We start from the raw sequence: 72,089 nt of genomic DNA on the forward strand, positions 1-72,089 counted from the left end.
CTCTGATTGAACATCCCTGACGGCCATTTTCCTGATTTCTAGGGTGGAACATAGAAGTGAAGTGTGTGTGTGTGTGTGTGTGTGTGTGTGTGTGTGTGTGTGTGTGTGTGTGTGTGTGTGTGTGTGTGTGTGTGTGTGTGTGTGTGTGTTGACTGCCGTTTCTCAAGCTGAGTGGATTTTTATGTCAGTGTCCTTATCCCAGCATATGAAAGATACAATGAAACAGACAAGAAAATAATGAAATAAATTATGTATATATAAATAAAAGCCTATTGGTGTTGTACCGTTCTTGCTTGGTGTGACCTCCTCCATGCCCGGGACAGAGGAAGGGTCATCCATGTCCTTAGTCAGGTCCTCCTCTGTGTCGTCATCCTCGCCTCGGTGGCCGCGGCGCTTCCAGTGTGGCCCTGTGTTCCTACAACACAGAAAAATAGAGAAAAGAGAGGGACAAATGTCAGCTCCAGGAGATTCAACAGTCAGTGAAAAATACTGATCATATTAGATATATAGATATATTTTTAGATAAGTTGTATGATATAAATGGCAATTATTCTACAGTAATAAATGTACATTACATAACATAATTCACTCATCATGGTGAATTATATTTATCTACATATTGATAAAGATATATTTATTTGTCCCCTATTGTGTTTTATCTCTTCATGTGTGTTTAATCGCTTGCCAAATACAAATTGACACCCTTACCCCTTCTTGCCTCCCTTCTTGCGGGACTCAACGGGGGTGCTGGGTGGCGAGGGTGAGCGCCTCCTCTTCTTGCCAGCTGAGTTGGCCTTGCGCTCCTTGCGATCGGGTGTACGGGAAGACTGATCAGACAAGCCCCACGTGGCACAGAGAGCGAGGGATGGAGGATGGGAGAGAGAGAGAGAGAGAGAGAGAGAGAGAGAGAGAGAGAAAGAGCCAGAGAATGAGAGAATGGAACGATTGCACACACGAGGTCGGGATTGAGGGGGAGAGAAGGAGAGCAGGGACAGGAGGAGGGATGCGGTGGTGGGGAGAAGACGGGAGGTAGGAGAGCAAGAGCGAGGAAAGGATGGGTGACAAACGGACGTGTGGAAAGACATACAGACAGACAGAGGAGGCAGAGTGCAATCTACAAGGCATACTCAAGCCTTGTGGATAGACTCAACTAAACTTCAAACACACACACACACACACACGCATCCTACCTCTTCCTCCCGAGGGAATATTTTCTGACGGAAGCTGACTGGTTTCTTGTTCTCATCCACTTCGTAGTCTTCTTCATTCATCCACTCGTTGAAGTTATCTGTATCCTGCACCCACTTAGCATGTACCTGTGAGGGAGTAGGTAGGACAGGCAGAATGGAAGAAGGCAGAGAGAGGAGCTCAATCATCGATGTCCACTGGGTACCCGTGAGCATTAAGCCCAACTTTGCTGTATGACTGTCACTCGCCAAACATAACTGATTTTCAGTGACAGGCGTGGTCATATGACAAAGTATAAATTAGCTTTTAAGATTAGCTTATATTAGGGCTGCACAATAATGGCCAACAGGATAATCATGATCATTTCACTTCATACTGTAATAACGAACGATTATTAATCATGATAATTGATCATGATGCTCTTTGGTGGTAAAGTATGTTTTTATTTTTTTCTTAATGTCTTTGTTGCTCATTGTGTTTTATCTGTGCCACATCTTTGGTGATGTGGTATGTAATGGCCTCCATAGTTTTATTGTGCCTCTGATGTGGTTTTATGTTGAGTTGGCTACTAAAGAGGCTGAGACAGTAAAATACGTTTAACTGGGTGGCTCCAGAGTATTTATTTGTGTGTGCCAAATAATATGAATTCAAAGCAGGGTATTACAGTCAGCACTACATCTGATCTAAATGTAAACAGGGTTCCCCATCTTGCAGTATCACTGGTGCTGGCTCACCTTCCAGGGCTTCTCTGAGCTGTGTGAATCTTCTATATCGGCGTCCACTTCGCTGGCAGAAACCCAGGTGTCATAACTAGCAAGGCAGACAACAGTCACAGGTTAGTGCTGAGCACAGAGTGAACCAATGTACAGGAAAAGTAGTAGACTGAACATGCACGGCAAAACAAAGCCCTGCCCCTTCAGACTAAGAAGCCATCTGACAGGGCCTGTGCCTTTTCACTATACAGTATTTCTGCATTACAAGGCTTCATTCTAGCCATTTCACCTTCTTCTGACACATAAGTGAAATGTGTCAAAGTTTACATAGATAGGGAAAGAGAAAGAACAGCCGCACACTCGCAGCTCTGATGCAAATGTATTAATGTAAACTAACAAATAGACAGCATTGTCTTCATCAGGTTTAAATAAATGCATTTATTTTGCATCAGAGCAATGAGTGCTGTGTGGCTGCTCTTTCTCTCCTCCTATGTCTCTTTCGCAGGCCAACACCTTTCCATTTTTACAAACATTTGTCTGCATTTGCTTCAGAAGTAAAACATAAATAAAAAAGTAAATGAAGTGCTACAGCATTGTGTGTTTCTCCTACTCAACACTACATATCTGTTTAGCGTATTTAAGGACAGTCCATGCTCACCTGTCTGGGTACATGCCCCAGTGGACCAGCACCTGCTTGTCTTTTCGCATGACAGGGCGCAACCACTCGTCTGCCAACACACACAAGCAGGAACACAGTTATAAACTCAGACACATAATGACTCAAGGGCTAACAGCATAAGTACAAAGAAATTAAGAAAACATGCTAATTTACCATCTTCTTGCTGGGAGGGAGAGGGGTAGATGTGGTGGGTGGCCTTGGATTTATCCTCAGTGATGGAGCCCTGAAAAGAGGGAACACAGAGGGGAGGCATTGGAGAAAAAGAAAGGAAAAAAGTGATGTAACATCAAGAGATGACAGCTGGTGAATAGCCAGTGTAAGTAGAGCAGCAGTCCAGACAGTCCTCTCCTGGGTTGGTTGGTTGGATTCAGTTAGGAAGCACTCACCTGGTGTCTCTTGATGATATCTTTGAGCTTATTGACCTGTTTCTGTTCAATGTCCGATGACAGGTACACAGTGGGCCGAGTCAGACAATTATTCTGCAGGCAAGAAAAACTAAGTTAGAATGGGCTGCCTACAAGGCATATATATAAAGTATGTATGCATGTATGCATGTATGCATGTATGCATGTATGTATGTATGTATGTATGTATGTATGTATGCATGCATGCATGTATGTGTGTAGATATACTGTATACACATATACATACACACACACACACAATACCAGTGTACAAAAAAGTATAAATAGAATTTATTTTGACTTGTTCATAGCTGTACCTGGACCAGAGTCTTCTCTACATTTAAGAACATCTCCACATTTCTGTCCATCCGAGAAGGGTTCTGTAGGTCAAACCGGCGCCTGGACACAGCACAACATGTATAAATAAATAACAAATATCAGATGTGGGGGAACCCCCCCCAACATGATTCTTGCGATTTGATTTGAAGTTACTAGGTCTTGTTTTGTGATCAATGACTATGATTTCAGATGTCTTTTGTAAATAGGAAATTTGGTGTTATTACTCCTCTAAAAGATTGCTACATTGACCAGAAGCCAAACTTGATGTAGAACATTTCCTCAGAAATTTCTAAAACACCAACATCATCAACCTTTCCAGACAATTTATATGAATCTTCCACGAGCATGGGAATCCTGTAGGAAGACAGCTACAACTGTGCAATGATACATGTCAGGACTCTTATGAGGGTGCAAGGCAATGGGACAGGTGATTCTGTCAACTTAAGTTGAACGGCTGGTATAAAGACCAGACTCACCAGCCCTGCTCGCTCTTGAACTTGTAGGCGGAGCCGAGGATGTGACAGAGAGCGCCAGCTGATTTGAAATCCAGGAAAGTCTTGGCCTAAAGGAGGAGAGTGAGTGAGTGGGAGATGACATTTGGGCAAGTATGACAGTGTACTTAATACATATATAAAGAGTGAGGCAAAGGCAGTATGATGCTATGTGGATGTACTTGTATTAATAGTGCTTACTCTGCTTACTATGATTTGCACTTGTCAGTCACACTGGATAAAAGCATCTGCTAATTGCCTAAATTTCAAGCGTAATTGAAAATGTTATAGGTTAGAGGACTTGCAAATGTAAGGTCTTCCCAGGTATAATGATTAGTAATTGTGTGTGTGTGTGTGTGTGTGTGTGTGTGTGTGTGTGTGTGTGTGTGTGTGTGTGTGTGTGTGTGTGTGTGTGTGTGTGTGTGTGTGTGTGTGTGTGTGTGTGTGTGTGCACATCAGAGTCCATGTCCTCACAGGTAGCTTGGTGAGGGCAGGGTTGTTGACCCTGCGTCCGAAGGAGTCTTCCTGGAACTGCAGCAGCTGCACAACCAGGCCAGCCAGGGACTTACTGGAGGGAGAGTCATTCTGGACATACTGGAACAAGACAAACAACAGCGTTGACAGAGCTGTCAGAGTCATTGATTCGTTCATAATATTAAGAGTGGAATCGGATATAGAGCTGTATGATGGAACATCAGACATGTAACACACAGGGGGTCTCAGGATGTTATGGCGTTAAGGATTAGTGTATGTTTCACTGAACGGTAGTGTTTTCTATGTCTTCTCCGGTTAGCTGACAGCAGGACGGCACAATATGGCAATAATAACAATTGACCTATTGGATGTGTAGTATGACGTAACACATACCATATGAAAGTCTTCCATTCACATTTTCATCCACATTATTCATTTTGGGTTGATTATCCATTTTGGCCAACCTTCTCTATTTATGTTTATACCATGCATGACCATGTCTGATTGGAACATTGCATTTGTGTGCAGTGGATTGCATGTGGGATAAGGTCCGTAATTCTGACATATTGCAGCACTTTGCAGTCTGCATATTGCACAAGTTCATATATTGCAATTAAAGTTAAACAAAATTATACATCATGCAGACCTAGTTGCAGATAACGTCCACTTCCCTCCATCCCCTTAATTTCACAGGAAGCATTAAGCCTGCAGTCACATTATCACCAATCAGACATAAATGTGGATGGTGACAGTTTAAAACTTGAAATGCTCTTAGTATTATTCTACCTAGAACTGCTATGGCATAATCTATTTCTCCTGTACTGGCAGATGCTTAAAAAGGTTAAAGAAAATTTGTTGAAATGGTCTGTCGATGACACTAGACGAGGCCAACAGAGAAAAAGTGGTTTGCTTGCCAGAAGGTCTATTTATAACAAGGACAATGTCAAGGAGAGCCACATCCAGCCTTGAATGAATCCACATACATGCACGCACACACACACACACACACACACACACACACATCCTGTGAAACGACAATCACGTTATCCTTTTTTGGTTGGCTTGACTAACTTAACTTGTGATTATATCAATGCTTACAATATCCAATTATACGTCAACAAAAAAGTGTCACTCTTCAATCATGCTAAAGTATCAATGAATCGTCATCTCCACTTGAACATTATGATAATATTCAAATAAAGTATTTCTGTGTGTGGAGTTTACTATCAAAACAATGCTAATCAGGGACAGGGTGCATTCTTTGTTTGACAAGGCAGCACACTTCACTGCCTAGCGCGCACTGTGTGTGAGAGAAGCTTTGTTGACAATAACAGTAGCGCCTTGAAGGATCAAGAGACGCTTCTTCCCTGAGAAATCCAGCTATAAGTGTTTTCTCTACACATCATTCAAGAATGTAAGCCACGTTGTCTAACGTTAATAACAACAGTTGTTTCGAGTTATATGCATCGGGTCCCATGATGAGCACCACCATTAGTTTTGTTCGGTACAAGTCAATGCTACTGGTCGTCACGAGGATACATTTCAATCGTTTATTGACAAGAAAGTTTTAAGGTGAATTTAGCTTAACCACCCAGGCACTGTGTGTGTGTAGATACAATCGTTCAGCTGTAAACATTAGCCTACATGATGAATATTCATCTACTGGCTCGTTGGTTAGCTTATGTGTTAGCAAAATGCTAGCAGGTTTCAGCCAGGATCTATCTTAGAAAAGTCAAATTCCGTGGCATTTGTATGCATGCGGACACGTGCTTTGGTACAGAACACAACACAGAACCTGCCCGTCTGGCTAGATGGACAACAACCTGCATTTCCTGCAATCGTTTGATTAGATTGTCCAAGACCAAGCTAAAAGCTAGCATCCCATTGTGCACGGGGGCGCGGGCCTTCATTGAAATAAGTGTTGCCAGATTGTCCGAGTGAAATAAGCAACGAGGTCTATGAAAACAAGCCCAAAAGAAGCGACTAATATGCCATATGACTCGAGCACTTTAATCCTATATATACAAACATTGGCTATTTGAAAATAGCAGATCTACAAGCTCACAACGCGTCGCGATTGTGATCTTATATATCTGCTATTTTCAAAGAAGAATCTTGGGGAAAAAGTGAACATTTTGGAATATTTTCAAATCTACAAAATATTGTGGGGGTGGGGAATATTTTCAGAAGGTTGGGTCTACAAATATATACTAATTTGGGGGTCTTTGACATGAAAATGTTTGAGAACCACTGGTTAAAACAACAAAGCCTAAATAAGCAACTACACTTTAGAATCAAGCCCAAATAAGCAACTACACTTTAAGAACAAGCCCAAACAAGCAACTAGACTTTAAAACAAGCCCAAATAAGCAACTACACTTCAGAAACAAGTCCAAAAAAACTCGCAACCACTAATATTTACAAGCAACTTTAGAGAAAAAGAAGCCCCAAAGTCGCTTATAACAAGCGGACATGGCAACACCGATGGAGGGCTACCTTTTTGTAGTGCTTGCCGATCCACGACCTCACGCTCTCCAGCTGAGACACGGTCTCCGAGCTCTCCCAGAACTTAGAGGACGGGCCGCCGTCTTTCTTCCGTCCCACCGCGGTGCTACCACCGCCCGGTGGGCCGGTGGTCGCCGGTCCTCCCGAGCCCGCTCCGCCTGCTGTGGCTGCCGTCGTCGCCATTGTGTTTCGTCCACTGCGTTTTGCTCTTTCTCCTCCACGGCGTCCCTCACCGTGCAAGTTTTCGAATGGTACTGCGCAGCCGCAGACATGTTGATCACGGAGACGTTAGGTCTGGCTACGCGAGATTACCGAGAGCACGTGGTCGTGGTTCTCTTCAACGTTTTCCAGGCCAAGGACCCCCTAGCTGATGAAGCAGGTTTGATTGATTGATGTAGTTTATTTAGTAAGACATGAGAATAGTACATGACAGTACATAACAGTACATGGAAGTACAAATTCACAATACAAGGTCTACTAAACTGGAACTCTCATTAAGCACTAAGCTTGTTTAAGATGAGAACCCCATGCACACAAATCATGATGACATATAAGAGGCAGTCAGATATACACACTACTATACAGAATGTCATACAATCAGCTTTCAGGTTACTGGTATGAAGAGAGAAAAAAAATATCTATATATACAAAAGAGGAAAATGAAGGAGGGGGGGGGGGGGGGGGGTAGGTTAAGACTAACGACAGGGGCCATTTTCGAATTGCAGCCTCCTGAAGGTGTATCTTTAGGGCAGTTTTGAAAGTGAGTAGGGTTTTACACTCCTTTACTCCTTTTGGTAGGGCATTCCACATATTTGATGAATAGCATGAGAACGAGTTCATTCCCTTAGTTGAGCCAAATCTGGATTGAACATGATTTGTGGAGCTGCCTCTGGTGTTATGATCATGGACTTCATTAAAGGAGCTACACCATGAATTTAAAAAAAATATTTGATATTTAATATCATATGGTGTATGTCCCTCAAACCTTTTTCAAAAGGTTTGAGCCTAAATCATCACTCAGATATACTCATCCCAAGTCAATTGTCTCTGGCTTATACAGCACTTTCAGCTGCAATACCAAAACGTCCTCTTGTGCAGGGGGGGGCTACTGAGCAATTCTGTCTGTTAAAAAAAAAAAAATGAAAGATTATTTTCAAAAAAGCATCTAAGAAAAATACAAAATCGAAAAAAAAAACACTTTGAACATTTTTGAACAATTCCACCAAGTGTTTGAGGTGCCTGTTTCACCCACTTCCGGGGGGCGGAGCCAAAATCCGAGCCCGAAGTATTTGTTCGTAGACCCCCACTTAGGGGGGGTAGAAAAAGTTTCGGAGCGATTCGGGCACTTTTCATTTAACATTGGGTTTGCCATCATTAATGTTTGTGACATCATAAACATTTCCATTCTGAGATCGCCTGTTCAGACACGCCCATTCTGGAAATCCATGAAATGAGAAGGAATGACTGAATTTAAAAAAAAAACATTTTTTTTGGGTACAAGAGACACTGGGGACCCCAAAAAATAAAAAAAACCAAGAAAAAAGTGATTTTCACCCTTTAACATTTTGGAAGTATTTGGACAAAAACAGGGGGATCCCAATGTTGTGGTGTATCTTGAAGACCAGGCCCATAGCAAGTTGCTGTACTCTGTCCTCAACCCTAAGCCATTCAATCCTAGCAAAATGAGCAGGGGTTAGATGGGTTTTGTGATTGAGGCCAAGAAGTAGCCTTACAAGTTTGTTTTGGGATGTTTGGAGCCTTGTTTTTAAGGCCTTTGAGGTGTTGTGATACCATGAAGTGCATGCATAATCATAATGACCTTGAATGAGGGCCCCAGCAAGAATCTTCAGAGTATTCTTACTGACTAGACGATCAATCCTCCACAAATAGCGTGTTGTTTGGTTGACATTTTTTATCACTTTTTCTGCGTTTTTGTTACCAGAGAGGTTTGCCTCCAAGATGGAGCCCAGGTAGGTAATTTCATCCTTTCTTTTGATGACATCATTACCCACTTTGATCGTGAAACTCTCTGCCTTGCTACGGTTAGGACTGGACCCAAAGAGGATGGATTCAGTTTTACCCAGGTGTAATGAAAGTTTGTTGTCAGAGAGCCAGATGCAGATCTTGTTGAGTTCGGAGCTGAGAGTTTTCTCAACCTGCAGCCTGTCCCTGTCCGAGACTAGCAGGGCCGAGTCATCTGCGAACAGGAACAGTTTGCAGTCGCAGGCTGATGACATGTCATTCACATATATCAGGAACAGTAAAGGTCCTAGTATACTTCCTTGTGGGACACCACAAGTCACAGGGAGGGGGGGGAATGGGTGCCGTTTACTTCCACCACTTGCTCCCTCCCTTCCAGGTAGGATCTCATCCAGTTCACTGATGTATCATCAAAACCTATTGCTTTGAGCTTATTGATCATAATTGGGTGATTAACGGTGTCAAAGGCCTTCTGGAGGTCCAGCATGACCATGCCGCAATATTTGCCCTTGTCGACATCATGTTTGATAGAGTCGTTCAAATAGAGAAGGCATGTGTCAGTGGAGTGGTTTGTTCTGAAACCAGATTGGAATTTGTAGATTAGATTTTTCTCGGCAAGATACTTATCGACCTGTGCCAGGGACCCCCACTATATTGTATAAAATTGTGTTGCAGATTAAACTTTTTTTAAACATAGATAGTTGGATTCATGCTAATGTGTCTTTTCAGATAGTTAACCTTAAACCCTCGATGTATTTAGTCAACTTGATGGCTCTGTACTTGGTCTGCTCTTTTTTTAAACCTCTACACCAAGTCTCAGAAAATAGCCGCTGCAAGGGGTTGTGAGCTTGTAGATCTGCTATTTTCGTCTAATGTTCCCCTCCACACAAAGATTTGGGGGACCCCCTGTAGTAACTCTGAGGACCCCCTAGGGATCCTGGACCCCCTGTTGAAGACCCCTGCTCTAAAGTGTGGGTCCGGGGTCCCCAGCTAAATTGTTGAGGAACCAAATGGACCTTTACTTAATTGATCTGTAACTCCGAGAGTGTCCAAATGGAACCAAATGGGTCCACCGTGTTCCAATGTTTCCGTGGCCTAATGCATACCTAACTGGGGGTCCTTGAAATTAAAAAAGTTTGAGAACCACTACAGATGCAAATTCAACTCTATTGTCATCACATCACAGGTTTAGTAATCTCTCAAGAACAGATTCAGAGCTGCGCTACTCGTCGGGAGCCCCGTTCAGAACGTGTGAGCGTTGGCCTACAAGTGGGCGTGCCTTCAGATCAGGAAGCAGGCTGCGCTTTACCCAATCAAATGTAGTGGGCGGGATTTACATCTGTGCGTTCGCTTCCCACTGGAAACAAACGCAAACTCATTTTACAATAGCATCCTCGGAGCCGACAAAACCACGGAAAGTTAGTAACATTTTAACTTGTTCTTTCATCATAAAACAAGTGGGCTTATAACCAAAACGATCCATGTTCTTTGGGAGAAATGGTGTTAGTGTTCCGTGGAGAAATATTGTTAGTGGGAATGAAAACATAGGCGCACCACGGGAAGTGGAGGGCTGAGGGCAGAGACCAAACGCCGGTTTCCAGTCATCGTCGGAGTCAAATGCAAAGGTAAAAAACTGCAGAGGGCGCTGTTTTTCCCTTTTCTTTGACGATGGGTTCCCAGATTGCAGGTTTAGATGTCTAAAGAAAAGTGGGTGAAGATCTTTCATATATACGCTCCCATCATTAAGCAGTTTGAAGAAATGGTTAAAAGAATAGAGAAAGAATGAAACAGGGATAAGTCAAATATTCCTAATATGAAATATTGACATACGGTGCATGGTTACAATACTTTAAAAATAGCTATCCACAAGTTTCCTAGGGCGTTGTGGGCATCACTTCCTGTCGATTTGATCAGGTATGCAGGGATCAAATCGACAGGAAGTGATGCCCACAACGCCCTAGTAAACTTGATCACTTGACTATAGAGATAATGTGTACTGATTTGCGTGATGTTTGGACACAGAATAGTTTTGCAAAAATCGGCATCCTAGTGGCGCTATAAAAGGGCAATTTTAAAAGGGTGCCATTTGTTCCTCAACGTAGTGTGAATCTGCGTGCAAAGTTTCACCGCAATCGGGCGCTGCGTTCATGATTTGCGGCATTTTGTTCAGCCACCCCTGCAAACCTTAGATGTCAACCTTAGCCAATCAGGATGGAATATGACAAATCAAACAGATCCGTCTTGATCACATGGCTATTGAGATCATGTGTACCGATTTGCGTGAAATTTGGATAAAATCTGAAGAAGTAATATCAAAAACATTGTTTTACATAAGCTATAAAAGGCAGATGTGAAAAATGCAGGGCATATGTTTGGACATAATCTGTAGGAGTACTGTCCAAAAATGCTTTTTGCACAAATTGTCCTCCTAGTGGCGTTATAACAGGCCCATGTGAAAAATGTGGGGCAGCGATTCTGCTCTGGCATTCAGGGCACCGGGAGTGTGCGCGCACTGTTTTGCTGCCATCAAGCCAATGGTGCCAGAGATTATCTGTCCACAGACAGAACTAGAAAAAGTGCTCCTCGGAGCACAAGTCTCCGCCAGGTCAGGTAGGTTATTGTGGCCTCCTGGTGGCGCTATAATAGGCCAATGTGAAAAGGGTGCCATTTCTTCTTAGGCCTTTCACGGCAATCGGACACTGCATTCAAGATTTGAGGCATTTTGTTCCAAAAATGTGTTTTGCCAAATTAGACCTGTTGGTGGCGCTATAACAGGCCAATGCGAAAAGGGTGGCATAGTGGGAAAGTGCGTGCAAAATTTCACAGAAAACGCACTCGTTCAAAACAAACCTATCCTGCAAACTTTGGAAGCCAATGTTAGCCAATCAGGGTGGAATATGGAAAATCGGACAGATCCGTGTTGATCACATGACTATAGAGATACTGTGTACCGATTTGCGTGTTTTCTGGACAAAATCTGTAGGAGCAATATAAAAAAATGTGTTTTGCAAAAGTCAGCCTCATGGTGGCACTATGATAGGCTGATCTGAAAAATGAGGCAGAGGTTCTGCTGTGGCACCCAGGGAGTGTGTGTGCGCAGTTTCACAGCGACCAGGCCAACAGTGGCGGAGATTAGTTAGTCGCAGACAGAAGGATGGACGAACGGACGGACAGACAGGGGGCAAAACATACTCGCCATGCCTTTCGGCCAGGCGGAGACAATGACGGACGGACAGGGTGCAAAACATAGTCTCGGTAATGCCTTTCGATCTGGCGGAGACAATGAGGCAGTAAACCATTGCTGAAGCTGTGTAGCGTAATGCTGTAACCAGCATCTTCAATGGATTGCTGCTTCAGTACGCACTTGCTGCCATCTGCTGGATGGCTGGGATTATCTGGAATTACCTTAAATATTAGGACTACTAGTAAACATAAATCTGAGGCGTGATTACAGCAGTGGTGGACAGAGTACTCAACCCCAGTACTTAAGTCAAAGTATAGATAGCATTAGCCCTGAAACAAAAGCGTCATGTGAACCATGGCTAAGATAGCATACTCCTGGTCAAATATTCTACTACAAGTGAAAGTTGCTCAGTCAAATTTGTACTTGAGTTAAAGTAGGCCTACAGGAATACTTGCTTTAAAAACATTTTAAGTATTCAAAAGTAGGCTATTATACATGATTTAAAAAACTACTTAAGTATTCAAAAGAACATATTACAAAGCACATTTTCTTTTTAATATCAATGAATTGCGATATTAAAATGTAGTCATATATACAAAGAAAAGGTTTCCCAGAAACGTTCAAAAATAATCAATTGTGAAAATAGAAGTTCACAACTAAATAGAGCATTCATAATAGCCTACGTTTACCTCCTAGAAATGAAAAGCATTTGAAATGTAATGGATTGAAAGTCATTAGTATCCAAAAATACAAATACTCATATAAAGTACAGATAACCTAAAAGTGTACTTACCCGGTAAGTACACTACTCAATAAAAAATGTAGCCAATAATTACTGTCCACGGTTACAGTTTCTCATTGCATCTTCTAAATCCCTGAAATGTAGCTAGGCTACATTTACCTGTGGATTGTTCCAATCCTAGTAACATGCATGTATGTAGCTATAACACAATGCATGAACGATGCCATGTAGAATTCTGTGTTGCCTAAATTAAAAAAATATAGATACAGAGGCGGTTTGCAGCCCACCATGTTGCACCCATGGGCATTGGGCAGCAGTGATAAATATCAAGTACCAGTATGTTATTTACTCCTCTGTTCTAGGAGGCAATGTAGAACACAATATCACATGTCTGATGTTTATATGACTGTTTACATTAGAAATAGGTACTACTGTACGAATAACGCTGAACACCCACATCTGTTGTCACCAACAAACTTCTTTTTTTTTTGGATGAGTGTTCGTTGTTGACTGTATAATACATTCAGCCGCAGTTTAGGACGTTTTCAGTATTGATATTCTAATCTAGACGCCTCGTTCTTAGGCAGAAAAACGAGCACAATTCTACTCAATCAACTTTAAATGAATGAATCAGGACTGAGTGAAAACAGCTTTGTATTAAAGGGAGCATAAAAGACCGAGTCTCGCTGTATTACTCAGGCTGCACTGCAGTGTCTATTCACAGGCGCGAACCCACTACTGAGCGGCACGGGGGCTTTGACCTGCTCCGTTTCCGGCCTGGGCCGGTTCACCCCGCCTTAGACGACCTGGTGGTCCCGGGCTCCCCCAGGAGCTCCATATCGATACCGAACTTAGTGCGGACACCCGATCGACATAGTCCACTGCAGCTCAGAACTCCTGAGCTCAAACGATCCGCCAGCCTCAGCCTCCCAGTAACTTGGATTACAGGCGCACGCCACTGCGCCCGGCGAGAAAAGAAGGCTCTGCTAGGGTTTTTAACTTTGAGATAAATTACGTCATCGGTAATACTGGAGTCTTCACTACCATCTAGCGGTAAAAAGGAGAATTGCCAGTATCGAATAGGAGAGGTGTTTGATAGATGAGAGAAAATACATTTCTCACTGGAATGGAAAATCAGTCAACAATGGTGACCCCGAATTATACTTTAGTACCCTGACCAACAATGTTCCCCTTGAAAATTCAATTTTAAACTTGAAAGTGCAGTGTAGGCCTAATTGTGAAACACTAACACTAGTGTGTATAGTTTCAATGTAGGCTGATGATTTACGTGGTTTACGTATGTATTAGTTATTATTAGATTATTGTTTTACTTATGTATTACTTTATTAGATTACTATGTTTATGCATTTGATGTATTATGTGTTTTATGATGTATTATGAATAAATACTCATATTACTGCACTAGGCCTTCCAACCCAGTAAACGTTTTATTTCCACTTGAGGTAAGTAGAACCCAGTACAGAAAATAGAAAATAGGCCTACTAATCACAAATAATAATAATATGTGATCTTTATTGACTGTGTGTGTGTGTGTGTGTGTGTGTGTGTGTGTGTGTGTGTGTGTGTGTGTGTGTGTGTGTGTGTGTGTGTGTGTGTGTGTGTGTGTGTGTGTGTGGAGCTAATCTAGCAGACATCTGGACCAATCACTGCCAAATGTCTTGTGCATGCTGCCACCTCTAGGCTTGCATAGAATTCCACAAATATTTGTTTTTATTTTTTTTACGTGTTTTTTAATCACTTACAATGGAAGTCAAATGGGCTCACATTGTCCAAATGTAGGCACAGATGAAGTCATTTGGCTAGACCAAGTATGGTGTACTGGAGTCTTCAGATACGTCATAGACGACTGGCATGATATATTATACAGTCCACCACTGTATTACAGGAAGTGCACATGTGCTCAAGAGGAAGAAGAAAAAGCGAATGAACAGCAGGTGTTACCACATAGGCCCTATTAAAAAAATGCAAAAATAGATTTAGAGAAATCTTCACCTATAATGATGACATGACCAAACTAAAGAAGCCAGTGTGAAAGTGGTTTAACTGTCTTCATACCAAGTTATAATCCGTTAACAACCATGCAAATGCAACATTTTTCTATATTCATTCAACCGGTGTCCTGTCATTTCATTTCCTCTATCCAAATTGGCTACTCTGAAACCTTCCAGTGTAAGGGGATGGAAGGTCGCTATGGCAACGTGGTCAGCCCAGTTCTGATCTATTGATTAATACAAAAATATTTTTCTTTCTATTTCTTTCGATTGATTAATTAATCGCTATTTATTGAGTTCTTCTCATACGGATTTGTCATTTGTATACAAGTGGCATTACTGTAAATAGATTGTGTATGAAATGAAAGCCTGCCAGGTACTTATAACAAGGTGTTAATAAGGTGATGTCATGGATGGAGCTCTCTCTCTCTTTGATCTCTGCTTTGTCCTCCAGGAGTCAACAAGCATAGTTTTTTCCTCTAAAAATCGATCAAACTACAATAATGACTATCTATCACCCTGACATGTGCGTGAAGGATAAAATGAAAGCAAGCTGACGCTGTGACACTTACATGGAATGTTACATTATTAGTTTGCAGATGGAGTACGGTTTTTATTCAGTGTTCATATGTTTATAGGATGATGTATTTGCACTGTATTAGCCATACTGATGACAGTAGATTTATAGTGTTGTCTGTTGACAATGTGTTGATCTGTGAGCCCAGCCCACCTGCTATTTACAGATATAACTGCCACATTACCTGTAGCCTATGCTCGACTCAGTTCCTTTAATATGCAACTCTCTGGTATAAAGGATTCTCTGACTGGTATCATTCATTTTCATTGTGTACCAAGTTAACCATACTATACTGTGCACTTCCTCACAAATGCCTGTTTAATGAGAAGCAAACTGGACATGGACCATGTACTGGTTCTTCTGTTGCCATGGGTGAGAGATCTCATCGACAACAGATCCTGTCACAGCAAAGTGGGCAGCATTCACGCTTGCATCTTTCTTTTTTTTTTATCACCATAGCTTATGCAATATGTTACTTCAGAACACTTTAACAACAAATATTACTGGGACCACTACAGAAAATGGCGTGGCAGATGAACATTTCATAACCAGGTATTCACATTATAGTAGTTATCACTGACTATCCTTCCAAACAATTGCCCACAATTTAATACATTGCCCAATGCCCATACAAGTTACAGGCATATACTAGGATTATTGTCTTATTTATCACGGATTCATTGTGAAAATGTACTGGGCATTGGGTAAATTATGACTCTCTAGCCTACTCCCAAACATTTGAGGTGAGTGTCCAACAGATCAGACTGCAGTAGTATTGCCTGCTCCCAAGTGTGACTGCATGAACTTACAAACAGCATGCACGCTGAGCAGAAACTTGTCTGGATAAACAAAAACAAATACAGATAAGAAAGGTTTTATTTTTAAAATACAGACAAAATAGACAAATATTATAAAAGACATAATAAACAAAGCTAGGCTTGCCATAGGAATAATTATTTACAACAAAATGTAACAGGATGTATGGTTATTGCCCACTCCCTAAAAATGGGCTCTTTGAAGAAAACTCTTACATGTGAGATGTGCATAATCAATCTATAACATGGTGAAACAAATAAAATATAAACCATTTATACTGTATGCTTTCTTGATCAGTAAGCTCGGGCACATTTTGTATTCTTATTAGTTATCAATGCTATTGTATTTGAGAAAACCTTTAAGTAAAAGCAGAGATTTAGCTAAAGTGCCTATGGTACAGTATGTCTATGGCATCAAAATATGTTGTACCTTTGATAAAACGCCGACCTAAAAAGAAACCTGCAGCATTTATATAATTCAATTCACTATTGCAGCCAATGTCCGGTCTTTTCATTTCTTACACTGGGTTGACTTGTGAGAGCTTTTGTATACATTTTTGGGACATGCATGTACTCTTTCACAACTAACAGCACAATTGTACTTCAAACACTTGCTGAGTAAGGGTCAAAGAACTGCATTTACTTCAAACACTTGCTGAGTAAGGGTCAAAGAACTGCATGTACTTCGAACACTTGCTGAGTAAGGGTCAAAGAACGGCATTTTCTGAGCAAGAACTGTGTTGTATAGTCATTCACATTTAAAATACATTTAAACATAGAAAGCAGTGACGACAGTGACTGAAAATTATTACATCATCAATGTAGAATTTCTGTTGTGGCACCAAAGTTCACTGCCAAAATTGACTGGGTTAAAGGCCACTTTACTTTCACTGCATTGGCATAAAGGCTACAGATAATATAAGAGCTCTACCTTTAGTGAGAGCATCACAACTTTGAAATCAGCTTACAGTACATTATTGTTACAATACTGAAGAATTTAAGGAGAAAACAAAGAGTGCTACTATTTTGAGAAAATTCAACTGCTACCAATTATTTGGGTTATTCAGTTTTAAAGAATCCAGGTTGCAAACAGTGTCTTTCCAGCTGTCCTGGAGGTAATGTATCAATATAAGATTTGACATGATGAGCTGGCACACGCAGCTTAAAAAAGGCGTTTGGCAAGAATACAAAAATAAAATAAAATAAAAGGTTTTAGCATATTAAAAAAAAAAGGTTTTAGCATATTCTAAAATATATTTTGGGTATGCACAAAGCATACATTTCCCACATGATGGAGAACGGCTGTCCGTACTGGGGTCAATCCACTTTCAATTAAATCAATGTATAGAGTAGATTGCATTTAAAAAAAAAAAACTGCAACTCTTACCACAGGAAATGTAAAAATTATGCTGAAAATTCAAAATGAACTGACCTCAATCCTGAATTATTATTCAGCTGAATTATTATTAAAAGGCTTAAAGAACCAAACTTAATTTCCCTGTGATTCTTTTGAACACTTTAAGACACCACTTTCCACTGACAAAAAGATGTCACAACACCCTTCGGCACACATTTGTATATAGAAATGCTAACACAAATAAATTATAAAAAAATATAGTATTACTGAAAATCTTTCAAGATCAATTATGGCATAATCAACAGTTCAACACTACATAACAACTGAATGGATATAGTTGTTGTCATGTTTGCAAAGGGTATTTCTTCACAGTTGGTGGACATCTTTGATTGGTCCTGGCAGAAAAAAGTTAACTCCAAAAGCAAAAGCCAATGAAAATTATTAATTAAAAAAACAGAAACACTGATGTCTGACTGCAGGGTTGTGTATAATAACAACATTTCAAGCCAAATACAAAAAAAGTGTGTGTAAAATAACCAACACAATAAAATAAACAAAGAAATGCAATGCCTCATATTTGGCATAGAAGAGCACCAAATAAATTGAAATGTGAACGTTTTGGGACAACGGGAATACAGCAACTGGCATGATTAATGAACTCTGGGGAACGTGGGGGTTCTCTAAAGTCACCAACACAATGGAGAAACTCCTGGTTCTTCTGAAGTCATAAGGGAGCGGAATAGAAAGCAGCAATGGCAGTGGTTGCTCCAACAGAGAGACTGACCCTACAGGGAAAGGAACCTCACCCCAAGACACAACAGGCTTGGTGCCAGTGTGAAAAATACTAGATAGTGTAGAACAGTACAATCCAACTGTTATCTGACCTCTTTGGCAACTTTAGGGACTTTGAGAACTTTATAAACACTGTTGTCAAAGACAGTGGTGAAGTGGGGCCGTGAGTTCTTTGACATGAGGCTGCAGAGGGGGGTGTTGCCAGCATTCTGGGGGTCTTCCACGTCCCAGATCTCTGGCATACTGCAGCCTGGCCTGATAACAGAAAGAAGTGAAGACTATGTTAGGGAACCACAGGAAAAAATATATGATAAACTGTTCTTATAAAAGCAGTTTCCAAAACTCTTCTACAGCAGTTCAAATGTCAGCCGTTGATATGAAAGTATAGCTTGGCCAAGCTTCTCTCCTCAATACATTAGATGATCAGAGAAACACACTGGAAGCGTGTGCTCAACGTAAAGGAGCACTTCACTGATTTTCAACCTTATTTTCATATAATTGATCCTCACTAATGCTCATAAGACAGCACAATTTCCTCACTTACTCACTCCACAAACCTTCCTACTAATGACATTATCGATGGGGATTCCAAGCTAATAGAAACTACAGCCTTTATCTTCCTGGAAAGAAGTTAGCATGCTATAATAGAAGCCATTGCATTAATAAAAAGAAAATAGTTTTAAATCTAGTTTGAAATGACAGAACCTGCCTATCGATGATGTCACTGGTAGGCAGGTTTCGGAACTGTTCACACAGCCTTCACAGACAGAATAGTAGACCAAAATGGTACCATATTGTAATGAGCATTAGTGAGGACCATTTTGTTTTTCTAGTGCATGTGCATACAGCATACTTCATAAAGTATGCACAGTCACAAAATCTGAGAGGCATGCAGATTTCCATGTTGACATGAGCTAGTACCTAAATCTACTGGGGGGGGGGGGGTTAATAATTGAGATTGCATTTGTTCGTCCCAATTCGTCATTCCGTGCATGCTGCATCCTGCTAAACAGTTCCTTCTAATGCCTACCATCCTGTAACTGAAATATCAGAGGTCAGATACTTGCACCTGCCCATATGCCGTTGTGAGCTCAGCTCACCTATTTTAGATGACAACTTAAGAGAAATCCCCAAAATGTCAAATACATTGTGATGTGCAACGGCTAGGGATCCTTTTTAGACTAAGAAACCTGCGGTGTTCATTTACCTGGTTCGCCTGATACACCACGAGTCCTCCAGGACAAAGTAGTCCACGTCCAGCTTCATCAAGTTCCTTTTAACCGCTTCTCCAGACATGCGGCTGTACATGGAGTACACCAGCTTAGTCCTCTCCCTGAGAGGACAGAACAGAATATTTGGTCAAATGAACCATGCCACTACACTCAATACATATCATTGTGTATATTCACAGCTTTGGCCATAATATTGGACATACTGTAAACACTGAACATTTTCCCATTAGTGCTGGCTTTATTTTTAGATTTCACTTCATCTTTCTTTAGCACATCCAAGTTCCAATCAATCTAGGCTTTAAAATGCATTAAAATCTAACAATACCGTAACTTTGACAAAAATAAAGTCGTAAATGAAGTTCACCGTGTTGGAATTCCACATCTCGAGCAAATGTCAAGTCTCTTTAAGTTGATTTTCACACCCTACACTGAAATGGAACGAATCCAATTACTTCCTCACAAATCAAATAAACCATGGTAAATGCTTTGTAAAATAGTCAGCAGTCATTTCAGATCTCTACCTTTTGGTGTCCACATGCTGAAACCGAGGGCAACCTTTAGCATATTATGTACTTATATGGAAAAAATATTTGACCAAGTGACTCAGCATGATTCCGGGCCATGTTTACATTTGCTTACATTTGTGATTTGTTTACATTATAGGTTAGTTGAGGTATGGCTGCTATCCACTGTGTCAGCACATTAGTTTTAGTAGTTGACCGTTTGGGTTATCTTGGTGATGCTCATATAACGGAAAAATTACATCACATCACAAACAAAGGAAGAAGCTCAATAGGTTGTTAGGTTGTGTCAGCATGAGGCTGTTGACCCGCCTATGTAAACTTTGCATGTGTATTTTACTGTACAGTAGATGTCTGCGTTTGTGACATGGGAATGTAGTATATTGTAGATAAGGGAAGTTTTGAAGTGATATTGTGCATTAAATACTTGCGTGGCTGAGGTTATCGTTCAGAAGAACGGAAATCTGGTGCTTATGGATCTACATTGTGTTGGTTATAAGTAAGCCTTGCTGAGTCATGTGGCCCATAGGGCAGGAGCCCATCTCCCGTTTCTGTAGCATGGGCAGCTTGATGTAAACCATGACGCTAGTATTTCACAGAGACTTACCCCCAAACTGACCCTTGATGCCGAGTGCCAAGCAGGGAGACGTTGTGTGACATTTCTATAGTCTTTGGTGTTGGTTATGGCCATAGAGTGATAATATATCTAGAGAACGGACGGCCCCGCCCCCCACTTATTAATTTCAATGAAAGTTGCTCACAAGCGCATGATGCACCCGGACGTACCCTATTCATCCGGGATTGGCTCCAACGTTGGAGCCAATAAATAGAGCAGGCTACACCAGCGTTTCAGACGATAGAAGCATGCGCAGTGGCGTTGTAAATGCGGTCTTGCAATACCGGATTTTGTATCTCATCCTTTTTGCCAAAGCGTTTAAGCCCTGGAGATGGGCAATAAAAATGTCCCATACTTTTTGATCTATACTAGAATTCTGGATTATTTTCCTCAAAAGGGCTTCTACTTCTGTAAGGGGTGTGCAGCCATAATACATGTTATCATACTATTCATCTTGCCATAATAAAAACCTGTGGTGTACAGTGAGATGTCAGTGCTGACCTCAGACCAGCGTCTTCATAGTGGGGGTGGTTGACAATGGGTCGTCCAACGGACAGTTTCACACTGGCCATGGTGGGCATGGCACCAGCAAATACAGACTCTGAAGAGTGCATGCAAACACACACGCACAAATACAATAAATATAAGAGAAACCGAGAGTTATCATAAGAAATGTGTCCTGCCCCTTCCCTTCTTTTCAATCCAATTGTCCCAGGTAATCCTCACTGGGAGTTAAAGGAGTAGTTCACCCAAAACATTACTTGTTTTCTATCAATTACACACCCCATGAAGCATTGAATTCATGGAGATTTTTTTGGTCGCATTCCTAAGCCAATAATTTGATTACCGGCGGAAAGATGCTATGTATCCGGTAGGAGACTCAAAAGAGACTCTTTGAGTCTCCTACCGGAGAGACCGCCGGTAATCAAATTATTGGCTTAGGAATGCAACAAAAACAGAAATCTCCAAGAATTCAATGCTTCATGGGGTGTGTAATTGATAGAAAATAAGTAATTCTTTGGGTGAACTACTCCTTTAAAAGGGTAGATTACGGGTCAGTGCTTCATTTGATTGGTTGAAAAAGTGAACTTTACCATGAACTGAAATTATCTAATTCATTTTAATTTAGATCATTTTCATCATCCAACTAAACAATAAGCTCAATGGGGTTAAAATTACATCATGACCAGCAGCACACTCACTTGGATGGGTGTTCTCTTGGATCCAGTCCAGCAATTCCTCCTGGGGCAAGTTGCTGAACTCACCTATGATCCCCCACTGGGCCTGCAGGTTGACTATACCCTGCACAGCCATGATGGACACAATGGCAAATACCGCTAGCTGCAGCTTCACTCTCTCACCTATCCATCCAAACAACTAACACACACACACACACACACACACACACACACACACACACACACACACACAGTCCCATTTATATAAATAGAAAGCAGATAAGCGAGAGAGGCATTTTACGAAAGGGAAATTGAAAGAGTAAAAAGGGAGATAAATCAGTACCACACAGAAATGGAACTGGGAAAAGTTGTGACAAATTGTGACATGGACATAACCTTTCCTTTCAACACATCAACATAGCCTCTATGAATGTGAACACTGGACATTTCTAATGAAGGGCATACAGTAGATGTTTATAGATGCACATTTTTCAGGATGAGTTGAAGGGAAATTATACAAATGAATGGTACTAAGGATGACTGATGTACTGCAATGTTTGATACCAGTTGAGAGTAAAACCAGTGTGAAAGTGGTACAGTACTGACCCGTTTAGAACAGACCAAGGCGGCCATGATGCACATGTGGGGCGTGAGGAAAAGCTTCAGACGCATGATGAGGATGGCCAACACGGTAAACGCCACCAGCTGGAGACTGTGGTACACCAGCTAAAAGATAGTGTGAATGCACACATCCAAGTCACCAAAGAAGCTCAAAAGAAGAGGCACGATGAACCAGAGACTCAAACGACAAATTTAAGTTAACCATTGAAGAACTTGCTGGTAAATCTTGGCTGTGGGTGGCGTCCTGGTCTAATCTACCAGCCACTAGGATGACGGGTTACCTAAGGTTATGTACACAGACAGCGGTTCTTGTGTGTACTGTATAAAAAGCAGTGTTCTTAAAAAACGCCTTAAAAAACACTTTTCTCAACTTTTGAATCGCTCCACCACACCAAAAATGCAGCTCAGTCCAGGTGCTGGTTGGATAAAACTGTATACATGTACATAAATTAAGCAGCCATTTTCTGAACATTCTTCTCTATTCTAAAGCTCTAACCAGTTGGACAACGGCATGAGAGATGAGTTCTGAATAAAAATAAAAATCTCAGTTTTAAAAATTTGAGAGGGAGGGAAAGCAAGAGAAGACCCAAACAGGATGAAGGGGATTTCATACCACGAGGAAAATTGCCTGTCAACCCCTGGCAATGAGTTAAATAATGCATATCACAAGATACTGTATAATTGCTAGGTTTGTTGAGTGCAGTGCACAAACCAGGCTCAGAGATTGGCCTCACAGCATTCAAATGCATGAGAGTGCAGAACACATAGTCGTATTCGTGTGACAAAGCCACTGAATACAATTAGCAGTAACAGCCAAGTGCACAGACCGAGTTCTCACCTCTGCTTTTGCTGTCATTTCAAGCCTGCAAAATAAAACAGAAGTTACTGGATCAATTATAACAACGCCAAGCTCAGTTATGAGGTGTTAGGTGGTACACTCTGGGATAACATAACACACGACTAACACATTTGATTCCCAGTATGACACTAATTTTCAGTTCTGAAAAAATAGCCAACACCAAAGTAGAACAAAAGTACATTATAAGAATTATATAAAAATGTGATGCGAGCCTATAAAATGTGGAATACCATACCCACAAGTTTGGAAATAATTGTATTTAGCAACCAGTCTAATATTTGTATGCATTAAAAGATAATAGAAAATCAATTCCAAGCACGCTAAACTGATTTGTTTATTTAACAAGGTGAGTGGGGACAGAGCATTTGCTTGAATTCTACCCAACCGTTAATTCCCGCTACTGCTAGCTTACAATTTATGATGTAACTTATTGTAATACCATTGTTTATTCGAGACCTGGCCCAGTCATGGTTCATGACCCTTCTAACTGTTCACAGTCAGAAGCCACCGTAGCCCACTTTGACATCCAATTGAAAACAAAATGTAAAAGTGAGGTACATTAAATGGGTATGAGTGAATGAGAACGCTCACGTTCAGGAAAATGCATTCAGGTCGAGAGAGGAGCCTATAGATTACTTACCCTTCAGACTCATCTTCATTCTCAGACTTGATATCATCCTCCTCGGAGGCTTTCTTGCCTTCCATAAGGAACCTTACTATATCCTGGACAGTCTAGACAGATAGTGGTGTGGGACAAACCATTAGTCTGGTAAACCATCCCGGTCACGTGAATTCACATTATCATGGTTGTGTACCACTACCCACCCAGCGCTTGGGGCCAGACCAGTCTGCAGAAGACACATGATAATGTGAATTCACGCGACCGGGATGGTTTACCAAGGCTGAAGCCATTTTTCAAGAAACCATTAATAATGAATAAATAGGGACAATTTGGTAGCTACACACTTGTGTGATTTGTTTTAACTGTCACAACAGTTTCAGATTCCCGTTCTCATGAGTAAGACACAGCCACAGGATTACAGTAGTTAACTTACCTGTCTAGCAATGAGAGCAACCACCAGCACATTGACAGGGAGCAGTAATGTCTTGGTATAGCGTAGTGGCGTCTGAGAGATAAGAGGAGAGAAGAAAAACAAAGATAAAATAAATAACAGTTCAAGTCAAATGATAATCATTGCTGACACACACACACACACAAACTATTATTTTGACTATTGCTTAAGTTATACTCATTCATACGATGGTTTCACTCTCCAAAAATAGCAGATCTACAAGCTCACAATGCATCATATTTTATGCGTCATGCATAGGGATCAGGCTTCAGGCTTATGCCTTTGTGAGTTCTGTGAATTTAGCCTCTCACTCTTTTTCTTTGCATAGAGCGCATGGAAATTGCCAAAAAGCTCTGTGGTTTAGTATCAGATAATAATTACTGATACTAAACAGCAGGCTATTTTGTTTTCAATGCTGACATTTTCAGAGCAGAGCAGTTGACATTTTCAAGCGACAGGGAGGGAGGGTTGTGAGATTGTCACACTGTTCCTTATGCTCTGACACATTTGTCCCTTATCGTCACTCAGTTATCACCCCTTGACTGCAGCTTGGATGGAGCGAAATGTCAAATACTATGACACATGATTTTTCACTTGAATTAAAAAGTGTTCAAAGATTGAAACGGTTAAGGACCACACCACAGCCATACCTCCATCTCCATGAAGTCAAACTCAGCAGCGCAAGTATACATCAGGGTGTGGAAGTCCTGGTAACTGGTGAACTTAGACTTGATCAGGCCACTAATGTGTGCCTGGACAGGAAGAACAGGAAGACAAAGCAATATGTTTGAATGATGCTGTGCACAGATTACAGCTAAGGTGTTTATTTTGCTCTTTTGTATTTCAATTTATATCACTTTGTAAAATCGCTACACACTAGTGATGAGCGGGTCGACCCGTAACCCGCAGGACCCGCGGGTCAACCCGCGGCGCGGGTAGGTCGAGTCAGGATTTCAGAGAAAATTATGCGGGCTGAGGGTGAGCGGGTCAGCCGCTCTCCACGAAAAAAGAAAAAAAAAAACCCTATTTTGACCAACATGCTTGTTTATTCAGCCCATGACAATGTTGTGCTACTGTAGACATTTAAAGGGACTTTGGGTACTTAAAAGAGCGCTATATAATATATATATATATTCCCACCGCGGGTCGCGGGGCGGGTTGAGCCATAGATTTATATATGGGTTCGCGGGGCGGGTTGAGGCGGGTCGCGTTCCGTCGCGGGTTGGGGCGGGTCATGAAAAAACCCGACCCGCACATCACTACTACACACGCAGTTATTTGACTCAATTTGATAAATAAAAATATCTAACTATCTACACACACACACACAATTTATTACATGCATACTATGTATGTATGTATGTATGTATGTATGTATGTATGTATGTATGTATGTATGTATGTATGTATGTATGTATGGGGTTTTCATATAGTTGACTTTAGACAAGCTTACATCGTCAGAGACTCCGAGGATGGAGGACAACATGAACTTGAACAAGACTGTGGAGGTGAACCAAGCCAGTCCCTGCATGATCTAAGGAAAGAGACAAGATTGCACCAAGATGGGAAATTAACGCCAGCTACAAAGAAAATGCTTCTTAATTATCTGGCAAGTATGGCTTCTCTATAAGCCACAGATCTAACCAAAAATCCATTTGAGATACTGGTCTAAAAATGAAATTTCAGGACTTGCCAGACACAAAAGTTACAGTAGTAGGCTATTGTTCATTGATGTACACACAGTTGCCTCACATACAGGCCTACAAAATATTTTGAGGGTTGCGTGGTTGGGAGCAGGGCAAGAAATTAATTAGATTTCCCCCGATAAATAGGTTTTTAGCCCCGCTAGCGGAATGTTAATGATGGCGATGCCGTTCAGTCAGCTGGTCGGCCCACCCAACACTTTGGTCAAGACATCTCAATTCCTCACTTGGAGAAAAGGTTTGTTGTGGACCAAAGAACTGATTAAAAGTGGGCATGGTGGTGGGCGTGGTCTATCAAAAAAGGTGCATACTGTAACTTCTGAACAGATTCTGGTAAGACCATGATACATTGAGTAAAGGTTTGCAATGGGGCCGGAAAGAACTGATTCACTTTTAGCACTGATCGGCGAATACCCTGGGTCACAGCCATGACCATTTTGTCTCCAAGGGAGCCTTGTGTGTCAACAAAGTTTTTTTTAATCTAATATTGATTTGAGATCTCCTCAGATGTAACGGCAGACTATCTTCACATCCGAATGCTATTGCTGGTTACCCCGCTGGTGAGGGAGACACATTTACCAACCAGTCAAGTATTTAGCTTATGGTGATTTCCTACCAACTTTGGAAGGGTGGGGGAGGGCAGGGTAACACACACGTACAAACAACTTCTCCATACCCATGTCACAATGCCAGGTTTGAAGGCTTCAGCAAATTTGTCCCTTAATGCGATGATGGCCTGCAAAGAAATCCAGAGTTATTATCTAGCTGGAATATATATGACCCAAACCACATACAATGTAGTGTGTGACACATCCAGTAAAACTGTAACCATTATGTTACATTTTTTGACTGCTCTCCGCTGCACTCCTGAGTCCCAACGACACCATGCATAAATATTTGATGAAATGGTGACAATGTTCAACTGATAATTGTGCCAGTAGGGCTGGGCAATTTTTTAATTATCCAATATGATATATATATTTGAATGCAGCATTAAAATGACAATATGGTGTTATTAAAACTATTCTCATTTCCTTTTATCAACATAAAGAAAAATACATAAAAACCATCCCCTCTCTATGTCTTCTACAAACATGGGGTTACGATGCTGAATTATGTAATTAAGGATGTTCAGGCTAACCACGGCAATATTGAGAAATATGAAATATCAACGCTAGGCCCATTCCATCAGCAAACAATTTTCGAGTTTAACTGTGGTTTTGTGGCATTTGGGCAATGTATTGACAGCAGCTAATTATTAGACATAAAACTGATAAAAACCAATAGATTTCCAGTAAATATTAAGTCAAAGATTCTTTAGGTAGATTCGTGGCAATAATTATGTCAACAATGGAATGGTCATTAAGTCATAATGGCAAATTGTATTTATAAGACCTGACTTAACTAGTCAATCCAAGAAAATGCATTGAATCCATGTCAGAGGGTATCTCACGTCGATTCCAACTCACCCAGATGGAGACGAGGGAGGAGGCGTAGAAGGAGGTCAACAGCATAGAGTTTCCAAACATCAGGAGGAAGCACACACCCAGCGTGACCTGCAGGAGGAGACAGGAGAATTGAGAAGGCATCATTCATCATGAGCCTGCTTCTTTGATATGGCTGTGGATTGTAGAGTGTACACTTCTGATGGATCCATGCTCAGAGAGTCAGGGATATGTAGTTTTAACTCATTCAGTGCCACTGGACGTCTAAGACGTCCGTTGTATCATAAGCCCTGTGCCACTGGACGTCTAAGACGTTTGAAAAAAAATATGTTCAGAACCCAAGATATGATGATTTGAAAATGTTCTGCTCCATTCACTCTTTGTTTAACTTCTTACTGAAAAAGGCTGTATCTCGGCTCCTAAGCACTTTTTTTTTTTGGCTCTGGCACTCAGAGCCAAACTGCCAGAAATAAGTCAGGCACTGAATGAGTTAATAGTATAATTAGAATATAAATTGTCCATTTTCAAACATAATCTGTATTCAATGGCAAGCTTTACCCTTAATCCCACATCGAAAAATCTGCACGATTCCTTTAGTCTGCATATTTGTACAGCGCAATGATTCACATTTCTTCACCCCACTGGGGATAGAGATCACAATACAATGCAACCGAGAACCAAGTCATGCAGGACACACAAGCCTATTTTCATGTGTCCAGTGAGTAGAATGTGTTCTTTTTCTCCTCTCCCACAGACACGGATACACACTCGCCACTATTCTTTTGCCAAGCTCTTTGAATTATGCAGAACCATATGTCCTCACACATCTCCACCATCTTAACAAAAAGGGATGCCTGCTGCCATCTGCTTATCTGTAGAGCACACAGACCTGGCCTGCTGAGAGGATTAGAGGTGAAGAATGTGGAGGAGAAGGATGGAAAAGCATGCCTACACACCACAAAATTCTGCTCACAGACATAAACACAGTCACACTTCTGTCCTGGGCAGAACAAACAAGATTTTTTTTGGCACGCCCACCTAAGCACTTTGAGAATAAAGCGGAGTTCGCAAACACACATACAGTATAGCCTGATTTATACATGGTTAGGCGCTGGTGTCACGCACCACAAATGGTCAATCTACGATATCAGTAGAAATTTCTTTTTTGGCAAGATGCTTTTGAATGCTTTCTTTCCACCTCACCTGCACCAGTTAGTCACGTTTCCTTCTGTTACACTAAATTCACACCAGCAGCAGCTATTTCTATTGCTCTGTTGTTTTTTCACAAAATGGGAGGTATGATTGGCATCCTTGCAAATAAGCGAGTTGTGGTCCAACAAGATCTCCACTGCTCCGAGAAGGCTCAACATTTTCACATCTACAACTTCTAATTTAAGACTTTGTTATTAACACATAGTGCCAATCGTGTAGATCTACGCGAACCTAAATAATTGTGCAGCGTGCCAGTTGCGTAGATCTACGCGAAGTGGACTTTTTTTTCTCAGGTTCACATTTCATTGTAGGCCTCGTTCGCCACGACACATTTCATTGTAGCACCACCGGAAACGGAATTATCCATATCCGGAGATTTTCGTTCCCATCCGCCTCCACTCTAAAGCGGAAACTAAATCTCCATTTTCTCGTTGTTGTCTTTCTCATCGCTGATCGATCGCTGTTTAACATAAACCGCTGTAGCTTCAAAATGGACGATCGTCGATCTAAACGGTCTTCTCACACAGCTACCCTGTGTGTTTACAAACAGTTGAACGCGCGATTTTAACGGATTTAGCAAGGTCTGTGGCGAAGTGAAAAATAAATAAATAAATAAATCGCTGGCACTGGAGAGTACATTATGATATTAAACTCTGGCGTGGAATGTGTTAATAATCGGTACTTCCATACAGTACTCCATTCATGTCCTTCTAAAGTGTTGAGTGCGTATGCCTAGTCCACACCCACAGACTACAGAGCGCTTCTTGTTGGCTGCCGCTCTGTCTAGCCACACAGTGGCACATTTTTACTTTTCTCAACTTTGCCGCTCCGCTTTTTGCCTGATCAACCTCCTGCTATGGTGGGGAAAGTGGCGGTCGCTCCTTTTTCAGAACAGAAATACCACTGCTGGTGTGAATTCAGAGTTATAACTTTATTCTGTTACCAATCAATTTTTCTTATTTATCATTGTGCAAAAAAACTAGAATAAAACTATCTATTCATGTCTTGCTTGGTAAAGTTGTCTACCATGTGAGTCACCAGGATGGACTGCATCTTGGAGGGGCTGAGGTAACCAAGGATATATGAGGCAAACAAAGAGGCCACCTGAAACACACAAAAACAAATACTATCAATAATACGCTGAGGGCACACTCCCTATAACATGCAAATAATTTGCTCGCAATAGTCGGTGCATTGCACCGCTGGGACATTTCCTGACACAGATTGAGCACAGCCATATGACTCAACCAACAAATCAAGGCTTTGGTAGAGGCTCAATGCCTACTGTGCGAGCACATTTGGTCTCACATAACGCTAAGCTTAGCTGTGGAGAAATGGGCTCATTAGCGGTTTAAAAATAGTGAGAAATGGATCAGTGTGATTTAATGGGTCTTTGTCTTGCATTAGCTTTACCACATTAAGCTGCTCAGATGCTGCTGTAGAAACTGCAGAGCCCTAACAGGGCTATCTTCACAGTGTGAATGAAACTGTTTCAAGCAACACATAAATGTGTAAGGTTTGGTGTGAACCTCTGCCTGCCAGCCTCTGCTGTGTAATCTCCAAATGTCTCTTTCTGCATCTCTAACACATTCCTTCCTCCTGCACCTTCTCTATTTTAAAACCTCCACACAATATGCTTTTCCTTTGAAGCAAGCTCTCCCTCCAACAATCCCAAACAAAGGAGCTTATTAAATGCAATGTTTTGCCATGTGACATACACAAATAAATAAGAACATTACATACAGGACATTCAATGGCAATATAAGATAATACATAATCAGATAATGGATATTATGCACCAGTCAGCATTCATTACATTTATTTCATTCTCTTTTCTCATGTGCAGTTTCTGGGTATCTTGGTCCTTATGCCAACTATTTCTCTTGTCACTTTATTCCCTGGCGTGTGCTCTGTCTCCATTCCTCGCTGCTGCCCACAGTTCACAGTGTGTGTGTGTGTGTGTGTGTGTGTGTGTGTGTGTGTGTGTGTGTGTGTGTGTGTGTGTGTGTGTGTGTGTGTGTGTGTGTGTGTGTGTGTGTGTGTGTGTGTGTGTGTGTGTGTGTGTGTGTGTGTGTGTGTGTGTGTGTGTGTGTGTGTGTGTGTGTCTCCATTTTCTCTCTAATCTCCCCCCTGCTATCTCACCTCTCACTATGACCTCTATTACCTGAGTGAGCAGCACAAACTGGGCAAACTGCCAGGGCAGCATGAAGCACAAATTGGAGATTCCCAGGGCAACCATGGCCATCCTGCTTGGGTTCCGTGTCCTGGTGGTGGTGAGACAGAGAGGATGGTGGTGAGACAGAGGGCAGATAAGGAAAGATGAATTAAGACACTGCAGTCTCACACAAACACACACACAGAATATAAAACATACTCCTCTTACACAATGACCTGCTGATTAAGACTTGGGGCTTGAATTTAAGGTTTTGGAGAAACAACTACCGGTACATTGATTGCATTCAATTATGATCAAAGGCAGGGCCTTGCTCAGTCAAAGGAATACAATAAGATATGTCAAACAGGTTCCCAAGTTTTGAAATGGTCAAAGCTAGTGATTGTCATGAAATGATCACAACATCTTGCATAATAACTCAAATTCAAAATCAAATTGTATCGACGGAAGAGAGAAGGAGAGACGACGAGTTACCGCAAGATGTAGGTGAGCAGAAGCATTTGCAGCACCAGGAAGGGGTAGCTAAAGCTCTCCCTCAGGGGTGGGGTCCACATCACACGAGTGCTCTGGGAACACACACACACACACACACACACACACACATCCCGTAACCCAGTGGTTCTCAAAGTGGGGTCCGGGACCCCCAGGGGTCCTTGAGGGGGTTCCAGGGGGTCCCCAGCAAAATTGTTTATATAGCATCATAATCAGTTTAACCATTTTACCCTATATACATTGGCTATTTGAAAATAGCCAATCTACAAGCTTGCAATGCATCACATCCAGCTTGTACATCTATTTTCAAACGATCTTGGAAAACGTGAACATTTTGGAATATTCTTTTTTACACTTTAACAACACAAATCTTGTGTGGGGGTCCCCGGCACAAAGTATTTTCCGAATGGGGTCCGCAGCCAAATACATATCAATTTGGGGGTCCTTGACATGAGAAAGTTTGAGAACCACTGCCATAACCAAAATGTCGGACCATGCAATGGCATGTGGTTTGAGTAGAACACAGATTCCCTGTCTAAGTAATCATTCACCGTCGTTCTGGGTGAGAGCATCATCTACGTGAATGCCTAAATATACCGACTCAATACATGCGTAACCATCTTGCAAACCACTGAACTGATCAGCGCCAAATGTCTTGTGCACACAGCCAGTAGAACAAGGAGAATATTCTTCACAAATTGTGAATATCTTTCACATTTAGTAAATTCATAACCTCAGATCCACCATCCTTCCCTATTTGGTCAAGACTGACTTATGTTGATGACGATGTCAGCCCAAATATGGAGGGACGGTGTATCAAATATTCACAGGGAAGCCATGCCGTTATTAGACCCTGTCTTTTTTCATTTTTTTTTTGCATGACTATGCAAGATGCAAAATCATACTCTATGTATGAACTTTCACCCAGTACAGCCTAATGTCAGCTATACACAGCCATCAGCTCATGACACATGGCCATGGTGCGCTTACACTGCTAATGCCACAATGATAAATCACAGATGAAAAAAAAAACAGCTCCAAGGTGCAAGGGAGAGAGACAAGAAACGTGGGTGGATTGAGATGATAAAGGAGTAGAGTGTATATAAATGAAATGTCAGTGTATTGATCTAATAACTCAATAGAGATTCTTGCCATCTGTATTGAGGGAGGCACACACACACACACACACACACACACACACACACACACACACACACACACACACACACACACACACGTTGGGGAAGACGTCTCTGTCAGCAAGAGACTGTTCCCTGTGCACCCTTTTGACTACTGTAATGAGTTCCCATTAACCAGCCTTGAGTTCAGCATATTTATTCATTTTCAGCATTTTAGGCATTTAACAAATAAGAAGTACACTCACCTCACCGTGGTTAAAGAAAAAGCACAGAGTCGTAACCAAGCCTCCTAGCCGACTTCCACTAGGAAGACAAGAGATACAGAGAGATGAGGGTCAACTTTCATCTTTCAAATGTGTCAAATGTCTTTTATTAGAGCCATGATGTTTTGTTTTTTTGTACAGCATGTTATTAATCAATGACCTTCCATGCTGATGAATAGTTGTCTTAATTAGCATTTTTTGGATTGATGATTGACAGGGACTGTATTATATAATTTTACAATGTGGACATAACCACACTGTCTCTCACTCATTCTGTCCTGCCTATGAAAGCCTGCAACAAGGCGGACAGCTGGTGCACCAAACTTCTTACAGTATGTACAGTGTATTTACGGTAAACATTTAAACCCCATACGTTGTTGATTGAAGTCCCTCAGGGCTTTATACTACTGTCTTTTCTGTTTTCACTTTACATTAAAATATCTTCGCTGAAAATTGCTGATGGACAAGCTTGCAACGCGTCGCAACACAATGTGTGAGCTTGTAGATCTTTGTCTCAAAAGCTGCTACATTTATTGTAGCCTACTTAACAATCACAAATGGGACAGCTGCACACATGAAATAAATTATAACGCTATGCATCGCCTATGACTATGTGATATTTTCATTTGCATACTCTGAAAATGTGCTCAATTTGTTTTTGGTACAGAAGGCAAGGTGCTTTCTGGGTAACTAATGATTGGCCAGTTCTACCCTCATGCCCATCTGACCATAACAAGATAAGGGTCACAGTGACCAAAGGTACAGACTTACCTGAGGTACGTGCCATAAATAAAGAACAAACTCATCATCAGGCCGTTCAGCAGGAACACAATGGTCACGTAGAAGTATGCCGGATCGCCCATTCCTAATAGGCATGGGTCAGAATAATAGATTATTCGAATAATTGTTTTTTCATGAGAATACCAGAATAAATTAATTGTTGAAGCTTCTATTTTCTTAATGGTTTAGTCACAATAATTGATAGGCAAATGCAATGCTATTAATGTAAACTAGGATGGTGAATGGTGCAATTTCCGTCATTTGATAAAATAAAATAAAACAATCCCCAGAACAATTTTACCGAAACAAATTCCCCTTAAAAATTGCTATTGCTATTAACTCATTCACTGCCAGAATAAATAAATACATGAATAAATCATCCACTGCCAGCGATCTTTCGATTTTATTACCTTTTCAAGTAGTCACGGAATATTTATCTCCAGTATGATTGATCCCCTGATCGTTGCTAATCACGGGGGGTTTCACTGTGCTTCCGTGAAGAAAATAAAAATGTCATCACGACCCCCCGTTCGCTCGTTATAGGCCGTTGAAAATAGCATGTCTCGTCAAAAATACATAGTAAAACACAGGAGGCGAGATACAGGCGATTATATACGTTAACCAGGAAGTGAATGGAGCAGTAAATCTTGGGATCACGTGATCATAGATATAGAAACCTAGATACCTCATTGGCCTCTGCAGTTCATTGTAGCGACTGGTATCTCAATACAAGGCTCTTCCGCAGGGCTGTTTAACTACTGACCAATCACATCGCGTTAACTACTGGCCAATCACAGCGCGTCTAACTGACTAGTTGCTGCACGGCTGCCTCTTAAGAAAAGACCCGCCCCACCTGCCTCTGATTGGCCTACCGAACGCCCTCTTCTGTGACGCACACGGAAGTTTCCAGCTTGCCCTGATGAAGCGGAAGGAAGTGGAAGGCTAGCCCTGCGGAACAAGGAAGCACGCCCGAGATACGAACGCTTCAGAGCCGAAGGAGGCGTCTACCTTTATATGTCTATGCACGTGATCGCCTGGTTCTGTGTGCATCTGGGGATGAAATATTCACTCATATGTAAGCAAAGAGCGCCATCTAGTGGAAGCACCAAAAAACACAAAAAGTCGTAAAAGTCGTCCTTGACAGTCTGAGCCTTTGGAAGAAAAGTTGTCAAAATCGTCCTTGGCAGTGAATAAGTTAATTACGAATTATCGTTATTAATAGCAGTAGAATAATCGACACATGCATGCATGCAAATACATAATAGGAAATCAAATTAACAACAGCCAAATAGTGGTAAATGTCACAAAAATAGTTTTATCACTATTAATTGATTTCCTATCCATTATCCTGCAAACACAATTATCTAGTAGTAGTGAAATTGATCTGTATGCACATTATGGAAGGGTTACCACCAGGACATTATGGCAAATGGTCCAATGTGTTTCTGGAGGGGTCCAATGTCCAATGTGAATTGGAATTAATCTCCCAGTTCAAGTACCTTGGAGTCATTTTGCACTCAAACCTGTCATTTAAGAAACACATCAATCAAGTGACGAACATCATTAAATTAAACTTGAACATTTTAAAACAAATCTGGCTCTTCATAACAGTTGATGCTGCAAAAACATATCTCCTGTATGATTATATCCCACATTGGATACCGTTTCACTAACTGGTTGTTTGCTGGTTCCACAGTCCTAAAACCCATAGAACAGCTTTTCAATAGAGCCCTCAAGGTATTTGCAGAAAACCACTCATACTGTATCATTCTGGAAGAATATCACTTCTTTAGTTTAGAAAACTAAAGTTTGTTTAGTGCTTATTTATCTGCAAATGCCTACATGAACTAGCTCCACAAGAAAAGAGACTTGGCACAAGGTCAGACAGACACCATAGGGGACCGTGAGGTCCATCATGGACGGACCACCGTTGGACAAAACTTCCTTTGCATAAAAGGCAGCTTAAACTGGAACAGCCTCTCAGTCACGCTAAGTAAAAGCCCTCACAACATTTAAAGGCCAACTTAAACAATGGTTGAAAAACAACCACACTTGCGACCGCTTATAATTTCCCCTAGTTAAAATCTAAACTGTTCTTAAAGAATGTATTTTTTTCCCCACTGTTTTCTGTTCGCATGTAGTTGAATGTTGTGTTATTTTTGTATTTATTAGTGCCAGACTATAGTAATAGGTGAACTTTGTTTATTTATTATAGATAAACTTTATTTTGATTCGCTACTCCTCCCACAGTTTTCGTGGGCTATCATTTTGCTAAGAGATACGTTGTATATTTTAATTGATATTAATTTATTAGTGAATGAATTTCCCCATTGACTTATAATGGGGACATGCAAAGACTCCCATTTAAGTTTTTCTCTCTCGGAAACCATAAGGGCTACAGTTACAACACTTGGAGGGGAGGTTCAAAGTCCCATCCCTTAATTATGAAAAATAATTACACCAGTCAGCCTCATGGTGGCGCTATAACAGCCCACTTTACGTTTCGGCCTATAACTCTTGAACCGTAGGTTGTAGAAAAAAATTAATTAAAAATCCTGGATTCCTTGGGTCATGACGCATCTCACCATAAAGGCCACGCCCATTCTGGATAGATTTTCTGCCATTTTGAATGTTCTTCAAAACACACTTTTAGCTCCTCCTCCCACGTATTTTGTCCACATCTCACAACAATCGGTACACATGATCTCTGGACCCATGCGATAAACATATCCAAGCGGAATTTTGATAGTCCATACCGTTCGTCCGTAATTGGCTTCCAAAGTTAGTGGGAGGGGCCTGTTTTACAAAAAATGGCAAAAATCACGAACGAAACGTCCAGTCAATCCCAAATTTGAATCACATGTCAAGGGTGGTTTACTCAACGAATCCCTTAAAGCATTTCCACTTTGATCCATAGGGGGCGCCACAAATGCACAAAATGTAACCGTTTGATGCAAAAACATGATTTGGGGGGGGGGACACAATCCTCTCCAAATGAAATGCAAGTGATCTCAGGAGTGACGTGACAATATGATTGGCCCATTACATTTGTGCGAGGGGCCTATTTCCTAAAATCAAAACGGCACGTATCACGAACGCAGGATCCGATCGGCACCGAATTGAAATCACAAGTCGCGTGGCCTCCAACGGTATTCCCCCCGGCATATTCCTCCCGGCATATTCCTCGCGTCCCGGCGGCCGCGACTGGCGTCGGCGCAACCACACTTTGCAATTTCCCAGAATTGCGAATATTTGTTGTTTGTTCTCTATGTCTTCGTTTTTATGTCTGGGGACTAGGGATGGAAATTAGCTTCACGCTAAATCCGGAATATTTACACATTGTAAAGATGACTTCATCCTTCTCATGTTTAAAGTGTTTATTAATGTGCATTGTTCCTGCCAAATAAACGCAAGTAGATACATTTAAAAAAAGAAGGAAAAAAAGGAAAGAAAGTATCTTGTTTCAATAGCTGGGCCATTCTGAAACTTTGATGAAGTTCAAACCCAGGGACCCCCACTATATTGTATAAAATTAAACATAGATAGTTGGATTCATGCTAATGTATCTTTTCAGATAGTTAACCTGAAACCCTCACTGTATTTAGTCAGTCCCCCACTGTGTGCATTTTGGAACTCACACCATTTACAGGAGGTTAACAGTTACTGTATAAGAAGTTAAAGATCCCACTTTCACTAATACTTCTTATGCAATGTGGCTCACACTAGGTATTATGTTGTGAAAACACCCAGCCCACATATACAGTTAAGACTAGACAAATTACAGCCGGACAAACTTCTTCCTGTTCAGCAATGGGATCTTTAACTTTCAGATAAATATTTACATAATGTAATGTAAATATACCTTTTATAGCTTTTTTTGAAAGATGAAAACACAAGCTACACATGTGCAAATGGAGACGCCCTTCTCTAAAACCTTTTACAATCTATTTAACATTCACCCACACATTCACCCACCGACGGTGGAGGAAAGTGAACCATGAAAAGGGAGCAAATTAGGGCTTCAGTGTCTTGCTTGCGAAGGACACTTTGACACGCATCCAGGAGGAGCTTGGGATCGAACAGGGAACCTTCTAATTCCAAGACGGCCACAGTGGCCCCCATGATATAAGCATAGGGCTAAACTTTGAACTTGCACTGTAACCACGACCTTTCACTGATAAAATAAATAAATAAAACAAAATCAATAACGCAGCTCCTGACCCTACCCTGACTCAACTTCAAAGTTTGATCCAAATCAGATTAAAACTGTCTAATCTATCACTGTGACAGATAAACAGATGCTGGCAATTAGAATACAAGCGCTCCAATGGGCACGGATGGAAGAAGTAAAGCTATGAATAAAACACATTTGTTTTGAATATTAATAAGATGATCGTTATATTTTGAGAAGATGTCAAATTCAGCATCACCACATTTCTTGTAAGAAAAGCGTCTGGAATATAAAATACAAATTTTGTTCAATGATGATGTATTTTCTATTAACTCTTTCAGTGCCAAGAGTATTTTCATAAAGTACTCCCCCAGTGCCAGCAATTTGCGTTTTTTTTTTTTTTGTAATTTTTCATTCAAATAAATGATCTGATTGGGTTTTTAAACCCATAATACAGTTCTACCAGTAGAGAGCAACAAATCGACACATTGATGACCTCGCTGGCTCACTCACCCCCTCCCAAACAGGCTCACGTCATATCCGGTCATAACCGGATGTTGACATTTTCGACAATCGTTGATTGGGCTAAATTACGATGCGATACACGACTATGATGACTGATCGTCACCCAGACCAAAGAGAGTAGACGTGGACCTCTCCGTTCGCTTTTTATACCGTGTGAAAAAACGTGACTTTCCCTATTCTGGCCGAAAATCACCGGAGAAAAACAACGTGACCCGGAAATGAATTATTTTTTTTTACATCCGGCTCCGGGTGAGTCTGAAGGAGTCAGGAAGCGAAAGTGATCATGAAAAATAAACAGAATAGCGCGACCACAGTCAAAAGTAAAAACTCGGGATTTCTCGTGCTGGCACTGAGGGTACTCGGGAAAAACTCGGGATATCTCGGGGCATGGCACTGAGAGAGTTAACTGCCGTCTCACCATAGGATGAATGGTATCTGGCCAGAGGCAAAGAAACCCATAAAGGTTTATGCAGCAATTAGTCATCCAATCACTCAACATGAGATTGCTATACAGTGCATGTGTTCTGTATGCGTAGTTCCAGGTTATTGGTGGGTGAAAATGTGTGTCTGTGTGTGGGCGGGCGGTTGTGTGGTTGTGTGTGTATGCCCTGGCACATGCATGAGTATGATTGCAGAGCGTCACGGTGACAGACTGTACCTTCACAACTGTCGACAGGGGCCAGCCCCTCTCCTCTGTTGATAGACCAGCACATCTTTGTAGGAATCCCAAAATAGTCCATTGTACTGGTGTAGATTCTGTACCAGCTGGCCAAGACCACCTAGGTAGCAGGGGTGGGTGGGGCAGGGTGTTGGGGGGGAGAGAAAGGAGAAAAATGAATAACAATTCTGATTGCATATCTATTGGCAAGTCCTTTTCCGTCACTGGGTTTTCTGGCCATTGCATCTCAGCTGTTTCGACGCAAGCCAAAAGGCTTACAACTGATTTGTTTATGATGCTACTCATCCCAGTCGTTATTCCTAATATTACATGCGGTTAAAAAGTTCTTACCATTTTGAGTACTTGACTGCCCCAAAAAAATCGATACAGATTTGATATGTCATGACAGTCTTTCAAAAGAAATGTGACCGAGTTGTTTTGGTGCAAATGTGGTGTATTGTGCACACATGCTTTTTTAACGAGTCCTGCGTTTCTCTATATGCACTCTGCGTTTCTCTATATGCACATTAATCAATATTACAAGAAGAGTGTAGTAGAAATGTTGGCTTAGTTGAATACTAACATTAATATTACCTCAGGATACAGATTGAATCTCTTCAAAGTGTTAATAATCAGGGGGTACTCCGTCAGGTGATCATTCATGACCATGTAGAGGCCATTCAGGAAGGTGGGTGCCTCAATGATGGTCTTGTAGTACGAGTAGTACAAGCCCTGGAACAAAAGAAAGACATACTGTACATGTACAGTGCATGGCATGTTCTCACACAGTGAGAGACTCATAATAAAGCCTGATTTATACTTGCTTGCACATCGTGTCTCATACCAAAAATAGCCGATCTACAAGCTCACAACGCGTCGCATTGTGAGCTCGTTGATCCGCTATTTTCGGTGTTGAGACATCGGCACGCAACCAAGTATAAATCAAGCATAAGAGAGGTAAGTTGAGCAGATGGCAGTGGCTCACAGCCCATTTGGTTCAAGACAATCCAGTGAAAGAAGAAACATCTTATTTACATAGCATCATGCCACCGCCAGGGTCATTCTTCAAAAGGTCAAGTTTATTCCGTGCCCGAAAACACAGTATGTACTTTCTAGTGACTGCAAGCGAAACAATGTATAATAACTATGAACTATGTTCCACATCCACTCCACATGATACAACCATGATATGAAAACAAACAAAGTATGCAGGACAAAAAGAAAGGCAAAGGCCCAGGGAATTAATTCAAATGTACCATTTCAGTCCGAAAAGCCATCTCCTTCTCCAGGTTAGACAAGTGTGAAAAGTGTCTGTCATTCTCAAAGAGCAGCGTGAGATGATACCTAATCATCAATCAAGAGAGGGGACATATTAGTCAAATTGACAAAAAATACTATTTATTGTAGAAGTATTATGCATTGCTGGTTGGCAATATCAACACAATGAAGAACAACGAATGGCTTACCAATGGAGATACCCAGCCAGAGCAGCTGTGAATAAAGGGGAGATAAAGGAAGATAACTTGAAATAAACTTGGATATCATGGATGGTAAGTCACACCCACCAAACCCAAATTAGCATAGGGTTAGGTTATAAGACTAGGATTATACACAGTAAATTCCCCAGTGTTAATACATACATTTCATTTACTCTGTATAAATCCATTTGGTTATATAATATTTGTACAATCTTAGTTAGATGCGAGTAAGTATAGTAACAGTGTTATAGTCCTATTGTTGTATGGTTTGGTGCTGTATTTATTACTATATTTTATATTGTGCACTTTTACTTTTATTCTTCTTACTCTGCTGCAACAAGAATTAATCCCTGTGGGATGAATAGTGTTATCCATCCATCCATTAAATGAACATAGAGGATTCTAATGTGTATCAAAGTTGGCTGGCTGCTTAGCCCTAGTACAGGAGGACACATTGGTCGTTTAATCTGTTGATTATATGACCATAGGATCCTGGTCCACGGCTATAGATGGCTGCCATGTGTTACTTTGGGATGATGACAACAACTTTAAGACGTTTGCATGAAGTTCAACGAGCTTGCAATGCAGGCAGCTGACGTGTAGACTAGAGGAGCAAGCAGGTTGATAGCAGTGCAGCTTTGGAATGACAGTTACACTGGTCTACAGTGTTGCCATGTGTGCATATTATAAGCGACTTGCGGCTTGTTTTTCTGCAAAGTTGCTTGTAAACATTGGTGGTTGGTTGCGGTTTTTGGGGCTTGTTTATAAAGTGTACTTGCTTATTTGTGGTTGTTTCTAAAGTGTAGTTAGTTGCTTATGTCAAGGACCCCCAAAGTAATTTGTAAGAGTAGGACCCCCAAAGAAATTTGTATTTGTCCACAGACCCCCATCTGAAAAACATATTTTGTGGACATGGACCCCCATACAATATTTGTGTTGTTAAATGTTTAAAAAATACTCTACAAACTTTTCACATTAAAAAAAAAGTTTTTAAAATAGCAGATCTACAAGCTCACACCGGTGCGACCCGTTGTGAGCTTGTAGAACGACTATTTTCAAATAGCCCATGGTAATAGGTTTAAAGTGCTCGTATGGCCTATATAGTCGCTTCTTTTGGGCTTGTTTTCATAGACCTGGTTGCTTGTTTCTCTCGCAAAATCTGGCAACACTACTAGTCTAGCTAGCCCTAGTTATATTAGCAATCACTGTGAATTTGGGGCAATGGGCACACGGAATCTAACTTAGCTATTCAGCTAACGCTACTGGTGGAGAGACCATAGAGTTGGTGGAGACCTGAAGACAGACAAGCGTCGGCTAGCATGGGAAGCTAACAACTAGCCACGTCTCACTCTCTGGGTGAACTTACCCAGAAGCAGAGTGATCCCTAGCTTCATGAAAGCAGAAGGAGACAGTCCCAGTTTGCTCCGGATGCTCGACAGTCCGTTTGGAAGAAAGCCGTGGTGGGAACCCTTTCCATCTTTGCCTGTTCGTCTACTTTTGCCAGAAAGAGGAACAACAAGCGGACTCTTCTCTCGGTCAGCCTGCTGGGTTGCTTGCGTCTTCCCCGTCTGTTTTCTGTTTTTAACCACCATCTTTTCCCCCCAAGCCGTTGGAATGGAGGCAGTGTGGGACCCGTTGTGCAGACCCGGTGGTGGTTCAGCGCTGCTGGGTTTTGTTGCCCCTCCGTTGCAACCAAGTGCCCGATTCTGTATCTACGCTACCTGACTGGTGCGTTTACTCACACCCATAGCTCACACACTACTATATAGTACAGATGTTGTGAAACTGCGCCCCCAACTGGAGCTTCTGCACGACTACGTACGCGTGCGTTAGTAACCATGGTAACAAGCCGAACTCACGGTCACAGGTCGTTACCTACTACAGTCTATGTGGCAGGCTGGCAGCTGGTTCAATCTTCTCATTCCCAGCCGACTGAGTAGTTTAATTTAACTATGATTTAGTTGTGCAACAGTTAATCAAACTAATCGATTTAATTAATTATTTAAAAAATATATTGATTATTGATAATTTAATATTAAAATTAAAATGATTAATAATAAATCCCTATTTTGGAACACTACTATGAGTCAATTTCTTTGAACATTTTACAATAGAAAATAATGTATGAGTAACTATTCAATTAATATATTTTTAAATATTTCCCTACTTTTAGGTGTAGCCATTTATTTATTTTACCCATTTACCTATTTTAAATGGGTACAGGACATCAGAAAAGCTATTTATCTTACATATTTATCTTTTGTGGTGTCCTTGTGGATTGGTATTTGTATAGGTTCAGACCTACTGGTATTTGTAGGTTCTGACCCTCTTGCATAATGTTTTTGTGTAATTTTGTGAATCGCCTTTTGCTATGACCACCAAAGTAAAATGTTACAACTACAACATGATGTAACCTAACTGCCACAAGAGAAGCCTGCCATAGTGTATCTAATAGTGGTTAGATAACTACAGTGGTGGAGTGGTGGACAGTAATGAAGTTTCAAATGTTTTTTATTTGAGCAAATTACATGAGAGTAGTCAAAAATATACAGTATACATGAAAGTATGTACCTGCAACAAATAAAATACAATGTATAATCAAAAACAAAAGTCATACACATGAGAGATACACACGATATATATATATTTTTTTAATTATAATACAAACAGTACAAAACATTCAAGTCATGATCCTGATATTTATCACATGGAGAAAAAGGAAAATACTGTACTTTTGACTCTACTACATTTCTAGGAAGGGAAAAAGTACATCATTAATTAACCACTTAAGCCCTCTTTCAAATATGAGTGAAAATAGCAGATCTACAAGCTCACAATGCATAATGTTAGCTTATGCTAGTATCTGTATGAAGAAGTCAAAGAGATGCAAAATACAAGTGCAATAAAAGTGTTAGGTCATATCTGACTGCCACGTCAATATATACAGTAGCTCAGTCAGCCAATGTTAGATCGAGGAGGAGTTTTGTCACGCTAGACCAGGGGTCTTCAATGTTTTTCAGGCCAAAGACCCTGAGAGAGAGACAAAGCAGGGACCCCCACTACATATAGCCCACTATACTTTATTTTATTTTTAGAAAGCCTTCCATGCAACTTTTCAAATAAGTTTTCAAAGTAAGCTCACCATATTTAGCTGATTGTCTCATCAACGTCTGTTGAGAGATTTGAGACTACCTTGAATTGCCTATAAATGTAATGTAAAACTTTCTTTTTTGCTGATCTCTACATTTTTCAGCTGTGCACTGGTGATTGTTTGACCATACGTGCTGGCACATTTTACTGTGTATTCTTTGCTACTGTGTTTTGTTGTATGACTTGTTGTGAAGTGTACATAGACCCCTTGGGGTGATGTTGCATAGGCATAGCACTATGAATAAATAAAAACTGAACTGAACTAATAATTGTATATGCGAGTTCACGAGTTTCATATTAAAGATATTGAAATAGCTATGTTAGTATAGTCACCCATACATTATGTTCTATTGTAAAATGATCAAATCACTCAACCGCTCACTGGGGACCCCCTGGAACTCCTGACTGGGTCCCAGACTCCCAGGATTGCTGAGGGTAATTTGAGAACTCCACGGGAGTTTACTGCAATTCCAACGTACTATGCATAAATCCATTGTGTATACTGTTGTCCAAATATTTGAACATTAGGCAGCCACTGTTTTGAGCCTCAAGATATGATCCCGACGTGATTTGAACACGCAACCTTCTGATCTGGAGTCAGACGCGCTACCGTTGCGCCACGAGATCTGCTTTTGCCATGTGATAACTAAACTATTAGAAACTGATTTGTCATAATAATGAGACTACTAGTACTATTCTATGATGCCCCTGTCTTGTAGGTGTGTAAAACGACATTTTTGTACTAACATTTTCACTTTCAAGCCAAAACAACTTCTCATACCGGGGTCCCTACTATAATTACTTGAAATGGGTGTCTGTCCAATGATGAAAAATCAACCTATGGATCCAACTGACTAATCTATTAAGTATTCTAAATAGAGTGTGGATTTCGTGGCGCAACGGTAGCGCGTCTGACTCCAGATCAGAAGGTTGCGGGTTCAAATCCCGTCGGGATCAATTCTTGATGTTCAGAACGATATTTGCTCAATGCCATGTGGACATAAACATGTTGTTATAGTATATGGGTGCTGTAACTGTAATAATACCACGATGCACAATAACAACTAGGCTATTGGAATTGCAATAAACTCCATGCAGTGGAGCAATCCTGGGAGTCTGGGACACAGTCAGGGGTTCCAGGCGGTCCCCAGCCAAATGAGAAGCTTCATTTATATGATTTGACCATTTTACGATCGAAAATAATATATGGGTGGCTATTCTAATAATATAGCTATTTCAATATCTTCAATATGAAACTCGTGAACTCGCGTGTAGGCTACTATTATTACATTTTGGGCAATTCAATCCTACTATAAATGCGTGAAATCTCGCGTGCGCGCATGCATGCGTAATGATGCGTATGTAGGCTATAGTTCATTTATCTCGAGAACTATTCGACTAATCGACTTCAAACTCGGTGCGTGGACTCTATGGGACTCGATGAGCAGTGTCGAGTCCGAAGGATAGGCAGTTGGCCTCCAGACAGAACCGCCGATCCGACCGCATATATTGATGACACCAGGCTAGGGTATGTACGGGCATAAAAGGGATAGAGGACAAGGATAGAATGCAGCCTACTGCCTACAGTAGGCTTATGGGCAGAATTTGGGTATGGCATGCATTTCCAATTTGCATCGTTCCAGTCCCGACTTGCATCATTTCTGGGTGGGAACTGGTCTAGCTTTATTACATCCAAAACAGCTTCCCATACCTGGCCACAATAATGACAGACTCACCTACACTAGATCAGATGACTGATTGATTGATTGATTGATGTAGTTTATTTAGAAAGACATGAGAATAGTACATGACAGTACATAACAGTACATGGAAGTACAAATTCACTCCAGATCAGAAGTTTGCGTGTTCGAATCACGTCGGTCAAAAACATTTGATGATTAAAATATCAGAAGCTGTCTATGTCCCGTTGATGGGAGTATAGCACCAGAATGTGTAAGAATTACAATCTCAGACTCAGACACAGGTGTCCAGTGGAGTAATTTCTGCCGTGTGCTCTCTTGGTGGACGACTTTAGTTTTCTGTCTAATCAGGAGTTAACTCCATTCACCTGGCAATGCTGGCACGTCGTCCCGCACTACCACACGAGAATAAGGTAGGCCTACATTCATGTATGTTTTAAATATCTGTCTCAGAACACTTCCAATTGAGTGTTCAATGTTTTAGATTTTCCATAATATGACTTTCACAATCAATTAAAACATCTTGAGAAAGTGTCATTTTTTCAGTCATCTTGAAATTTAAAACCAAGTAGTCAGTTTGATTTGTGGGCTATATGAAACAGGATATTTTTTTTTTTATCACTGTGCTAATTTGTCCACCAACTTCCATTTGAGGGTTTCCAAACATTTTAATACCAGACACAATTTTTTTGGAGCCATTCTGGGAGGACTTAGAGGATCGAGGATACAATATCCTTCTACCACAAGCTTTTTGCTGATGGGGACAGAAATGTGTGCAGACTGTCTGAAACATATATGGTTTCTTTCAAAATCGTCCTGAAAAAACATCTATCTGGACATTCAGGAAGGGGAGGTAGGCTAAATGTAGATTCCCATCGAAAGCTGGTGTCATTCACTGACGTTTTTTCTTTTTTCTCCTTGTTTGTATTTGTTGATGACATGTATTGTGTTATTATCTTATGCGATGTTGATGAATTGAATACACAGGTACACAGAACAAACAAGTCCCCAGGACTTTTTCTGTGTTACCACGTGCTGTTTACATTTCTGACTAATAAAGTATTCAATCAATCAAAAACAAACAAACAAACAAACAAGAGAACTTCTCTCATGAATGGATCATTTTCTGATGACATCGACTAGTAGGCTAAACCAACATTTAAAATTCCAATATACTCGTTTTTCTGGGGAACCTCTGTCCATAAAGGTTCAGATCCCTATTGACATTTTACATTTTATTTTCCACATACCGCTGACGCTGAGAACGTTGAAGACACTGAGAACGTTGGAAAGCCATCAGTAAAACAGGCAAATCCTGTTAAATAATGTTAACCAGTAGATGTCACTAAAGATCCATGTGTGATAATAACTGAAGTTAGAGTTTGCCTTTTACATTTCGTTCCACATTACAGCTCAGACTATAACCATGTATTTAGTATTGATTTGTTTACTGTGAGCATATGACTTCAACTTGACAATGCAGTTTTTATAGTAATGACAATTTCACATTTGTTTAATTATCTTAAATTATATTTTCCTAATGGTTTACCAATGCATTTCTATCCATAGAAATTAAATGGTCTTCATAATTTGTCCCATCGCAAATAGCTACTCAGATTATGACGATGACCTTATTTTTAGCCTTTTGCTTTGGCAGTGCTTTTAGGGCAAAGACACAGTTACCATAACTGCAGGTCAGTGGTCAAATCCTCTATTCCAAAACAGAGACAGTCAGGAACCTCAGGAAAGATGAGCTGATCTCATCTGTTTGACTTGGAGAGGGATGTAGAGAGAAAAAATGGAGAAAAGCTGATTCTAGCGGTGACCTCATGACAGCTTCTCGCCATCTCTGCAAACAAACACCGTGGGGGGAATCAGCACAGTGTTTCCCGCCAGGGGCGTTGTGGTGGCATTGAGGGAGGGCATTGGGGCGAGGAGGAAACGAGGGGATGAGAGGTTTTAAGGGATGGTATGTTTGTTTTCTCCGTCAAGTTGGTCCTGGGAGCCAAGAGCTGCTTGTTTTTGATGGGAATCTTTGATGAGGAGGAGCAAGAACTTGGGGCCTGGGCTTCCCACGCAGCGGTCTGGCTGTCCAGGTGACTGTGCATAAAGATTTTGGACCACGTCCTCTCTCAGTATATTATTTGTATTTATTGTGTTTGCCGTCCAGTGAAATATAGGCTTATTTTCTCATAAAGTAACACAAGCTATTAAAAAAGGTCTTCCTACTGTACCTTTTCTCTGGGCTCCAGTTTCTTTTACAAGAACTTGTGTAAAAGCCTCAGCCTCTTCTAAGTTTGCCTCAATTGTTCTGTCATTTCCCCTGATTTCCCAGAGTATTCATAGAATGGGACTACTGTTTCCACAGTGTGCCATTTGATATATTTGTGTAATAAAATGGTTACATTGCAGTAGTGCAACCAGCCCAGTCCCTGTGTGCCAGAAGTCTTTCTCCAACGTTCACATACACACATCTGACAGGATGCTTATTGTTACACCACCCGGGAGGAGTTGATGTTGGAGCACCGCACATTTTGTACATCACCTCCCTCTGTTGCCCTTCTCCCTAATTTAAATCCGAGAGTATAAAAATAGACATGTCCATTTTTCTACACCCAGAGTTACAGTCAATTAAAATGATTTTGCTGTGCATTAGCCCAAAGCCAGCCATGATGGGCCAGCAGTGCAAGTGTGCATCACATGGCATAAACCCTGCATGCCAAGCCCTCATCATCAACCCCATCTTTCCAATCCACCCTTCACTTCCTTTCTCCGCCAAGCTCAGGGTGGCATTTTCTCAATGTCTCAGCTGATTCATGGCCGCTAGATTGAGCTTAAATACAATAACTAAGGCAGAGTTGTTGGCCAGGCCTGTCAGATACATAGGGTCACACACACGCACAGGGACAACGGCAAAGAACAAGCCGATGAAAAGTGCTGTGCTGTTAGCTCAGCTTGCTGCCACACTGTGGGAATTTGTTTTTTCACTAAACAGAGCACAGCGGCAGTGCTGGCTTGGCTTGGAAGGAAGACAGTAAAAGATAGACTTACTGGCAGGGAGGCATACTCGTAGAGGGAGAGAGAGGAATAGAGAGATTTTGCAGTGATGACTATTACTACTACTACTACTATACTGATACTTTTACTACTATTACTACTAGACTTCCTGCCAATGAGGTTTACTAGCCTGTTTATTGTAACATATACTATACAATACAATACAGCTGGGACAGGTAGAAACATTGCAGGCAGCGAAGTTCTTGTACGCCGAGCTTACCTCAACAGTGTGGAAAACAGATAATATGAGATGAAAAATAAAATAAGATGCAAATAAGTCAAGAATACAATAAAGAAAATAGTCAAGAGAACACTCTGAATCTGTACTTTCTCTCTATACTGTAGCGTATACTGTACTTATAAACATTTTATATATATACCTGTACGTACATACACTATGTATGTTTGTTTAGTTGTTTATTTATTTTACACACACACACGTGTTAATTTATCCAATTCAGAGAGTGAACAAATGGACCCGTTCACTCTCTGAGTTAGATGAACATAGGATTTGAATGTGTTAGCACACAGTGAACAAGCTGGCTAGGGTGTGAATCAGGGAGCATTGCTTATGTTCTGTGCTTCCAGAGCACTGAAGCATCTGCTGCACAAAAACACAAAAAAAGTGTGTGTGTGTTCCTCTGTGTGTTAATAAGCATGTGCAGCAGTTGTATCTGGTTTGACCGTAACATTCTTCTGATCAGTGTTTGAATCTATTATGTATTGCGCTTTTTGTGCAGGTCCAAATAAAATAATTCAAATGTGTGTGCGTGTGCGTGTGTGAATGAGAGAGAGAGAGAGAGAGAGAGGAAAGACACATGAGTATTTTTTGTGTTACAAAACTGCAAAAGTGTCTAAATAACCATATTGTAATTGCGTGTGACTTTCAGTGATTTGTGTGTGCATGTTTGGCAGGTGTCTCCGCTTGCGTGAGTGCGTGCATGTGTGTGTGTGTGTGTGTGTGTGTGTGTGTGTGTGTGTGTGTGTGTGTGTGTGTGTGTGTGTGTGTGTGTGTGTGTGTGTGTGTGTGTGTGTGTGTGTGTGTGTGTGTGTGAGGGAGAGAGGGGGTTAATTATGGCCCAACTGGCTCCCTCTGTTGCTGTGACATGTTTATTACTGCTCAGAAACACATGCTGTCAATGATCACTTATTCTTTGGGTATCAGTTATCTCAACATTATGGCCCATTAGTATTCTCTGGAAACCAATTCAATTAACTCTCTCCGGGGGCCTGGGGGCGTAACACTGCATCAATCTGGCAGCAGGGGAGAGTGGCTGTCAAATCAGCTTGTGTGTGTGTGTGAGGGAGAGAGAGAGAGGGGGGAGGTCTGTCCCGGCTCTGACAGTTACTCTGTGTATGTTGGAAAGCTGGATAGTGTTTTGGCTTAGAGGGCAGATATGAAATGCCTTGTTCCAAAATAACCCAGTTGTCATTTACAAAATGTCGTTGTTATGCAGTTGTAAGTTAGATAATAACTTTTTTTTCACTTTTAAATATCGTAATGTCTTCATATCGTCTCACATTCGTTTTCTTCCACCTATTTACTAAAAACGTCTAGGTGGTTATCACGACCTATGAAAAATATAATAAGGTATGAGAATCACTGTTGTTTTAGTCTTTTGAACATTTTCCATTCTACATCATTCTGCTAAACATCAGCAGGTGCAGCAGTTGTACTTGTCACCCCAGATTGTCGTCATAGCAGCAGGAGCTCCTGTGTCAGGTGGAGAACAGTGCCCTCTGCTTTCTTTAATCCTGGTAACACAGCTGGCTGGATTACCAGAGCGCCTTGACCTCCAGCATTTGAATCCCTTGCTTCCCGGGACAAAGCTCCTGCTCAGTTCACCTGGCTGGTTCCTGCTGATGGAGAGATAAGACGAGATAAAAGTTGTCAGCCTTGTGAAGCCCTGACACACAACCTCACTGCTTGTTTTTCATCCGAGGATAGACAGAGGAAGATGATTCACCATAAAATCTGTTAATATCGAAATATGATAAATTAGACCTCATATGACTACACTGTATATGTCATGTCCGGAAGCTCTATGGATTATGTTGCATTATATTAGCAACTTTTCTGTTGTGATTTGTCTTTCTAGATCTCATGCATTTCATCTTATTACTATGTCATTTGACACAGAAGACATCCCTTGGCTTTTAGTAACTGTCATGAAGTAAGGTATACTATTCCATTGGCATTGGATGATCATAAAATAAAGAACAGAATATTTTTGCAAATTAAACTAAATAGATAGACCACATGACACAAATCAGGACCACTGGCAAAGGAGAGAGAGCGACAGAGGGCAATCGAGGGGCCAGTCAGTGGGTTGTGAGTTGAGAGAGAGGACATGATTGGCTTTGGCCAGTGCAGAAAGATTGTTTCCTTTGGCCCTGTGCTGCGATTTCCTGCCCTGTGATCATCTCTTCCATATGATTAAGCCGATGTGCAGAGCATGCAGTCATATGATGGGCTTTGCACCACTGGGCCCACGCTGGGGAGGAGTTAAATCAAGCGCAGGAGCAACAGTGCTTGGCCAGTGGGCTAAACTGAACACTAAAATCCTGAGTGTTAATTTAACTCTGAGAGTGTACAAATGGAACAAAATGCACCCGTAAGAAAGGATTAGCTTTGGAGAAAGCTATATGACCCAGAAACTACGTGTTGTAGCTAGCATTATTGATAACAAATTGGCCTTTTGTCATCCAATTGTAAATTAATTAGCTTAATCAATAATAGATGATGATACTGTCTGTTTGATTGGAGAGACTAGTGGCTATGTGTGGCATGTAGGAGTATGCGTCTGTGTGTATTTTTGCCATCTTGGTCAACTCTGTGTCTCTCACTCTTTTTCTCGATCATACACAGGCACAGGCTCATGCACACGTGCATATGCACATGCACACGCTCACGCACGCGTGACACACACACACACACACACACACACACACACACACACACACACACACACACACACACACACACACACACACACACACACACACACACACACACACACACACACACACACACGCACACACACACACACACACTAATGCAGCCTTAACTAGCCCTAAGTACGGCCCATGTAATATAATTATCCCCCAAATCACTGACCTCTCTTTCAGAGCCTACACAATGCTAAGGGGGCCCTGCCACCCCTGTCCCTACCCAGTCCCAAGAGTCACCCAGCTGGGGCTCTGGTTAATGGAGAATGGATCAGCATTCTGGGACTGTCAAACACACACACGCACACGCACACACACACACACACACACACACACACACACACACACACACACACACACACACACACACACACACACACACACACACACACACACACACACAGATGGGGAGAGATAATATAAATGTGGATATGTCTTCGGAGTTCGGACCAGAGTGTGGTGCATGGGCCATATTTCATGTTGCATTGCATGAGACTTTGCTGCAAATGATTGATCCATTAATTCACAGATTTTCGTCATCTCACTTTACACACTCCCTTTCTAATCTCTTCATCTGCCTATGTGCCTTTCTGTATTTCTCTCTACTCTTCCTTCCCCAGAATGTGCCCTCTCCCTCTCATTACCCAAACTATTTTGACTAAGCCTCTTACCTCTACAGCTGTACCTGATCCAGTATTGGAGAAGCAATCTGGAAAGCCAATTACTTTAATTAAGGCAGAGTCCCTGACCGCATAGTTGAGGACCCTGCGGTGTGTGTGTGTGTGTGTGTGTGTGTGTGTGTGTGTGTGTGTGTGTGTGTGTGTGTGTGTGTGTGTGTGTGTGTGTGTGTGTGTGTGTGTGTGTGTGTGTGTGTGTGTGTGTGTGTGGTGTGTGTGTGTGTGTGTGTGTGTGTGTGTGTGTGCGTGCGTGTGTGTGTTTCTGTGAGGATTCTCTGCTATGGCTTACACACTCAACAATCTTCTCTTGTCACTTGTCAACACCCCAACATTTTAATCCTTCCTGCCTGTGTGCGTATTAAAAGTTTATGAGTATTCTGCATGGCTTCATGCACACCGCATAAGGACCATTTCTCTGAAGTCATCCTGTTCATTCCGAGAAGGGGTTAGACGAAGTGCAGCGGGGGTGGGAGGGCGGGGTGTTCGGTGGTGTGTGTGTGTGTGTGTGTGTGTGTGTGTGTGTGTGTGTGTGTGTGTGTGTGCATGCTCATACTTATACTTTCATGATGCGGACATGAAAGTATAACTCCCTTCAGAAAATAGACTGCATTTTATTCACTGTATGTCTATCCAATGTTTTTGAATTACTTACTTTACTGATGAATTATTTTGAAGACACAACTTTAAAAAACAATATGCTTAGTGTTTTTATTTAAGAAGGTCAACCCATTTCAGTTAATAGACAATCAAGTGAGCTATTTCTGTAAAATATGATTTCTGTGCAATATGATTTTCTGTAAAATATGTGATATGCATGTAAGGCATTTGGAATGCTTGTTAATCAAATGTAATCAAGGTCTGTTTTTCATTACTTATAGCACACACACACACACACACACACACACACACACACACACACACACACACACACACACACACACACACACACACACACACACACACACACACACACACACACACACACGCACAACAAAGCTTTACTCTATCCTCGACAAATAAACACACAGCAGGCCTGTATATCGTGTGTGTATGGGTGTCCACGCGTGTCTGTCAGTCCATCCATCTATTTAACAACTATCAGACCAAATAACATGTCAATACAGTGCATGTTTCTTCGTGTGTGTGTGTGTGTGTGAGTTTACATTAACACATGGCCCAGGTAGGCGAGGCGTAATAGCCTCTTTCAGCACCTTGGCTGGCTGGCGTGCTGCAGTGATCTTTCAGCGGCCAGACGCCCCGCTAGCACCTCTCTCCTCAGTGCAGTCCTTCAATTAGCAGTTTATTATTGCAGAGGCCCTCCATGTTGGCTGCTGGCGCTGATAGCTGCATGCCAATACTGCTACTGACACTTTGGTGTTTATGTATGTGCTTGTACGGAGGGAAAGGGTGGTGTGTGTGTGTGTGTGTGCACGTGTGTGTGTGTGTGGGATGGCCGCCAAAGTGCAGAGTGACACCTTTCACTTGCTTCAGTCAATGAGGGAGGTTGTGGTTATTAATGAAACAAACTACAAGCTAACCAAAGGTGTGTTTGTGTATGTGTGTGCACGTGCCAATGTGTGTGTGTGTGTGTGTGTGTGTGTGTGTGTGTGTGTGTGTGTGTATGTGTGTGTGTGTGTGTGTGTGTGTGTGTGTGTGTGTGTGTGTGTGTGTGTGTGTGTGTGTGTGTGTGTGTGTGTGTGTGTGTGTGTTCCAATGAAAACTGACTTCATATGAGATGTGACAGTGTGTTCTGTGTTGCTGGGAAGAAAGACAAGAAAGACCTTATGAGAGCGTCCCAAATTGAATTAGATCTAATTCATGAGGATTAACGTGGAATCATCCCGAACAATGTAAAGGAAACAAAGTAGAATGTTATATGGAAGAATCGGTCGAAAACAGTTTCAGAAACAGATTTTTGACAGTGTGCCACAGTCCTCGCTCGTCATGAAAGACCAGATGGCTACAGGTGTTTTGGTCTGTGTTCTGGGAAGAGAGATACAATGGCTAAAAATAGGTCCAACTATCACTATCTCTGGAAACACAACACACGTCTTCTTCAGAAAATCCTGTTCACCTCTGATGTCTTACAATGTATTATAGGAGACCCTGTGAGTGTATGTGTGTGCTATGGTGGATTGGGAAACTTGACTTCTATCTTAACTGTGCATGATCAAGACTGACATGTGTGTGTGTGAACACATGTGTACATAATGTATCTATACACTGTACTTAGACACACGCATGCGCGAGTACATACACACACCCGCACACGCACACGCACACGCACGCACACACACACACACACACACACACACACACTCACGCGCACACGCACACGCACATGCACATGCACTCACGCACGCACGCACGCACACACACACACACACACACACACACACACACACACACACACACACACACACACACACACACACACACACACACACACACACACACACACACATCCGTCTCCCAGCAGCCTCTCCAAACCCCCATGCTCTCCTATCTGCCAATGCGCTGCTGGAGATATTGTTAGCATTCCATTTGCCATTTACATTTTCTCTGCTTGACATAATTGAGGAATGGATGCTCTTATGAAAATTAAACCCCCGGTCCTCCTGGGGTACTGTAACCCTGTTAAAATGTAATGAGATTCTTTATGCGTCTTCTTGTGATTTTTTTTTTATTAAATAGAATATCAGTATGACTAATTCCCTGGGCCTAAATGCGGACTGGAACACAGCATTATTGATAGGCTAGTGCATAAGTGGTCTCCCTTGCCCTGCCTCTAATGGCCTAATAATGCATTATACCAGTATCTGTGGGCCTGCGGCTTGCAGTGCTTATTGTCGTTATTGAAAACACCTGGGCGAACCATTCATCAAGGTTAAATCTCGACGGCCCATCCGTTCATTAGGCTGTCAGTAAACATCTTTATTTAGTTTCGCCTGCCGATGCTGGCCGAATGGAGGCACGGAGTGCCCCGCCGTGCAGCTGGGGCTAACCAGTGCCCATGGTGGGACCCTGGCCTCCAGACTGTGTCCCTTGTCATTTTGGACGGATGATGAAGCGGAACAGATTAGGTTGGTCGTTCCCGGAACAGAGGCAATTCTATATTCACCGCGCATATTTATCTTCTCTGATGATTGCTTTGAGTGTAAGCAGAAGGAGAGGCTGAAAAACTGTTGGGTAATCTCCGAGAATTAGTTTTTTTCTCTTCTCTTCTTGTTCTTTTCTTCAAGACTGATGGGCTGAGCCAAGTGCAGGCTAGTCGAGAAATGAGTGTCGGGCCCAATTTTTAAGTTGAACAGCAACTTGACAGATTGGGGAGGGGGTGGGGGCTATTAAGTTTATTCAACCATAGGGCATTGCAGTGGCGGCCATTTTGTGGTGCCACAGATAGAAACCCCAGTCATTATTCCCATAGAGATTCCCGAAAATATTTATGGTGGTGAATCATGACCATAAAACATGTGTCAAAAAATTATTGAAAACCACCCCAAAAAGGGGTATTTATTAAATATAGTATGTAATGTAATTGAATATTCAATTAAATATTCAAATATTTGGACACAGAATCAAATGTTTTATGGTTTCACCTAATAATAAACACACAGATTTATAAACTAAGCTCTCAAATCTTTTGTATATTCTATAATTTTCTCTATTAGCATATTTCTCAAACCACATAAATAATAAATAATGTTTTACTAGTGAAATTCTGTGTTCAATAATGTTACCCTAACCCTTGGCTAGTAAAAGTGTAGTTTTGTCAGCCTTTATACTGCAATATAGCTTAAATGTAGGATACCCATGTACCACGACCAGACAATTTAATGAATAAATTAGGCTATATTCTACAGAATTAGTAACATCTATTGCTGTATTCTAACACAAATTGAGTCTAATATGGTTGGCCATGACATCAGCTATTAATTTAAAGAAAATTGCAACAAATTATGCAGAAAGGAAACACTATGCTCTTCTTAATAAAAAGAGAACCCATTCTCTTAATTCTGCATTGGAGTTTAATCTGGAAATTGGACAAAAAATCAAAAGCTGCAATCATTGTTTGTTTGTTTTTTGTTTTGAGAGACTACTCATTCAACTGTAATGAAGATTACCATTGCCTGGTGGTAATTCATTTGCAGAATGGCTTCCTGGTAAAAACTGACTACAGACAGACGGTCTATTAATTTTGTTAATGTTCATCACTGAAACAACAAGTCTAAGCTAAGTGCAAATGCACACATTTAGTCTACTAACCAGAATATTTTTGTATTCCTTGTTCCCTCTGTCTTCAACCATTTAGCATTCTGTTATCTCAACAAATAGCAGTTAATTGACAAACATGTCATGCAGCAATGGCTCAAAAAGACCATGCACTTAAATATAAAAAGGACACCGTTTACCCACACAAAAATTAATACAAATGTCAGCATTTGCATTTATTTATTTGTTGTGAACTTATTACCCTAGACAAAAACAGAAGACTATTTAGATAATGGGGGTGTGAACAGTGAAATAGCCAGCTACAAACCAATTGTAACAAGTTTAGGTGATGTTGTTGGCATTTCAACAGACATTAAACCTTTGACTGTCTCCAAACAGGAAAAACATGATTCATTCTCTCTCTCTCTCTCTCTCTCTCTCTCTCTCTCTCTCTCTCTCTCTCTCTCTCTCTGGAGGAGATATGCAGGAAGGTCACAAAAAATAGTTGGGTGTTCAAGGGCAGTATGTGCACGCACGCACGCACGCACGCACGCACGCACGCACGCACGCACGCACGCACGCACGCACGCACGCACGCACGCACGCACGCACGCACGCACGCACGCACGCACGCACGCACACGCACACACACACACACACACACACACACACACACACACACACACACACACACACACACACACACATGGAAAATATGGCCACACGTAAGATGAGGCAGATGATGGCGTTGGTGAATTGATGTGCCAGGGAGTGGACCCCTTGCCAGGCTGGGACATACAGTTTGGATCCATGGGAAACAAGAGTTCCAGGGAACCATATATCTCTCAGAGGCAGCAGGGTGTTTCAGGCCTGTACATGTCTGTCAGTGGACTGGGCTGGACCCCGGGCCCTCAGACCAAAGACAAACAAGCAGCAGCAGCTGGACCAAGAGTATTCATCTACTTACGCACTTGCAAAGACACATATACGCACATCCAGTCACAACATATACTTACATTCACACTCTGCACAAACCCGCATTTTTCGCTACACATAGACATTTCTGCTAGGATTATTTTGATTACAAATATAAATAGGCCTTTCATTTTGTAATTTTAGGGATGGGCCATTTAACCTTGTTTTATGAATATAAAGATGGGGTGAGGCCAAAGGATGGGGGATAGAGTTGATAGGGGACAGGCAAATGTAATGTTGACAGTACTTTAGGGAGCATTATAACTATACTCTCAGATTTAAATCAACACTCTGGATTTTACTGCGTAGAGCTTAGACTGATGTATACTTCATCGTACGCTATTTTCGGTGTGTCATACAACGGTGCATAATTAAAGCATGGCGGGGCACGTGAAAATGTGTCCATGTTCCAATATACCACAATTATTAATGGCTGAGTATTATGTGCAGTAAAGGTTGCTACCGCATGTTGTAAGAATAGGCTGTTAGTAGGCCTAATATTGAAATAAATTGTGTATAATTTCAAAATTGCTTATTCTGGAATGAAGTAGGCCTACAGTTCTTCCCTCATTGACACCTATAAGCCTATACTGTAAATGTAAATGAGATGCACAAGTTATGATTCCTATTCTTTGTATCTTTTTCTTCTTACCTAATTCTCCATGGGAAAAGACTTATGAAGTGACCTCAGATTCAAGGCCCTGTGATTCATCCTGTTCTCTAGCGTCATTAGCTGTGGCTTTTGTTTGTACAAATGTACAATCATGTGTAAATTGGTTACACTAATGCACATCTCCTTCTGTTCTGGTAATGCAATGGCACTTCATAAATAGAGTCAACATTATTCCTCACAAGGCCTTCCGCCTATATACATTATATTACTGTATACATTATACGCTTGTCCCAATGAATTGTTGCAGTATTATACCTCCAAATAACTCTAGGGGGCAATAACAGCATATTTCACTTATATACATTGTGGACTGGGTAAATAAATGTTTCAGTTTAAATAACAAGGATAAGGCTAATAAAGAGCCATCCATCTTTACAAGACATACAGCTAAGCAGAAAACATTTATGGTGGACAACATTGTTATTTAGCCTTTTTATTATTATTATTAAGTCATGAGACATCCTTAAAGGCTTGGTTTTGAATACCTTTTCCATCCTTTGACATATAACATTTTCAAAGTAAAGGAAAGATACTGTACATGAATAAGCTGTCTTTGTCCTTGGTAGGCTATAGTGGAGTCCACATTCTGTCACTCTTGTATTAGTACTTCCATTTCCAATACTTTAATTAGCCCTGTATTGGTGCTAAAACAGTGTCAACGGCAGTTAGCTACCCAAATGCATGTATTAAAAAAATATTTTATATCCCAGCCAACATAATTCTTAGTGTGTGAACTTGAAGACAGACACAAACAATTAAAAGCTAATAAGTGGCCATTTTGGCAACTACACACAACATAACAACAGGCAGCTCTCCTGGCAAGAGACAGGCCGAGGGAGAGAGAGAGAGAGAAGGAGAAAATGAAGCATTCTCGACAGCCTTCGTCATCCCGGCAGGCCCCCGAGAACTTCTGAATGAGTAAAATGATTTGATTATGTTGAGGCTAATGACGAGAGGCATACTTAAATCCATCCCAACGTTTTTCTTTACTTCTGCCCCTGATTCAGCGCCCTGTCAGCAGCTTGTTAGAGGGTTCTTACTGCGGTATTTCAGAGTCGCTCTGCGCTCTCTCTCTCATCAGATGAATACTGAGTGAGAGAAAGAGAGAGAGAGAGAGAGAGAGAGAGAGAGAGAGAGAGAGAGAGAGAGAGAGAGAGAGAGAGAGAGAGAGAGAGAGAGAGAGAGAGAGAGAGAGAGAGAGAGAGTGGCACTGATTGGGGTAGAGCGTGACCCAATAAAAGAACTGGTTTACTTTGACACTGGTGTCATGTTGGCAGTGTCAAAATAGTGATATAAGTAGGTGTCACTGTCATCATCTTTCATGACACATCTTGACAATCTGTCATGATAGAGATTTTTGGCCTCTGATGGAGCAAGCTTAATTTGATGTGATATTATGTTTGCATAATGACTCAGCAGCCATGGGATGGGTTGCTGCATTTCCCACGGCTTTCCCAACACGATTAAACTTATATCCTCCAACCATTCAAGGCAGAGTGTTGATTTACTTTTGGCATGCAGTTTACTTGTACTTTTAAGTCTAAGGTATTTCCTGATTTATCAGATGGCACACAATGGAGAATTAAACAAATCCACCTGGGGGTGCAAATCCTGCCTGCACAAACGTTGGTTGTTCTACAACTACAAACTTTGAATTATTTGTCTGGAAGCTAAATCATCTCTTCAGGGCAGCTTATTGATCAATCCCACCAAGTGTTCATGAACAATGAACATATACCCATTTATTCTCAAGGTATCTTGTTAACAAACACCAGGCGAATCTGCCCTTGCAAAAAATAATCCCATATCTACGCATATCTACGCTAATGATATTAGTCTGGCCATGCCAGGCTAACAAACACCCACACAAACAGGACCAATTACAATACCCTGCCATGCATTGCTTTAGGCAGGGTAGTGACAGAGAACGTGGTTGAGTGAGAACAGGGGGTCTTATATGTTACACGGGTTATGAACAACAATCAAATCTATGACACAACAAACTCCTGTGCCCACAGAGACACCTGTATACACAAAGGTAGTCTTGTCCTTTTGCTCAAGCACACTTTGACATGAAGCCAGTTCCCAGACATCTGCTCTACATCCTCCGCTACTAAAGACTGTTGTTTCACACAGTATTCAACAGTCCGTACATCAGACGCCTGAAAATCAGCAGAAAATAAAGCAGACCCCCCCCCCACACACACACACTTTCAAAAACACTATTTTGTTCAAAAACGTATAAAAAATACATTTTAAAGATATTTTAAAACATAATTTCGTAAATGGACAGCTTCCTGTACAAGACTAGGAGGCAGAAGCACAGACTCTCTGTAGAATTTGCAGATTGTGGACGAGTTGCGTGGCTTGTCTGCAGCCCCTGTGTACAGTGTATTTGTTCTGTGTGTTTGTTTGTGAGTGAATGTAAGTACAGTAGTGTCAGTGTGTGTGTTCCTAGCATGCATACATTTGTCATTTATGCTTATTAGGATACACCACATTCATTATTTTAAGCAAATACATATTATAACATGCCATGCTAATCTGTGTCTCCGAAAATCAATACAGAGACATATGGGAAACATAAAGTGACGCCCTCCTTAATTGAGTTTTTATAACAAAGTACAAGATTAACCAGTACACCAAGCTTCTCCAGCCCTGCGGTTTAATTGACATATCAAAAGGGCCCAACAAAAGAGGTCACTGACAAAGAGTGACCTCTTCATTTTGCCAGTCAATACAACAAAGAAACCAGCACAGGGAGCTGTCCAGTTTGCCAGCTGCTGCTTCAACTGGAGCATAAGGTAGTCTAGTATACCTGACAGTCACTCACTGGGCCAGCCAAGCAAATTACTGTAAAGCGCGGCATGCACAGAATAAATCACATTAGGGAATCACTAACACATAAAGGCAGATGAAAGTGAATAGGAAATGTGTATATAACCAATTGTTATAATGTTAGGAATGCCATTGTTGGTAGAGCCAAGCCTATTGGGAACACCGTGAATTATAATACACAATCAGTTGTGCTGGTGTGATTAGGTTAGGCTAACGTGTAAGTGTGCTTGCGCATGTGCATGCGCTTGTGTGTGTGTGTGTGTGTGTGTGTGCGTGCTTGTGCAGATTTCTCCAGATGCATTAAGTCCTATCAGTGCTTGTCAGCTGTCCTGTAGTTGTCTCATCTACTACTAGTGTGTGTGTGTGTGTGTGTGTGTGTGTGTGTGTGTGTGTGTGTGTGTGTGTGTGTGTGTGTGTGTGTGTGTGTGTGTGTGTGTGTGTGTGTGTGTGTGTGTGTGTGTGTGTGTGTGTGTGTGTGTGTGTGTGTGTGTGTGTGTGTGTGTGTGTGTGTGTGTGTTTTGTGTGAGCGTGCATTCACGTGCATGGCCCAGACATCAGGGCCAGTTAGTCTCTCACCGTTATCGTCACATCCTTGTCTACCTCAGGTCACACCGGCAAAGAGGAGATGGCAAATAGCGTGAAAGAGAGAGAGAAAGACAGGGACCGAAAGAGAGAGAGAGAGAGAGAGAGAGAGAGAGAGAGAGAGAGAGAGAGAGAGAGAGAGAGAGAGAGAGAGAGAGAGAGAGAGAGAGAGAGAGAGAGAGAGAGAGCGAGAGAGAGAGATGGAGAGAGAGAAGGAGAGAGTGGGTGGGTGTGGGGGTATTGTGGAAGATGCAGAGGGGGAAAAAAGAAAGGTTTCACCGCTTTCAGAGAAACTCTATCGGTGAGGAGCCCTCTAATCACATTACCCCGAGAAAACTTTTACTTATGGCTAATGGAATTCGTTTAAAATTGAACCACTGTGGAATAAGCAGATTTGCATTGATCCAGATATGTATAGAGCCAGAGTCAGTCTATCTATTCTGTGAGGGAATTAAAGGCCGCTAAGCCTATAGAGCCAGACTGAATAATCCTATGTCAAAAGATCAATACGGGCTGCTGGAACCCGCTTGAGATTTTCCACTGCATGTATGTGTGTGAGTGTCTGTATACTGTATGTGCACGTGCATGTGTGAATGCACTCATATTTTTATATGAAATGTGGTTTAATCAGGCTGTGTGTATATGCGCATGATGCAGCAGTGTCTGATTGTGCATGTACTGTATGTGAATGCCCTCACATGGCATACGATATGTAAGAGTGTGTGTGTGTGCGTGTGTGTGCGTGTGCGTGTGTGTGTGTGTGCGCACACACACGTGTGTTTATCTAGGGTGTATATTTTGCCTGCAAATTCTTCAGTGTGTGGGAATTGGCCATCCTTTTGGCTGTTACCTGGCTCATTGGGTGGTGGCCCTGGGCCGAGGCAAGCATGGGGCTCTTTGGGGTTTTTCAGCTGGACTGTTAACACCATACAAATAAGCCTGGCTTGCTGGCGTTTATTTAGTCTGACACTGGTGACATCCATCGTCTGGGCTTCCCTCTTGACAGCCCTGCCCCTGGGAAGAGCAAGCCAGTCAGGCCCAGGACACTGGCTGCCACAAAACACTATTGTCCAACACAGCAAACACACACTGGATCCAAAATGGAGGCTAATGATGACATGGCGTTCCCCTGCCTGTGCTCCCGAGGATCTTAATGTCCTTTAATGCTTTACTTGTCCAAGAAAGGGTTAAGGGCATATAAATACATGTATAGGTATGAAGATGCTTTGGTTATGATATCCATAGCAATAAGTATCATCGGGTACCCAGCAAAGTAGAGTGTCAACATGGAAGTAGACATGCTTATGATCTACATATTCTTTCGTATCTATGGTTATGAGCATGCATGCATTTATTCAGTATTGCCTAAATTAAAATTGTAAATCAGTCAGTGGAACTAACTGGGAGCCTCCCAGTTAAGCCACAGTCCTCTTCTGCTGTCCACTAAAGTCCCATGTATGCCAGTATGTCAGTTCCTCACCCCCCACATACGCCAATCCCCATCTCTGTCTAGTATGTTCCGGCCTTAAGGAGTTTCATGGGAACATTTGGGGTTTAAGTGCCTTGCTCAAGGTCTCTTTATAGTTGAGGAATTGATGAACAACATTACTCCACACTTATTTATGTTCATGTCCAGATCTGTTGCTTTGATTGGGTTACTTTCTGGGATATTAGATGTTTTTTCAGTCCTCCTAAAATCTATTCACAACAATATTAGAGAATCATAATAAGGAATTCATTATTTTTCTATCCATGCGCCTGAAATCAGCTAAGTGGCTCAGCTTAATCGAATCACACAGCCTTAACTGGGTGACATTGACCAGCTCTGCCAAATAATTAGCAATGGCAGCCCATCGGTCTCATCCATATTCACTCTCTCCTTCGGTTAGCTTGCCTGATTACCCTGCAGATCCTGAGAATGTGCTAAATGACCTCACACACCAACAGCATCACCGCACACACACTCGATAGTGACCTCATTGATGAGCCAACCCCTGCCAATACTCACCCACACAAATACACACACTCTCATCAGTCAGGGAGGTCAAGACGACCCCATCATCATCACGCTGGCTGCAATGGGCAGTAGCAGTGCACTGCAATGACATTGGCCGTAAGCAGCGGAACACCAGTGAATCTGATGACTAAGATCCCCAAATATGAGATTAGCCGTTCCCGACTCCCGTGCCTAAGTGCCACTCGGCACAAATGGGGCCCTAAGAAGATAATAACCTTACAATTGCTTTTATAGGGATTGAGTTATTTGATTACAAGCCCTTGGAGTGAAATGTACCTCTACCTGTACCACTGCTGGACATGAGGATATAAGCCATTTTCGCAACCTTTAGGAATTGAGGAACAACCGGAATGTAGGGACATTGTGTGTGTGTGTGTGTGTGTGTGTGTGCGTGCGTGCGTGCTGCGTGCGTGCGTGCGTGCGTGCGTGCGTGCGTGCGTGCGTGCGTGCGTGCGTGCGTGCGTGCGTGCGTGCGTGCGTGCGTGCGTGCGTGCGTGCGACTGTGCGCACATGCATGTCAACATGTGTGAATTTGTGTGCCTTCGTCCATGTGTGTGTCCTTGCAAAGAGAAAGAAAGAAGAGAAGGCACAAAGATATAGTCAATTGTCGATGGAAGCAATTGCCATTCAGTCTAGCCTTGTTTGAACCTTAAGAATCTAGTAGGAATAGTAACAGTAACAACTGTCACTTTTTATACATGTTTCCAAAAAGCAACATTCGTATGGTTCCGAGACAATTGGCTGGCAACAGCTACACAGATCTAGTGCCAAATAAAGCCTTCTTGATTCTAAGAGGCTTCCTGGTAGAGCTGCAGTATCTTCAATGTCCATTCAGGTCTCTACGAACTGCACCAGGGGAATTCATCTTCCTGTCCCCATCCGCCAATGAGAGTTCACGACTGCCCTGTGCATTGAATACTGAACCAGTAGGTTAGAGTTGACCATGCTTTCGCTGCTCTTTGGCAACCTCCTGTCCCATGATGGCGAAGCTGTTGAAAGTCTCAAGGCAAACTCCCACCCCACTGGCCCTCTCTCTCCACAACCCGCTAGCTTTGAGCTAATCCTGTTTGTCCCCGTTTACCAGGATTGAAGTGGAGAGGCCTCTGTGCCTCACCCCCCCAACCCCCCACCCCTCTGTGCTCTGTTTAAAGACATTTACTGGACCATATCTATGTGCCCTTATCCAGGACAACTTCTATTGCCTACAAATTAGAGGCGAGTTAACCCAGTTACACAATGAGGCTGTGGTTCTCCTAGAAATCTACAAGGTTTCCAGGGGACAGTGTTTCAGTCAAGGGCAAACCACGGTGGAGCAGATAGTGTTTGAAAGAAAATGTTTGATGGGAAAAAAATACATCCGAAAGCAATCATTTGAAGGGAGTGTAAGTTATATGTTTTTGTTAAAAAGTAAAATCTCTATCTTCCTAGAGTAATAATTGCTGTAGATTGTTGTTCAGTTTCAGGGTTCTCTTCAGGAGCGATAACCCCACAAAGATCATTTATCAGCTTCAATTTGATAGTGTTACAATTCCAATTGTGTCTTGGGTTTCGTCACTTCCCAATTTCCCTTGTTTATCCTGTGTCATGTATGAATTCTCTCTTCTGATTGGATAAAATTGGTATCCTGACCTGAAAATGTATTTTCTATTTACTAAAGACCTGGAGGGACTTAGTTCCCCTAGAAATTGTCCTAGGTTGTTTTTTGAATCCTCAGCAGGTCTCTAGAATGGCAATGTTGGTCCGTCGCTATATGATTATAATACATGATAATGATTCTTTTCATTATTAGGAGTAGCTGACGGGGTGAAATACAATTACAAGCTGATGATGTCATCAGTACCATATATTGCATATATGTGCACATTGCCACATCGATATCATGTGATAATTGATTGTCGCATGTCCCCCAGCCTCCCAAGAGAGCGAGGGAATGAGACTTAGACAGCCATGAACAATATTGATTAATCAGCACCATTCCCAACATGTGAGGGGATACGTACGATTGCATGGACCACGTATGGATGCGTAAAGGTCCATTTGGTCACATTTGTTCACTCAGAGTAAATTTAACACTAAGGATTTTACTGTGTAGGCCCAGGGCACAAATTCAGACCTCCAGTATGACATTATAGCCAGGACATATCACTGTTATAGACATTACGTCATTTATGATTCTTAATAGTTGACTTTCTTTTGTTATCTACATCTAACTTTTCTTTTTTCTTTTCTGTTTTTGTAAATAGTTGATTATCGTGTTGTTGTACTATAGGAAGAAAGGAACTCCAAAATAAAGACACACATAAAGAGTAAAGAGAATAGGATTTTTGTGTGTCCCAAATTAAAGGTGCAGTAAGTGATTTTCTTCTGCTAAGTAAGTGTTAAATAGCTCTATATTCTGATAGTAATCATTGCTATAGACTAAAGTGTTTGTTCGGTGACAAGGGTCTCTCTGTCTCTCCTGCTCTTAGTAAACAGAAAATGCATTTTCAGGTCTGGATACCAAATTTTATCCAATCAGGATAGAGACTCACACAGGATACAGGATAAACAAGTGAAATTGGAAGTGATGACAAAAATAATATCCTACTATAAATACGCTATTGTCTGTCTGTCCGTCTGTCTGTCTGTCTGTGCGTGCATCTGTAGTTCATGTATCTCGAGAACCGTCCGTCCGTCCGTTTCCGGCATCGAGTCAGTCGGATAGGCGGTTGTCCAGAATAGCCGATCCAACCAATACCAATAGTGACAGTGGGGAACTAGAACATTCTGTTAAATACACTGGGGGAATGTAATGGTGTCTGGGGCACCCATAAGCTTTGTTCAGAGGAGTTTGGGAAACACCGGGACCTGGGACCCCAAATGTGTTCTGGGAACGTGTTTTGGAAACACAAAACCAGCAATGACATCATGGTAATTTCCACTTGTGATGGTAAATGGTAAATGGTGCATTTATATAGCGCTTCTATCCGAAGCGCTTTAAATTGATTGTGCCATTAACCTAGCCTGGTAAACCCCCCTCCCTCCGGAAATCTCATTTGCATTTGGTTTCAGGAAGGAGGGTCTGGGATTGCTCACAGAGTAAAGCTGCCCGAACCACTGCGCATACGAACCAATCAGCGGCTGCTAGGGGCGGGATCATCCAATCACCTGCCTAGTAGCTTGAAAAAATGAAACTCCGTCTGTCATCGATTCTGCGCCCGGAGTCTCAGATGCAAGTACGCTGTGAAACAAAATGTGTGTCGCAAGCTTCTTCCATTTGACGGAGTGAGGTTACCATTAACCCATTCACACACACATTCATACACCGATGGCGGAGGAAACCATGCAAGGCACCAACCTGCTCATCGGCTCAGCAATTAGGGGTTCAGCGTCTTGCTCAAGGACACTTCGACACTAACTCTAGGGGAGCGCCCCAGTCCGGGATCGAACTGGGAACCTTGCGGTTTGCCAGTTCACTCTACCCGGCCACTGTACCCCTGAGCCACTGCCGGCTGAACAGAAGAAGGATAAATGCTCTTACATCATAGATATAAAAGAACAGATAGGTCATAGACACCCTACTTCCATGTTCACAGCCTTCTACTTTGCTGGGGTACCCGATGTATGATGTTTATTGTGTAACATAACCAATGCATCTAGAACAAACGCATCACATTCTGTTTGATATAGAAGCACAGTGGTGCTATTAGTGAAGATGTCGGTTCTATACATTTATTTTAATGTCTTACTTACACAATACGATACTCCAGTCATTTTGGCTGATTAGGAAAAGTAGAACTATATATATTTTCTCCTAAATGCCTTTCATACGTTTGAAAGTCTTTGCATTTAAAAGTTCTATACAAATGAATTTGCCTTGCCTTGCTCATATAAAGTAACAATTTGTTAGTAATTTTACTTTATAAAATGCTCAATACAGTATAATCCCACATTATGGCTGACATTTTGCTCTGTACAGACGACGTGTCTAGGAGCAACATAACCACCATCCATTTCTCCTTTCCTCAGCTCTGGCCTGATCCTATAGGCCTACAGCACAATACCTGGATGCTCCACTGTTTTCTCAATAAGCAGGAGCAAACATCAGAGGGAACAGTGAGACGACTCGGCCTCAGCCGCAGAGAGACATGCAGCCTTGCAAGCTCTAAAACGGCTATTTTGATCCCATGTGGAAGACAATTTAGTAGTAAAGAGCAGAAAAGTAGTTCCTCAATAAATGCATTTCTGAAATGAAGACAGTGTGCAGGACAACTTGTATCCCATATGGAACCCACCAAGAGATGATTTAGGAATGTCAGAAGAATCCTCCACACACACACACATAAGGCCCCCATAAAGACACATGCAACGATAACACACACACGCACACAGGCTCAGGAAGGATGCACAGAAATTAGTCTGGCAAGAAGCCATGTGATGGAGAGGTCTGGAGTGAAATGGAGAGAAAAGGCCACCACACGAAGCACCCTGTTATCTTACAAACAGTTGCATAACGGTTATGAAGTTATAGTGTTTTATCTAGGGCCATCAGTACTCAGATGGAGCAGAGCCACTGTGCGGGGCTGACAGATCGAGGATCGGAAGGCCCTGTGATATATGAGGGTTCGATAAGTGCAGAGGTGTAGAGATCTCAGGAAACACAGCCTATTAGGTTGCTAGAGCAACCAGCGGGGGCCCCTACAAGTGGGGATTAGGTTAAGCTAGCTTTCAGTCATTTACAGCTTATCAAGGAGAGGCCATTTCTGCCAGCTACTTTAGCACACTTTCAACAAAGAGGTCAGGTCTGGGGAATTTCACACAGATCCAGACTTTCCCTGCCGCTCTTCACACATTATGCACATGCGCACGCACAGTCAAATGGGCAAATGCATGAAGGCATGCACACCGACAGGTGGACATGCTCTCTCTCTCTCTCTCTCTCTCTCTCACACACACACACACACACACACACACACACACACACACACACACACACACACACACACACACACACACACACACACACACACACACACACACACACACACACACACAGAGCCATGCATACATACAGTACATCAAACATAGGCAAAATGTGTATTCAGTCACAGAATATTGCACTTATCACCAAAACTTCATGCACGCACACACACACATGTACTCACAGAGAGTTGCCTGTAAGACACCTCGCTCTGTCCATCTCCAGTCTACCTCTTCACCGGGGCCTGGGGGGCTACAGAATAGTAAGCAGGCAAGCAGCTAGCTAATTAACTAATAACCCGCTAATCAAATTGGCAACAACCGCCTCTTTAAGGCGTACAGTGGGCACATCCATTATCATCAGCAACTGTCATCAAAGGTGTAGCTCCCAGGCCCTCAGCCTGTCAATGTTCAGCCACGGTACACATTTCCCATCTAACATTGCACCTTTATCCATCCACAGCCCCTGCTGATAACAGCCCTCCTACTATAGACCTAAAATGAGACTTTTGTTTAAATGTCCATACATGAACACAGAAGACACACACGCACGCACATGCGCACGCACCCCCCCCCACACACACACCCACACACACACACCCACACACACACACACACACACACACACACACACAATCACACACACGCACGCACACGCACACACACACACACACACACACACACACACACACACACACACACACACACACACACACACACACACACACACACACACACACGCACACACGGTGGTGCACGCCACCAGACACACGGATACACACATGTACAGTACACGTTCTCTCTCTCCCTTTAAGAAGTACAGAGCTCTCCACGCCTCCCCAATTAGGTCTCTAATTTGGCTAATGGAGCATTAATGGACAAAGAGGTTGCTGAAGACCCAAGCTCAGCACAATGAACCCCCCCAGCCCCCACCCGCTACCTTCCATACTGTACTAGCCCCACCACCATCACCCCAAGGCAATGCGACACACAGATTCAATTTCACTAACAATAGGATCTGAATGCTCCCCTCTGCAGTCATACAAACACACACATGCAGACGGACGAGCACATCATTTTAAAAGCATATATGTGGATGTGCATGTGTGAGCATGCACGTCATACGTATGCTTTTAAAATGATGTGGTCGAACACATGCAATGGAACTGCGTACATACAAAATACATTGGGGAACTGTTTTGATTTCAGCATAAATCAGGAGCGAAGATGTTTTGCTTATTATTTAATGCATAACTATAATGTATAAGTCAGGCTTAAAGAATATGTTACTTAGCATAACTTACTAAGTACTTATTATGTGTATGGCTTCTACACACAAATCCACAGTTACACACACACACACACACACACACACACACACACACACACACACACACACACACACACACACACACACACACACACACACACACACACACACACACACACACACACACACACACACACACACACAGTCATAAAAAGGATGTTGATGGTATGGGAACCTAGTTCTGCTGAAAGGAGGATCAACATGGCGCCATCACCCCACTTCTTATCACACACACACACACACACACACACACACACACACACACACACACACACACACACACACACACACACACACACACACACACACACACACACACACACACACACACATTCTCATAAACACACAAACATATACATACATGTGTACATGTACTCTGTATCTACATAACCCTATGGGATATTCCAAACATGTTTGACCTGTGCACTGGGCTTGTGTTTTGGCCCCATCATCATGCACATGTTTCAGCAACATTAGCCAATATTGTCCAAATGTTGTGATAACATTACAGTGCACTCCCACACCGCCGCGGCCGCATTGCGTTGGAGTTTCCAAGGAATGACAGCACTGGCGACAGCCATATCTGCGGTTGTGCGCCTTTTCAAGTCAACCGCTGCCACTTCAATGTCTCTATCCCTCCGCCCGCACACACACACACACACACACACACACACACACACACACACACACACACACACACACACACACACACACACACACACACACACACACACACACACACACACACACACACACACACACACACACACACACACACACCTACCCCCCCCCCCCCCCCCCCCGCCCCCAACTGTAGATAGTGGCTTTGCTCCAGTCTCCAGCTCTTTGATAAGGGGACCCCCTGAAAAAAGAGGAGGGGTACAGCCAGCATACATGGTGAGTAGGCTGAGCGGTGGAGAGGAGAGAATTTAAAGGAAGAAAAAAACAAAAGTATAGTGGAAAACCAGAGACAGAGTGAATACAAGAGAAGAAAAGAGAAGAGGAGAGAGAGAGAGAGAGAGAGAGAGAGAGAGAGAGAGAGAGAGAGAGAGAGAGAGAGAGAGAGAGAGAGAGAGAGAGAGAGAGAGAGAGAGAGAGAGAGAGAGAGAGAGAGAGAGAGCACAGCAGTCATGCTAATCTCCAGCCTGGCTCCATAAACACTGCTGTAGCCTAGTAGTGCCAGAGCCTCACAGCCTTGTGGCTCCCAGTCTGACACACAGTACAGCTCACACCACGCCGCCATCCGCCCAGAACAAACCCAGATTACAGCTGGCTCTGGGTGATGATGTCATCAGCAACGTCTCTCTCCAGAGATTGAGAGACGCTGAGTCCAGAAAAGCAAACAATAGCTTCCTCAAAGGACGAGGAAAATAATGCTCATTTATCCAATATGGGTGATCTAAACCTCAGTTTAAAACCAGTTTTAGATGAGGACTTCAAAGACTGTTCCACACAATCCGCGTTATTAACCATATTCACACAGCTGCCATTTTGCTCTTATATTAGCCTATAAAAGTCGTAACAGCCTGCAGGCAAGGTTATTATAGTTAACCATAACTAGAATTCAACTATTTTAAACAAAAACAAGGTTTAAAAAACTATAACTAAATTAAACTGCATTGTATGTTTACCAAACTCACTAAAACGAACTAAAATCATAAAGAAAATGTTCCTAGTTTTATTCTTTGTCAATATTTTGGGAAGCCGAGAAGCCTGTTTGATTATTTGTATTTGTTATATGCCAGCAACTGACAAAAAACGAAAGTATTTTTTTTTATAATCGACTAAATAAATTAATCTGATTAACCACTTAAACCCTACTTTATACTTTGTTGAACAACAGTGTCCCACAAAAATAGAAATTGTGAGCTTGTAGATCGTTTATTTTTTATCTGTGCTTGTAACTGCTATTTTTGCTTCAGAAAAAAAGCTGCATTTCACATTCTTTCCCGAAAAGTGATTGTTTTTTTAATTAAAATTGGTTATCGATATTATTTTTTATAATCGCTTAAATTGATTAGTTCGATTAATTGTTGCACCCCTGGATAGCAACACTGCTTCTGGAACAGGAAGTTCAGTAATGAATCCATAAAGGCTGCCATCAGGCAGCTGTTTGAAAGCATAAATCCATCTTTCCTCCATGGATTATTTTTGACTAAACTTTTCAAATCAAAGCTCTTTAGAATGCATCAAATGCAATAACATTACTTTGACAAAAGTCTCTGCGAGTAGATTTTCATGCCTTAATGAAATTAATGGAATCCAATGACTTCCTCGAGAATCAAACAAAATAGTGAGTCGTAGTCAACATACCAGACCACTGGTATGGTACTTAAGATACCAGTGGTCTTTTTCAAGACATGGCAGTGTGTGTTATGTCTATCTGAAACTTATCAGAGTACATTCTTTTGAACATATTACAGACTACAACTCTGAGGTTACTGGCAAATTTTTCACTAACCCATAACCCTTTGTTCAGTTTTGATAGGCCCACTTAGCAGTCAGAGAGTTCTGATTGGCTCTCAACTGTGTTCTGAGTTAGGTTGAGCGTCCTGCTGTGAAGTAAACTTGAGTAGAGG

General features: G+C 41.8%; 2 protein-coding genes across 2 annotated transcripts in view; both read right to left on the reverse strand.

The window, feature by feature from the left end:
* The window catches only part of smarcc1a (SWI/SNF related BAF chromatin remodeling complex subunit C1a), a 23,105-nt gene extending 16,076 nt beyond the window's left edge, over positions 1 to 7,029 (reverse strand). The window contains exons 1-11 of the mRNA XM_080425439.1: positions 6,785 to 7,029; positions 4,289 to 4,408; positions 3,800 to 3,885; positions 3,302 to 3,383; positions 2,967 to 3,059; positions 2,734 to 2,803; positions 2,560 to 2,629; positions 1,923 to 1,998; positions 1,191 to 1,316; positions 709 to 827; positions 285 to 415 (exon numbers count right to left, since the gene is read on the reverse strand). Of these exons, the coding sequence (XP_080281565.1) occupies positions 285 to 415; positions 709 to 827; positions 1,191 to 1,316; positions 1,923 to 1,998; positions 2,560 to 2,629; positions 2,734 to 2,803; positions 2,967 to 3,059; positions 3,302 to 3,383; positions 3,800 to 3,885; positions 4,289 to 4,408; positions 6,785 to 6,976 (1,165 nt within the window). The 5' untranslated portion in view covers positions 6,977 to 7,029. The remainder of the gene's footprint in view (positions 1 to 284; positions 416 to 708; positions 828 to 1,190; positions 1,317 to 1,922; positions 1,999 to 2,559; positions 2,630 to 2,733; positions 2,804 to 2,966; positions 3,060 to 3,301; positions 3,384 to 3,799; positions 3,886 to 4,288; positions 4,409 to 6,784) is intronic.
* Positions 7,030 to 16,146: 9,117 nt separating this feature from the next.
* dpy19l1l (dpy-19-like 1, like (H. sapiens)) lies at positions 16,147 to 42,274 on the reverse strand. The gene is made up of 22 exons (XM_080425348.1): positions 41,758 to 42,274; positions 40,380 to 40,404; positions 40,170 to 40,257; positions 39,508 to 39,645; positions 38,914 to 39,034; positions 33,551 to 33,644; positions 32,762 to 32,819; positions 31,360 to 31,451; positions 30,877 to 30,976; positions 29,739 to 29,816; positions 27,525 to 27,611; positions 26,732 to 26,791; positions 25,806 to 25,886; positions 25,003 to 25,104; positions 24,335 to 24,406; positions 23,920 to 24,011; positions 23,259 to 23,283; positions 22,406 to 22,525; positions 21,824 to 21,998; positions 21,123 to 21,222; positions 19,460 to 19,585; positions 16,147 to 18,507 (listed from the first exon to the last, which is right to left on the reverse strand). The coding sequence occupies exons 1-22, from the start codon at positions 41,981 to 41,983 to the stop codon at positions 18,336 to 18,338; spliced, it is 2,232 nt and encodes a 743-aa protein (XP_080281474.1). The 5' UTR covers positions 41,984 to 42,274; the 3' UTR covers positions 16,147 to 18,335.
* Positions 42,275 to 72,089: the final 29,815 nt, after the last annotated feature.

This window comes from Gymnoscopelus braueri, assembly GCF_963280865.1.
Source record: "Gymnoscopelus braueri genome assembly, chromosome: 4".
Lineage (NCBI taxonomy): Eukaryota > Metazoa > Chordata > Actinopteri > Myctophiformes > Myctophidae > Gymnoscopelus > Gymnoscopelus braueri.

Excerpts from the sequence above, each read along its gene's own strand:
- dpy19l1l (XM_080425348.1), bottom strand. The coding sequence starts at position 41,983 with ATGGTGGTTAAAAACAGAAAACAGACGGGGAAGACGCAAGCAACCCAG. Across the intron at positions 40,405-41,757 it reads AGGGATCACTCTGCTTCTGG|CTGCTCTGGCTGGGTATCTC; the intron begins GTAAGTTCACCC and ends CTTTATTCACAG. Across the intron at positions 24,012-24,334 it reads TTGCTCTCATTGCTAGACAG|ACTGTCCAGGATATAGTAAG; the intron begins GTAAGTTAACTA and ends CTATCTGTCTAG.